Source organism: Triticum urartu, chromosome 3 (genome assembly GCF_003073215.2).
Source record: "Triticum urartu cultivar G1812 chromosome 3, Tu2.1, whole genome shotgun sequence".
In the NCBI taxonomy this organism is placed as follows: domain Eukaryota; kingdom Viridiplantae; phylum Streptophyta; class Magnoliopsida; order Poales; family Poaceae; genus Triticum; species Triticum urartu.
The window spans coordinates 273,810,571-273,882,659 of record NC_053024.1 but is presented as its reverse complement, the minus strand read 5'-3'; positions in this window follow the sequence as shown (position 1 = coordinate 273,882,659).

Below are 72,089 nucleotides of genomic sequence, written 5' to 3'. Positions count from 1 at the left end.
CGCTTGCAGCTCCACCTCCTTCAGCCACCTCCCTGCCGCGTCACCCGCCGAATCCGTCCGTCCGCTCCATCCTGCCGCTCGCTGGAGCCCCTGCGTCCCCGCCGTGCGCCAAGTCCCCGCTGCCACCGTCTCCCCTGCTTCTGCGTGTGTTAGCCCACGCGAGGTCGACGACGACCCGAGCGCCAAGTCACCTTTGCCGCTTCGAGCCGTGCCCGTTGACCGCATCCACCAGGTCCCGTGAGGACCTCCGCTAACCGTCTGTCGTGCCCGGCCCCGGTTCGCCTCCACGCCGTCCCCATCGCAAGTCTGGCCGCGATCGCCGCCACTGCAGTCCCTGCTTCATGAACGAGGCGCGCCCCTCATTGACTTGGTCCGGCACCAAAGTGGCTGGCCTCCAAAACCCAGCGGCCTCCATCTCAACCGAGCCGGCCCACTGCTCCTCCGAACGGCCCAAGGCCCATGGGTGAGGCAACACCTGAGCCCCCCTGCACTGTTGGGCTACCAGATTCGGCCCGATTAGTGTTTTTTTCCTTTGGACACATTTAATCTTTTATCCCAGGTTTTTTAGATTTGGAGAAAAACCCCTAAGCTCCATGCATATCATAACTCACCAACCATGCATCTTTTGTAAAAACATTATATATGAAAAATGCTTAGAATCTTGTGTAGTTTCATAATATCCAACTTTCATGCATGTTTGAAATGTTTAAATTGTTGTTTGTTTAAATTTGTTCAAATGCCATGTTAAAATGCTTTAATTCATAACTAAATAACCGTAGCTCCGAATTTAATAAACTCTATATGTATATGGGGTAGAAAAATGCCTAGTTTAACATGGTGCACTTATCTTGCATGTTTAACAACTCTAAAATTATGCTTAGGGCATATTGGTACCAACTTTGAAATATGCATATGGGGATTTACCAGAATTGTTGTTTGTTGTTCCGACCTCATTTAAACTTGCCTAGATAGGTAGTTTTCATATGCTTCACCCCTTGCCATGTTCAATAACATTTAATATTGTTTGGTACATAAACGAGAGAGAACTAAATAATTGATGTGGTGTTTCGTTAATATGCAACTCGTTGCATATTGAGCTCCACTTAATTTGTAGTATTGTTTGTGCACTTTGCCATGCCATGCCTCATTAAACCAGACATGCATCATACTTGATTCTACATCATGCCATGTTTATGTGATGGTTGTTTACTATGTTGTTTGCTCTTTTCCGGGTTGCTTCTCTTGTTAGCTTCGGTTTCGTTCCAGAGTTGTGAGGATTCGTTCGACTACGTCCATTTGTCTTCTTCATGGACTTGTTCTTCTTCCTTGCGGGATCTCAGGCAAGATGACCATACCCTCGAAATCACTTCTATCTTTGCTTGCTAGTTGTTCGCTCTATTGCTATGCCGCGCTACCTATCACTTGCTATATCATGCCTCCCATATTGCCATGTCAAGCCTCTAACCCACCTTTCCTAGCAAACCGTTGTTTGGCTATGTTACCGCTTTTGCTCAGCCCCTCTTATAGCGTTGCTAGTTGCAGGTGAAGATGAAGTTTGTTCCTTGTTGGAACATGGATATTGTTGGGATATCATTATTATCTCTTATTTACTTTAATGCATCTATATACTTGGTAAAGGATGGAAGGCTCGGCCTTATGCCTGGTGTTTTGTTCCACTCTTGCCGCCCTAGTTTCCGTCATACCGGTGTTATGTTCCTTGATTTTGCGTTCCTTACGCGGTTGGGTGTTATGGGAACCCCTTGACAGTTTGCTTTGAATAAAACCCCTCCAGCAAGGCCAACCTTGGTTTTACATTTTCCTAACAACCTATAACCTTCCCTTGGGTTTACGTGAGCCTTAGGGTCATCTTTATTTAACCCCCCCGGGCTAGTGCTCCTCTGAGTGTTGGTCCAAACCGAGCCGCCTGCGGGGCCACCTCGGGGAAACTCGAGGGTTAGTTTTACTCGTAGCCTATATCATCCGGTGTTGCCCTGAGAACGAGATACGTGTGACTCCTATCGGGATTTGTCGGCACATCGGGTGGCTTTGCTGGTCTTGTTTTACCATTGACCGAATGTCCTGTAACCGGGATTCTGAGACTGATCGGGTCTTTTCGGGAGAAGGAATATCCTTCGTTGACCGTGAGAGCTTGTGATGGGCTAAGTTGGGACACCCCTGCAGGGTATAAACTTTCGAGAGCCATGCCCGCGGTTATGTGGCAGATGGGAATTTATTAATATCCGGTTGTAGAGAACTTGACACTTAACTTAAGTAAAATACATCAACTGCGTGTGTAGCCGTGATGGTCTCTTTTCGGCGGAGTCCAGGAAGAGAACACGGTTCTTGTGTTATGTTTGAACGTAAGTAGTTTCAGGATCACTTCTTGATCACTTCTAGCTTCACAACCGTTGTGTTGCTTCTCTTCTCACTCTCATTTGCATATGTTAGCCACCATATATGCTTAGTGCTTGCTGCAGCTCCACCTCACTACCTTTTCCTACCCATAAGCTTAAATAGTCTTGATCTCGCGGGTGTGAGATTGCCGAGTCCTCGTGACTCACAGACACTTCCAAACAGTTGCAGGTGCCGATGATACCAGTGTAGGCGACGCAAACCAGCTCTAGTGGGAGCTCGATGAAGATCTTGATCGTTGTTTTGTTTCGTTTCCTGTTGATCAGTACTGGTGCCCAGTTGGGGCGATCAGGGATCTAGCATTTGGGGTTGTCTTGTTTTATTTTGGTTCCGTAGTCAGACCTTTGATTGTACTTTGGATGATGTATGTATTATTTATGTATTGTGTGAAGTGGAGATTGTAAGCCAACTCTTTATCCCTTTCTTATTCAGTACATGGGATTGTGTGAAGATTACCCCTCTTGCGACAAACCTACCATGCGACTATGCCTCTAAGTCGTGCCCCGGCACGTGGGAGATATAGCCGCATTGTGGGTGTTACAAGTTGGTAATCAGAGCCATCCCCGACTTAGGAGCCCCCTGCTTGATCGAATCACTAACGTTGTTGAGTCTAGAACAAAATGTTTTGAGTCTTAGGATTATATATATTGGAGAGTAGGATTATTTTTACTCCTCAGTCCCTTCGTCGCTCTGGTGAGGCCTCCTGACGTAGAAGTTTTGACTCTCCTCTCCTCAAATTTCGCTAAAAAAATTTAGGATCACGCAGGTATCTTGGAATCGTTCCGATAGTCTTGTGACGAGAACATTGTTCTTGGTGCCTCTTGACATTTAGGGGTTGTGGGAGTGTCCCAGGGAGTTGAGCTCCGAGGTGTTGCCATCACAATTTTATCGTTGCAGTTCTGGAATACCTGAGTTTCGTCGACATCGAAAATCTCTTTTATGCAGTTGTTGGTGAGATAACCTCGACGCCACCCAGTACTGGGGTGGGAGCTCGGGAGTATTGCCATAACTTGTATAACGGATGCTTTTCGAAGGTTGAGGTACACGATTTCCGAAGGTTTCTTGGTTATGTGTTGAAGGATGGATACAACTGGATGTAGGGATTGTTAGTTTGGGTGAGATAATATGCTTCCCGTGTATCCCCAACACCTGATTGCATAACCAGAAAGTTTCGGGAGTTTATAGGTGGGAATTCAAGTAGCTCCTAGAATATCTTTTCAACAGACACATGATACGATATGGGATCTATCATATGTTTGTTCCGGCTTATTCTGCGAGCCAAATCCTTTGTTTTGTTTTGGTTTGTGGTATTCAAGTTGCTTCAATGACAAGTGTTGATTCCATACCTTTTCCAAGCGGTGTTCTCATATTTCTATGTGGATGCTAATCCTTATTGATCATCAAGGTTGTCTTTTCAATTCTTTCCAACCGGTGTGCTTCTCTTCAAGTGGATCTGATCTTGTCCAACATCCGCAAGATCAATTCAAAGTCTTCTCGACGTTATTTTTTTCATTCATCCCAACTTGCCTTTGTTTTTCCCGCCCTCCCACCCTTTTCTTCAAGGACTCGGATTTCTTAATCAAGTATCATTTTTATTGATGTGAAGTCTCTCCATTCTTTTCCGCCAATGTCCTTATCCGGTGATTCTCAGGAAGATACTAACGGAGCTTCAAGTATATTATTCTTTGTTCTCTTTTCTTCTCCGGTAGATTAAATTCAAGCTTTGTCGATCATATCCTTTCATTGTTTAAATGTTTTCTCATGCTGGTGCACTTCTTAATTGCTCACCTCTCGCTATTCATTTGTTCCAGAGTGTTGAAGATATCTTAGAATATTCAAGTTTCCATTCTCAATTCGCTCAAGTTCTTTTGAGGATGTTATCTCATTCAAGCCATTTAAATCAACCGGTGCAATCTCTCTTCAAAATTATTCAACGGTGTATCTTTTGAGTGGGCCCTAACCCACATGTCTTTTCCTAGGATCTTACCTGACTCCTCTATTTTCCCGGAGTTACTCTCAAATTCTTCTCCAAGTTTGATGTAAGAATGAATTATCATCAGTCATTTGTATTTCTCCAAGATCTGTCAAATTCTTTACATCGTTGGCTCAACCTCTTTGCTTTTGATTCTCCCAGAATGTCTAAACAATTCTTAGTGGTGGTTCTCGTCATCATTCTCAACATTTGAAGACCGAAGAAGAGTTTCTCTGCAATCATATCCGTTCTCTTGAAGATTCTTGGTGCTAGCTTTATGCCATCCTCTCATAATTGTTTTCGATTGTGAACATTATTTTCATCCATCCGGAGCAATTCAAGAGTCTTTTCAGTTTGATTCTCCGAAGACCATCATTGCAGGTTTATTCATTCTCAGCTTTCAGCTCTCATTCTCCAAATCTTACCGGTGCATCGTTTAAGTTTTCTCTAATCAGATCGTGATCTCTTCGTTCTCATGTATCTAAATTCCCTCAAGTATCTTCATTCGTTCTCTAATTCTTCCCGGTGTTTCCTTATCTTTTCTTTGTTCATTTTCAATTCTCATGGTGGTTCGTTCAAGAGTTCTCTTCCTTGGTATCATATCAATTCATCCATTCTTTCAAATCCTAACAATAGTTCGTTGAAGTCTTTTCTCAAGTTTGTGCTATATCTATCTTAATCGTTTCCACGAGAATAAGTAGTATGCCAAATCCGTTGCTTGTCATCAATTTAAAGTGGTGAAGGATACGCATAACATAATTCTTATTCTTGCTTCATCCAAATGATGGATTCATTATTCCGGAGTTTGTTCATGATGAATAAATTCTCGGTTTCAATTGTTTCATCTTTTCTTTTCCCGGAGTTCCAAGCGCTCATCATCACGAAGATCCATCTAAATCATTGCAAGGCTTCACCTTGTGTTTCAACTTCTTTTTCTTTTTATCATCCTTTTATTACCAAAGTTCTTGATGGAGGATCTACATGGTGGTTCGTCAAGGATTCCTTTCATTCTTCAATTGTCCTCAAGATTTCTCTCAAAGTTAAGATCCGCCAAGCTATACTCTCAAATAAACATGGTGTTCAACAAATGACTTGTTTTGAGGAGTTCAAGCTTTCTTCATCTTGCATTCCCAAGCGCAATTCTTTCATATCTCATCTTTTGAGATGGTGTTATGTCATTGTTGATAATTTCCCTTCGTGTTTCATGATTCACAAGTTTTCAAGAGTGACATATCTTAAATCCATCATTTTTTAGTTCATTCAGGACATCTTTTCAATCCATCAATCTCTTCATTGGAGTTATATTGGGTTATATTTCACCTAAAGCTTTCCCTAAGGATTGTTGCTATTTAAGGTGCTCATAAATGACCCAAATTCTTCATTTATCCTCCCGGTGAAACAAGTTTCTCATCTCCTTGTTCATATCAATCCAATCTTTTGTTTCCGTAGTGGCAGAATTTCGCCTCAATTTTGAGAAGTTTTCCATAAGCCCACTACAAGCTTATCCATTTCTTTGTTGGTTTTCCAACAACTCCGTTATAATTTTCTTGGAAGGGTGTTTTCCAAGCTCATTTGTGGTAGAAGTTGTCATTTTCTTCTCAATTATTTCCTTGCCTACGATTCAACTTCTATTCTTTAGTTCTAGAGGCATAGTGATGTTGCTCTCTTCATCCATCATCCCATTTTTGCCAAAGATCATGTTCTTTCCTTTTGCTTGTCCATTCAACCGAAGTGTCGTGTCCTTCATTCAAGTTCTCTCATCTTATCAAGTTTTGCCTCCCTACTCAATCGGTGTGCTGTCTGAAATCTTTCTTACCCATTGTGCCATTCTTTCAAGAGTTTCGGAGGTATTGTGTTGTGATTTCATCAAGTATCCTCTCATCTTGTCAAGTTCATGTTCAATTCCTTCCATTTACAGTCGGAGTGCTGCCCAAATTATATAATTCTTATTCTGTCTCTATCTTGTTTTAACCAGAGTTTTGTGTCTATCATTCCTCTTCTAACCGGAGTCTCATCCAGGTGCTTTCATTTTTGCCAAGTTCATATTCGATGCCTTGCATTTCCAACCGGAGTGTTGTCGTAATTGATATTTATCGTTCCTTGTACATCTCGTTTCAACCGGAGTGCTTGCATGTACTTCTTGTCCATTTGAACCCCTTTCTTATGTCTTTCAACCTACAAGGTTCCCATAATGTTCCTTGTTACTCTTTTCTAACGGAGTATTTTCAACTTTGTTCATCTTCGTTGTATTCTTTCTTTCAATTTGTTAAGCCTCGCAAGGTTCTTTGGTTTCACTAATTTGTCAAAGAAGCAACTTAGTTTTAACTTTTCCCCTTCCCCTTCCATTTCCCCCGGTGCCATCCTAGATCTCGGGATGAGATCCTCTTGTAGTGGTGGAGTGTTGTGACGCCCCGAGACCGATGCGCCAGGTGTCTTCCGGTTATTCGCCAATGTTGCAATGTAATTTGCTTGCGTGTTGCATCTCATCATGTCATCATGTGCATTGCATCATCATGTTTTTGAAACTTGCATTCGTCCGGGTCTCCTAGTTACTTCCGTTGCCCGTTCTGAGCCCAGACACACTCGCACGCGCCCGCGACACCTCCGAAATATTATTTTTATAAGTGGCCAGAAAATGTTCTCGGAATGGGTTGAAAGTTGGCATGCGGTGTTGTTATGTTGTTAGTAGGTCGCGTGCCAAGTTTCATCGCATTCGGAGTCCGTTTGATGCCCAACGATTAACTATAGCGACAATATAGTCGGTCAAATCGTCGGACGTCTTCGGTCTTCGAAAACTGTTGCCGGGCTTTCCCTCTCTTTCCTCCCTAGACCGTATACACAATCCACTACTTACCGCCAGGCCCAATCTAACCTCTCTCGTCAGCCCGCGGCCCTCCTCGCACGCGCGTTCGAAAGCTGTCCCGGACCCGACCCGGGCAGTCGTCACCGTTGGATTCGGTTCATCCCCAAACATCTACAAAACATCTTCGTTTTCTTTTTTTGGACTCGCTAGCATTTTTTTTCTCGACCGCCCGATTATGATCGGACAGAACGTATACCCCCCTAACCTAAGCCAATAATGTATATAAGAGAGCCACCCTAAATTTTACGCGAGTTGTCCCATCATTCCCTCACCCGCCGCCGCCACACTCCCGCATCCACCTCGGGATCCTCCCAGATCCGATCGAACCAACCACCTGCAACCATCTCCCTCCCCTCCCGATTCACCTCCGTCGATCCCAACACCACCAAGCCGCCTCGGCGGACCTCGCTGGAGCTCCACCGTCTACCACTAGCAGCAAGCAAAGCCACCGGAGCTCCTTCCTCTTCCTCCTCTGCCTGAGCGCGCCCGTCCTTGCAGCCTCGCCGTGCCTGCGCCTCCGCCCCGCCACCTCGTCTACCTCGTGCGCCCGAGCACCACCGCGCCGGCTGGCGAGCAGACGCCGACAAGCACTAGCAGGCCATCCTTGTCGCCCCTGCTCCCTTCCCCTTCTCTTCTTCGCTGGAGCTCTCCCTGACCACCCCCTGTCCTGTTTCGCTCACATGGATCCATGGCGCCGCCGCTTGGAGCTCCGCCTCCTTCGGCCACCTCCCCGCCGTGTCGCCCACCGGATCCGGCCGTCCGCTCCATCCTGCCGCTCGCTGGAGCCCCGCGTCCCCGCCATGCGCCAAGTCCCCGCTGCCACCGTCTCCCCTGCTTCTGCATGTGGTAGCCCATGTGAGGTCGAGGACGAGCCGAGCGCCAAGTCACCTTTTCCGCTTCGAGCCGTGCCCGTTGACCGCATCCGCCAGGTCCCGTGAGAACCTCCACCACCCGTCCGTCGTGCCCGGCCCCGGTTCACCTCCACGCCGCCCCCGTCGCAAATCCGACTGCAGTCGTCGCCGCTGCATTCCCTGCTTCACGAACGAGGCACGCCCCTCGTTGACTTGGTCCAGCGCCAGAGTGGCTGGCCTCCAAAACCCAGCGGCCTCCATCTCAACCGAGCCGGCCCACTGCTCCTCCGAACAGGCCAAGGCCCATGGGTGAGGCAGCACCCGAGCCCCCCTGCACTGTTGGGCTGCCAGATTCGGCCCGATTAGTGTTTTTTTCCTTTGGACGCATTTAATCTTTTATTCCACGTTTTTCAGATTTGCAGAAAAACCCCTAAGCTCCATGCATATCATAACTCACCAACCGTGCATCTTTTGTAAAAACATTATATATGAAAAATGCTTAGAATCTTGTCTAGTTTCATAATATCCAACTTTCATGCATGTTTGAAATGTTTAAATTGTTGTTTGTTTAAATTTGTTCAAATGCCATGTTCAAATGCTTTAATTCATAACTAAATAACCGTAGCTCCGAATTTAATAAACTCGATATGTATATGGGTAGAAAAATGCCTAGTTTAACATGGTGCACTCATCTTGCATGTTTAACAACTATAAAAATTATGCTTAGGGCAGATCAGTACCAACTTTGAAATATGCATATGGGGATTTACCAGAATTGTTGTTTGTTGTTCCAGCCTCATTTAAACTTGCCTAGATAGGTAGTTTTCATATGCTTCACCCCTTGCCATGTTTAATAACATTTAATATTGTTGGGTACATAAACAAGAGAGAACTAAATAATTGATGTGGTGTTTCGTTAATATGCAACTCGTTGCATATTGAGCTCCACTTATTTTGTAGTATTGTTTGTGCACTTTGCCATGCCATGCCTCATTAAACCGGACATGAATCATACTTGATTGTGCATCATGCCATGTTTATGTGATGGTTGTTTACTATGTTGTTTGCTTCTTTCTGGGTTGCTTCTCTCGTTAGCTACGGTTTCATTCCGGAGTTGTGAGGATTCGTTCGACTACGTCCGTTTGTCTTCTTCATGGACTTGTTCTTCTTCCTTGCGGGATCTCAGGCAAGATGACCATACCCTCGAAATCACTTCTATCTGTGCTTGCTAGTTGTTCGCTCTATTGCTAGGCTACGCTACCTACCACTTGCTATATCATGCCTCCCATATTGCCATGTCAAGCCTCTAACCCACCTTTCCTAGCAAACCGTTGTTTGGCTATGTTTCCGCTTTTGCTCAGCCCCTCTTATAGCGTTGCTATTTGCAGGTGAAGATGAAGTTGAGCATGGATATTGTTGGGATATCATTATTATCTCTTATTTACTTTAATGCATCTATATACTTGGTAAAGGGTGGAAGGCTCGTCCTTATGCCTGGCATTTTGTTCCACTCTTGCCGCCCTAGTTTCCGTCATACCGGTGTTATGTTCCTTGATTTTGCGTTCCTTACGCGGTTGTGTGTTATGGGAACCCCTTGATAGTTCGCTTTGAATAAAACCCTCCAGCAAGGCCCAACCTTTGTTTTACATTTGCCTAACAACCTATAACCTTCCCTTGGGTTTTTGCGAGCCCGAGGGTCATCTTTATTTAACCCCCACCGGGCCAGTGCTCCACTAAGTGTTGGCCCGAACCGAGCCGCCTGCGGGGTGATACGTCTCCAACGTATCTATAAATTTTGATTGCTCCATGCTATGTTCTCTACTATTTTGGGCAATATTGGGCTTTATTATCCACTTTTATATTATTTTTTGGGACTAACCTATTAACCCAGAGCCAAGTGCCAGTTTCTGTTTTTACCCTGTTTTAGGGTTTCGAACAAAAGGAAAATCAAACGGAGTCCAATTGACCTGAAACTTCACAGAACTCATTTTTGGAAGGAAAGAAGCCCAGAAGACTTGGAGTGCATGTCAGGGGACCTTCAGGGAGGCCACGAGGTAGGGGGGCGCGCCCACCCCCCTGGGCGTGCCCTCCACCCTCGTGGGCCCCTTGTGCCCCCCCTGACGTACTTCTTTCGCCTATATATCTCCATATACCCTAAAACTTCCGGAGAACACAATAGATCGGGAGTTCCGCCGCCAGAAGCCTCCGTAGCCAGCGAAAGCCAATCTAGACCCGTTCCGGCACCCTGCCGGAGGGGGAATCCCTCTCCGGTGGCCATCTTCATCATCCCGGTGCTCTCCATGACGAGGAGGGAGTAGTTCTCCCTCGGGGCTGAGGGTATGTACCAGTAGCTATGTGTTTGATCTCTCTCTAGTGTTCTTGATTTGGCACGATCTTGATGTATTGCGAGCTTTGCTATTATATTTGGATCCTATGATGTTTCTTCCCCCCTCTACTCTCTTGTAATGGATTGAGTTTCCCCTTTGAAGTTATCTTATCGGATTGAGTCTTTAAAGATTTGAGAACACTTGATGTATGTCTTGCCATGTGTATCTGTGGTGACAATGGGATACCACGTGATTCACTTGATGTATGTTTTGGTGATCATCTTGCGGGTTCTGCCCATGAACCTATGCATAGGGGTTGGCACATGTTTTCGTCGTGATTCTCCGGTAGGAACTTTGGGGCACTCTTTGAGGTTCTATGTGTTGGTTGAATAGATGAATCTGAGATTGTGTGATGCATATCGTATAATCATACCCACGGATACTTGAGGTGACATTGGAGTATCTAGGTGACATTAGGGTTTTGGTTGATTTGTGTCTTAAGGTGTTATTCTAGTACGAACTCTAGGGCTGTTTGTGACACCTATAGGAATAGCCCAACGGATTGATTGGAAAGAATAACTTTGAGGTGGTTTCGTACCCTACCATAATATCTTTGTTCGTTCTCCGCTATTAGTGACTTTGGAGTGACTCTTTGTTGCATGTTGAGGGATAGTTATGTGATCCAATTATGTTGGTATTGTTGAGGGAACTTGCACTAGCGAAAGTATGAACCCTAGGCCTTGTTTCAACGCATTGCAATACCGTTTACGCTCACTTTTATCATTCGTTACCTTGCTGTTTTTATAATTTCAGATTACAAATACCTTTATCTACCATCCATATACCACTTGTATCACCATCTCTTCGTCGAACTAGTGCACCTATACAATTTACCATTGTATTGGGTGTGTTGGGGACACAAGAGACTCTTTGTTATTTGGTTGCAGGGTTGCTTGAGAGAGACCATCTTCATCCTACGCCTCCTACGGATTGATAAACCTTAGGTCATCCACTTGAGGGAAATTTGCTACTGTCCTACAAACCTCTGCACTTGGAGGCCCAACAACGTCTATAAGAAGAAGGTTGTGTAGTAGACATCAAGCTCTTTTCTGGCGCCGTTGCCGGGGAGGTTAGCGCTTGAAGGTATATCTTTAGATCTTGCAATCGAGTCTTTTAGTTTCTTGTTTTATCACTAGTTTAGTTTATAAAAGAAAACTATAAAAAATGGAATTGAGTTTGTCTCATACGCTTCACCTTTTTAATATCTTTCGTGAGTATGATGGAAATGATAATTGTGCTCAAGTGTTAGAAGAAGAAATCTATAAAATGTTTGGCACTAAATCTTTGAATGATGAGCATGATTGCAATGTTGTTAGTATGAATTCCTTGAATATCTATGATGCTAATGATATGCAAAGCCACAAGCTTGGGGATGCTATGTCTGATGAAGACGATATTTTTTGTCCCCCACGTTTTGATGAGAAAATTTATTACGATGAAAGAGTGCCTCCTATCTATGATGATTATTGTGATCACACGTATTCTTTAAAGAATAATGATAACAATGAAACTTGTCATCTTGATTTCAATTTTCAATCCCATGATAGTTACTTTGTTGAGTTTGCTCCCACTATTATTCATGAGAAGAAATTTGCTTATGTGGAGAGTAATAAAAATTCTATGCTTGTAGATCATGAAAAGAATGCTTTGTGTGATAGTTATATTGTTGAATTCATTCATGATGCTACTGAAAATTATTATGAGGGAGGAACATATGCTTGTAGGAATTGCAATAATATCAAGTTTCCTCTCTATGTGCTTAAAATTTTGAAGTTATGCTTGTTTTACCTTCCTATGCAAGTTGATTATTGTTCCCATAAGTTGTTTGCTCAAAAAATCCCTATGCATAGGAAGTGGGTTAGGCTTAAATGTGCTAGTCATATTCTTCATGATGCTCTCTTTATGTTTCAATTCTTATCCTTTATGTGAGCATCATTGAAATCATCATGCCTAGCTAGGGGCGTTAAACGATAGCGCTTGTTGGGAGGCAACCCAACTTTATTTTTGTTCCTGTTCAGTAATAAATAATTCATCTAGCCTCTGATTAGATGTGGTTTTATGCTTTTAATTAGTGTTTGTGCCAAGTAGAACCTTTGGGAAGACTTGGGGAAAGTCTTTGCGATCTTGCTGTAAAAAACAGAAACTTTAGCGCTCACGAGAACTGCTGCCATTTTTATTTTGAAAGTGATATTTAGTTAATTCTTTTTGCAGATTATTAATAGATAAATTCCTCAGGTCCAGAAATTTATTTGAGAATTTTATTAGTTCCATAAGTATACGTTTGATTCAGATTACTACAGACTGTTCTGTTTTTGACAGATTCTGTTTTTCATGTGTTGTTTACTTATTTTGATGAATCTATGGCTAGTAAAAGAGTTTATAAACCATATAGAAGTTGGAATACAGTAGGTTTAACACCAATATAAATAAATAATGAGTTCATTACAGTACCTTGAAGTGGTGATTTATTTTCTTATACTAACGGAGCTTACGAGTTTTCTGTTAAGTTTTGTGTTGTGAAGTTTTCAAGTTTTGGGTAAGGATTCGATGGACTATGGAATAAGGAGTGGCAAGATACTAATATTGGGGATGCCCAAGGCACCCCAAGGTAATATTCAAGGATAACCAAGAGCCTTAGCTTTTGGATGCCCCGGAAGGCATCCCCTCTTTCGTCTTCGTTCATCGGTAACTTTACTTGGAGCTATATTTTTATTCACCACATGATATGTGTTTTGCTTGGAGCGTCAATTTATTTTGTTAAGATTTGCTTGATGTTATTTAGAACAATGTTTTGCATCTTTTACTTCAATAAAAGTGTCATTGATAGTCTTTACTATGCCTATTTTAGAAGTCCACATGTTGCTGTTTGAAAACAGAAAGTTTACCGCTGTTGCAATAATTCCCTAGAAAATTCAGAATGTGATAAAATGTTGAAACCTTTTGAATATTAAGCTATGATAAATTTACTACAGTGGGAATTTTCTTTCATAATTTTTGGATCTAGGGAAGTATGGATGTTGCTGCATTCTTTACAGACTATCCTGTTTAGGCAGATTGCTGTTATGTTTGCATTGTTTGCATATGTTTGCTTCTTTAATGATTCTATTTGAGGATAGGACTATTAAATATACAGAGGCATTTAGTATGCAATGTTGAATAATAATTTTAGTGAATTGCTACACTAGAGTATGATAAGGTTTTGGCAATGGTGTATACTAACTTATCTCACGAGTCCTTGTTGAGTTGTTTGGATGAAGCTTTTGAGATTTAGGGAGACCTTGATATGAGAGGAATTAAGGAGACACAAAAGCTCAAGCTTGGGGATGCCCAAGGCACCCCAAGATAATATTTCAAGAAGTCTCAAGCATCTAAGCTTGGGGATGCCCCGGTTGGCATCCCACCTTTCTTCTTCAACAATTATCGGTTAGTTTCGGTTGATCCTAAGTTTTTGCTTCTTCACATGATGTTTGCTATTCTTAGATGTCATTTTATTTTGCTTTTCTTGCTGTTTGAATAAAGTATCAAGATCTGAAATTATTAAATGTTAGAGAGTCTTCACATAGTTGCATAATTATTCGACTACTCATTGATCTTCACTTATATCTTTCGGAGTAGTTTGTTGTTTGCTCCAGTACTTCACTTATATCTTTTAGAGCACGGTGGTAGTTTTATTTTGAAGAAATAGATGAACTCTCATGCTTCACTTAGATTATATTGAGAGTATTAAATAGCATGGTAATTTGATTAAAATCCTAATATGCTAGGTATACAAGATTAGTAAAAACTTTCATATAGAGTATTGAATACTAAGAGAAGTTTGATGCTTGATGATTGTTTTGAGATATGGAGGTAATAATATCAAAGTCGTGCTAGTTGAGTAGTTGTGAATTTGAGAAATGCTTGTGTTGAAGTTTGCAAGTCCCATAGCATGCACGTATGGTAAACGTTGTGTAACAAATTTGAAACATGAGGTGTTATTTGATTGTCCTCTTTATGAGTGGCGGTCGGGGACGAGCGATGGTCTTTTCCTACCAATCTATCCCCCTAGGAGCATGCGCGTAGTGCTGAGGTTTTTGATGACTTGTAGAATTTTGCAATAAGTATGTGAGTTCTTTATGACTAATGTTGAGTCCATGGATTATACGCACTCTCACCCTTCCATCCTTGCTGGCCTCTTCGGTACCGTGCATTGCCCTTTCTCACATTGAGAGTTGGTGCAAACTTCGCCGGTGCATCCAAACCCCGTGATATGATACGCTCTTTCACACATAAACCTCCTTATATCTTCCTCAAAACAACCACCATACCTACCTATTATGGCATTTCCATAGCCATTCCGAGATATATTGCCATGCAAATTTCCACCATTCCGTTTATTATGACACACATCATCATTGTCATATTGCTTTGCATGATCATGTAGTTGACACCGTATTTGTGGCAAAGCCACCGTTCATAATTCTTTCATACATGTCACTCTTGGTTCATTGCATATCCCGGTACACCGCCGGAGGCATTCATATAGAGTCATCTTTGTCCTAGTATCGAGTTGTAATCACTGAGTTGTAAATAAATAGAAGTGTGATGATCATCATTATTAGAGCATTGTCCCAAGTGAGGAATAAAAAAAAGAAAGGCCATAAAAAAAGAGAAGGCCCCAAAAAATAGAAAGGCCATAAAAAAGAAGGGAAAGGCCCAAAAAAATGAGAGAAAAAGAGAGAAGGGACAATGCTACTATCCTTTGCCACACTTGTGCTTCAAAGTAGCACCATGATCTTCATGATAGAGAGTCTATTGTTTTGTCACTTTCATATACTAGTGCGAATTTTTCATTATAGAACTTGGCTTGTATATTCCAACAATGGGCCTCCTCAAGTGCCCTAGGTCTTCGTGAGCAAGCAAGTTGGATGCACACCCACTTAGTTTCTTTTGTTGAGCTTTCATACATTTATAGCTCTAGTGCATCCGTTGCATGGCAATCCCTACTCCTTGCATAAACATCAATTGCTGGGCATCTCCATAGCCCATTGATTAGCCTCATTGATGTGAGACTTTCTCCTTTTTTGTCTTCTCCACATAACCCCCCTCATTATATTCTATTCCACCCATAGTGCTTTGTCCATGGCTCGCGCTCATATATTGCGTGAAAGTTTATAGGTTTGAGATTACTAAAGTATGAAACAATTGCTTGGCTTGTCATCGGGGTTGTGCATGATGAGAGCATTCTTGTGTGACGAAAATGGAGCATGACTAAACTATATGATTTTGTAGGGATGAACTTTCTTTGGCCATGTTATTTTGAGAAGACATGATTGCTTAGTTAGTATGCTTCAAGTATTATTATTTTTATGTCAATATGAACTTTTGTCTTGAATCTTTCGGATCTGAATATTCATACCACAATTAAGAAGAATTACATTAAAATTATGCCAAGTAGCACTCCGCATCAAAAATTCTGTTTTTATCATTTACCTACTCGAGGACGAGCAGGAATTAAGCTTGGGGATGCTTGATACGTCTCCAACGTATCTATAATTTTTGATTGCTCCATGCTATGTTATCTACTGTTTTGGGCAATATTGGGCTTTATTATCCACTTTTATATTATTTTTTGGGACTAACCTATTAACCCAGAGCCTAGTGCCAGTTTCTGTTTTTACCCTGTTTTAGGGTTTCGAAGAAAAGGAAAATCAAACGGAGTCCAATTGACCTGAAACTTCATGGAACTCATTTTTGGAAGGAAAGAAGCCCAGAAGACTTGGAGTGCACGTCAGGGGACCTTCGAGGAGGCCACGAGGTAGGGGGGGAGCGCTCCCACCCCCTGGGCGTGCCCTCCACCCTTGTGGGCCCCTCGTGGCCCCCTTGACGTACTTCTTCCGCCTATATATCTCCATATACCCTAAAACTTCCGGAGAACACAATAGATCGGGAGTTCCGCCGCCAGAAGTCTCCGTAGCCACTGAAAGCCAATCTAGACCCGTTCCGGCACCCTGCCGGGGGGGGGGGGATCCCTCTCCGGTGGCCATCTTCATCATCCCGGTGCTGTCCATGACGAGGAGGGAGTAGTTCTCCCTCGGGGCTGAGGGTATGTACCAGTAGCTATGTGTTTGATCTCTCTCTCTCGTGTTCTTGATTTGGCATGATCTTGATGTATCGCGAGCTTTGCTATTATATTTGGATCCTATGATGTTTCTTCCCCCCTCTACTCTCTTGTAATGGATTGAGTTTCCCCTTTGAAGTTATCTTATCGGATTGAGTCTTTAAAGATTTGAGAACACTTGATGTATGTCTTGCCGTGCGTATCTGTGGTGACAATGGGATAACACATGATTCACTTGATGTATGTTTTGGTGATCAACTTGCGGGTTCCGCCCATGAACCTATGCATAGGGGTTGGCACATGTTTTCGTCGTGATTCTCCGGTAGGAACTTTGGGGCACTCTTTGAAGTTCTATGTGTTGGTTGAATAGATGAATCTGAGATTGTGTGATGCATATCGTATAATCATACCCACGGATACTTGAGGTGACATTGGAGTATCTAGGTGACATTAGGGTTTTGGTTGATTTGTGTCTTAAGGTGTTATTCTAGTATGAACTCTAGGGCTGTTTGTGACACCTATAGGAATAGCCCAACGGATTGATTGGAAAGAATAACTTTGAGGTGGTTTCGTACCCTACCATTATCTCTTCGTTCATTCTCCGCTATTAGTGACTTTGGAGTGACTCTTTATTGCATGTTGATGGATAGTTATGTGATCCAATTATGTTAGTATTGTTGAGGGAACTTGCACTAGCGAAAGTATGAACCCTAGGCCTTGTTTCAACGCATTGCAATACCGTTTACGCTCACTTTTATCATTCGTTACCTTGCTGTTTTTATAATTTCAGATTACAAATACCTTTATCTACCATCCATATACCACTTGTATCACCATCTCTTCGCCGAACTAGTGCACCTATACAATTTACCATTGTATTGGGTGTGTTGGGGACACAAGAGACTCTTTGTTATTTGGTTGCTGGGTTGCTTGAGAGAGACCATCTTCATCCTACGCCTCCTATGGATTGATAAACCTTAGGTCATCCACTTGAGGGAAATTTGCTACTGTCCTACAAACCTCTGCACTTGGAGGCCCAACAACGTCTACAAGAAGAAGGTTGTGTAGTAGACATCACGGGGCCACCTCGGGGAAACTCGAGGGTTGGTTTTACTCGCAGCCTGTCACATCTGGTGTTGCCCTGAGAACGAGATACATGCGACTCCTATTGGGATTTGTCGGCACATCGGTTGGCTTTGCTGGTCTTGTTTACCATTGTCGAAATGTCTTGTAACCGGGATTCCGAGATTGATCGGGTCTTTCCGGGAGAAGGAGTATCCTTCGTTGACCGTGAGAGCTTGTGATGGGCTAAGTTGGGACACCCCTGCAGGGTGTAAACTTTCGAGAGCCGTGCCCGCAGTTATGTGGCAGATGGGAATTTGTTAATATCCGGTTGTAGAGAACTTGACACTTAACTTAAGTAAAATACATCAACTACGTCTGTAGCCATGATGGTCTCTTTTCGGCGGAGTCCGGGAAGACAACGCTATTCTTGTGTTATGTTTGAACGTAAGTAGTTTCATGATCACTTCTTGATCACTTCTAGCTTCACGACCGTTGCGTTGCTACTCTTCTCGCTCTCATTTGCGTATGTTAGCCACCATATATGCTTAGTGCTTGCTGCAGCTCCACCTCACTACCTTTTCCTACCCATAAGCTTAAATAGTCTTAATCTCGCAGGTGTGAGATTGTTGAGTCCTCGTGACTCATAGATACTTCCAAACAGTTGCAGGTGCCGATGATACCAGTGCAGGCGACGCAACCCAACTCAAGTGGGAGCTCGATGAAGATCTTGATCATTGTTTTGTTTCATTTCCTGTTGATCAGTACTGGTGCCCAGTTGGGGCGATCGGGGATCTAGCATTTGGGGTTGTCTTCTTTTATTTTGGTTCCGTAATCGGACCTTTGATTGTATTATTTATGTATTGTGTGAAGTGGCGATTGTAAGCCAAGTCTTTATCCCTTTCTTATTCAGTACATGGGATTGTGTGAAGATTACCCCTCTTGCGACAAACCTACCATGCGACTATGCCTCTAAGTCGTGCCCGACACATGGTGATATAGCCGCATTGTTGGTGTTACATTGAACCCAAAGCTAAGCACTTCTCCCATTGCAAGAAAGATCAATCTAGTAGGCCAAACCAAACTGATAATTCGAAGAGACTTGCAAAGATATTAAATCATGCATACAAGAATTCAAAGAAGAATCAAATATTGTTCATAGATAATCTTGATCATAAACCCACAATTCATCGGATCTCGACAAACACACCGCAAAAAGAATTACATCGAATAGATCTCCAAGAGAATCGAGGAGAACTTTGTATTGAGATCCAAAGAGAGAGAAGAAGCCATATAGCTAATAACTATGGACCCGAAGGTCTACGGTAAACTACTCACACATCATCGGAGAGGCTATGGTGTTGATGTAGAAGCCCTCCGTGATCGATTCCCCCTCCGGCGGAGGGCCGGAAAAGGCCCCAAGATGGGATCTCATGGGTACGGAAGGTTGCGGTGGTGGAAATAGGGTTTCGTGGTGCTCCTGGATGTTTTCGGGGTATATGGGTATATATAGGAGGAAGAAGTAGGTCGGTGGAGCTGCGAGGGGCCCACGAGGGTGGGGGGCGCGCCCTCCTGCCTCGTGGCCTTCTCGCTTCTTTCTTGACGTCCACTCCAAGTCTCCTGGATCACGTTTGTTCCAAAAATAACTCTCCCGAAGGTTTCATTCCGTTTGGATTCCGTTTGATATTCCTTTTTTGTGAAACACTGAAATAGGCAAAAAATAGCAATTTGCACTAGGCCTTTGGTTAGTAGGTTAGTCCCAAAAATAATATAAAAAGGTATATTAAAGCCCATTAAACATCCAAAACAGATAATATAATAACATGGAAGAATAAAAAATTATAGATACGTTGGAGACGTATCAAGCATCCCCAAGCTTAATTCCTGCTCGTCCTAGTGTAGGTAAATGATAAAAACAGAATTTTTGATGTGGAATGCTACCATTCTCAATGTAATTTTCTCTATTGTGGCATGAATGTTCAGATCCGAAAGATTCAAGACAAAAGTTTAATATTGACATAAAAATAATAATACTTCAAGCATACTAACAAAGCAATCATGTGTTCTCAAAATAACATGGCCAAAGAAAGTTATCCTACAAAATCATATAGTCTGGCTATGCTCTATCTTCATCACATAAAGTATTTAATCATGCACAACCCCGATGACAAGCCAAGCAATTGTTTCATAATTTTCTATTCTCAAACTTTTTCAATCTTCACGCAATACATGAGCGTGAGCCATGGATATATCACTATAGGTGGAATAGAATGGTGGTTGTGGAGAAGACAAAAAGGAGAAGATAGTCTCACATCTACTAGGCGTATCAACGGGCTATGGAGATGCCCATCAATAGATATCAATGTGTGTGAGTAGGGATTGCCATGCAACGGATGCACTAGAGCTATAAGTGTATGAAAGCTCAACAAAAGAAACTAAGTGGGTGTGCATCCAACTCGCTTGCTCACGAAGACCTAGGGCATTTTGAGGAAGCCCATCATTGGAATATACAAGCCAAGTTCTATAATGTAAAATTCCCACTAGTATATGAAAGTGACAACATAGGAGACTCTCTATCATGAAGAGCATGGTGCTACTTTGAAGCACAAGTGTGGTAAAAGGATAGTAACATTGTCCCTTCTCTCTTTTTCTCTCATTTTTTTATTTGGGCCTTTTTTATAGCCCCTTTTTTTCGTCTGAAGTCTCATCCCGACTTGTGGGGGAATCATAGTCTCCATCATCCTTTCCTCACTTGGGACAATGCTCTAATAATGATGATCATCGCACTTTTATTTACTTACAACTCAAAAATTACAACTCGATACTAGAACAAAATATGACTCTATGTGAATGCCTCCGGCGGTGTACCGGGATATGCAATGAATCAAGAGTGACATGTATGCAAGAATTATAAAGGTGGCTTTTCACAAATACGATGTCAACTACATGATCATGCAAAGCAATATGACAATGATGTAACGTGTCATAACAAACGGAACGGTGGTAAGTTGCATGGCAATATATCTCAGAATGGCTATGGAAATGCCATAATAGGTAGGTATGGTGGCTGTTTTGAGGAAGGTATATGGTGGGTGTATGGTACCGGCGAAAGTTGCGCGGTACTAGAGAGGCTAGCAATGGTGGAAGGTGAGAGTGCGTATAATCCATGGACTCAACATTAGTCATAAAGAACTCACATCTTGTAGCAAAAATCTATTAGTTATCGAACAAAGTACTATGCGCATGCTCCTAGGGGGATAGATTGGTAGGAAAATACCATCGCTCGTCCCCGACCGCCACTCACAAGGAAGACAATCAATAAATAAATCATGCTCCGACTTCATCACATAACGGTTCACCATACGTGCATGCTACGAGAATCACAAACTTTAGAAAAAGTATTTCTCAAATTCAAAACTACTCAACTAGCATGACTCTAATATCACCATCTTCATATCTCAAAACAATCATCAAGTATCAAACTTCTCATAGTATTCAATGCACTTTTTATGAAAGTTTTTATTATACCCATCTTGGATGCCTATCATATTAGGACTAACTTTATAGCCAAAGAAAATTTCCATGCTGTTCTAAAAGACTCTCAAAATAATATAAGTGAAGCATCAGAGATCAATAATTTCTATAAAATAAAACCACCACCGTGCTCTTAAAGATATAAGTGAAGCACTAGAGCAAAATTATCTAGCTCAAAAGATATAAGTGAAGCACATAGAGTATTCTAATAAATTCTGATTCATGTGTGTCTCTCCAAAAGGTGTGTACAGAAAGTATGATTGTGGTAAACTAAAGAGCAAAGACTCAAATCATAAAAGACGCTCCAAGCAAAACACATATCATGTGGTGAATAAAAATATAGCCTCAAGTAAAGTTACCAATGTATGAAGACGAAAGAGGGGATGCCTTCCGGGGCATCCCCAAGCTTAGGCTTTTGGTTGTCCTTGAATTTTACCTTGAGGTGTCTTGGGCATCCCCAAGCTTAGGCTCTTGCCACTCCTTATTCCAAAATCCATCAAATCTTTACCCAAAACTTGAAAACTTCACAACACAAAACTCAACAGAAAATCTCACGAGCTCCGTTAGTATAAGAAAACAAACCACCACTTCAAGTTACTGTAATGAACTCATTCTTTATTTATATTTGTTTTAAATCAACTGTATTCCAACTTCTCTATGGTTCATACCCCCCGATACTAGCCATAGATTCATCAAAATAAGCAAACAACACACGAAAAACAGAATCTGTCAAAAACAAAACAGTCTGTAGTAATCTGTAGGTTTCGAATACTTCTGAAACCCCCAAAATTCTTAAATAAATTGGTGGACGTGAGAAATTTGTCTATTAATTATCTTCAAAAAGAATGAACCTAATCGCACTCTCCAGTAAAAAATGGCAGCAAATCTCGTGAGGGCTAAAGTTTCTGTTTTTTACAGCAAGATCGCAAAGACTTCCCCCAAGTCTTTCCAAAGGTTCTACTTGGCACAAACACTAATTAAAAACATAAAACCACATATAAACAGAAGATAGATGATTTATTTATTACTAAACAGGAACAAAAAACAAGAAACAAAAATAAAATTGGGTTGCCTCCCAACAAGCGCTATCGTTTAATGCAACTAGCTAGGCATAAAAGCAAGAATAGATCTAGGTATTGTCATCTTTGGTATGCAATCCATAAGTGGATCTCATAATAGATTCATAAGGTAATTTATTTTTCTTTCTAGGAAAGTGTTCTATGCCTTTCCTTAACGGAAATTGGAATCTAATATTTCCTTCTTTCATATCAATAATTGCACCGATCGTTCTAAGGAAAGGTCTACCAAGAATAATAGGACATGTAGGATTGCAATCTATATCAAGAATAATGAAATCTACGTGCACATAATTCCTATTTGCAACAATAAGAACATCATTAATCCTTCCCATAGGTTTCTTAATGGTGGAATCCGCAAGATGCAAATTTAAAGAACAATCATCAAATTCACGGAAACCTAACACATCACACAAAGTTTTTGGAATCGTGGAAACACTAGCAACCAAATCACATAAAGCATAGCATTCATGATCTATAATTTTAATTTTAATAGTAGGTTCCCACTCATCATAAATTTTTCTAGGGATAGAAACTTCTAATTCAATCTTTTCTTCATAAGATTGCCTTAAAGCATCAACGATACGTTTGGTAAAAGCTTTATTTTGACTATAAGCATGAGGAGAGTTTAGCACGGATTGCAACAAGGAAATACAATCTATCAAAGATCAACTATCATAATTAAATTCCTTGAAATCCAAAATAGCGGGTTCATTGCTATGTAAAGTTTTGACCTCTTCAATCCCACTTTTACCAATTTTTGCATCAAGATCTAAAAACTCCGAATCATTGGGACACCTTTTAGCTAAAGTTGACTCATCTCCAGTCCCATCATTATCAAGATTCATATTGCAAAACAAAGATTTAATAGGAGACACATCAATCACTTTTATATCTTCATCATTATTATCATGAAAACTAGAAGAACACGCTTTCACAAAGCAATCTTTCTTAGCATGCATCCTAGCGGTTCTTTCTTTGCACTCATCAATGGAAATTCTCATGGCTTTGAGAGACTCATTGATATCATGCTTAGGTGGAATAGATCTAAGTTTCAAAGAATCAACATCAAGAGAAATTTTATCCACGTTGCTAGCCAACTCATCAATCTTAGGCAATTTTTCTTCAAGCAAAGCATTGAAATTCTTTTGCGAAATCATAAATTCTTTAACACTAGTCTCAAAATCAGAGGGCATCTTATTAAAATTTCCATAAGAGTTGTTGTAGGAATTACCATAATTATTAGAGGAGTTACTAGGAAACGGCCTAGGATTAAAGTTTCCTCTATACGTGTTGTTACTAAAATTGTTCCTACCAACAAAATTCACATCCATAGATTCATTATTATTATCAATCAAAGTAGACAAAGGCATATCATTAGGATCAGAAGAAACACTCTTATTAGCAAACAACTTTATAAGTTCATCCATCTTTCCACTCAAAACCTTAATCTCTTCTATCGCATGAACCTTTTTACTAATAGATCTTTCGGTGTGCCGTTGAGAATAATTAACCATAATATTATCTAGGAGTTTAGTAGATTCTCCTAAAGTGATTTCCATAAAAGTGCCTCCCACGGCCGAATCTAAAACATTTCTAGAAGCAAAATTCAATCCAGCATAAATTTTTTGTATGATCATCCATAAGTTTAATCCATGAGTAGGGCAATTATGTATCATTAATTTCATCCTCTCCCAAGATTGTGCAACATGCTCATGATCAAGTTGCTTAAAATTCATAATATCGTTTCTAAGAGAGATGATCTTAGCGGGAGGAAAATACTTAGAGATAAAAGCATCTTTGCACTTATTCCATGAATCAATACCATTTTTAGGCAAAGACGAAAACCAAGTTTTAGCATGATCTCTGAGCGAAAGCGGAAATAGCTTCAATTTAACAATATCATTATCCACATCTTTCTTCTTTTTCATATCACACAAATCAACAAAGCTGTTTAGATGGGTAGCGGCATCTTCACTAGGAAGGCCAGCAAATTGATCTTTCATGACAAGATTCAGCAAAGCAGTATAAATTTCACAAGATTCAGCATCGGTAAGAGGAGCAATCGGAGTGCTAATAAAATCATTATTGTTGGTATTGGAAAAGTCACACAATTTAGTATTGTCTTGAGCCATCGTGAAAAACAATCAATCCAATACACAAGCAAACAAGAGGCAAGTGAAAAGAAGGCGAACAGAAAAAAGGGCGAATGGAAAAGAGGGCGAATAAAACGGCGAGGGTGAAGTGGGGGAGAGGAAAGTGAGAGGCAAATGGAAAATAATGTAATGCGAGGGATAAGAGTTTGTGATGGGCACTTGGTATGTCTTGACTTGTGCGTAGATGTCCCCGTCAACGGTGCCATAAATGGCTTGTTGACGGGAGATCAAATCTTGACTTGACTTGGTGCAACCTCCCCAGCAATGGCGCCAGAAATCCTTCTTGCTACCTCTTGAGCATGCATTGGTTTTCCCTTGAAGAGGAAAGGGTGACACAACAAAGTAGCATAAGTATTTCCCTTAGTTTTTGAGAACCAAGGTATCAATCCTGTAGGAGGTAACACGCAAGTCCCTAGTACCTGCACAAACAAACAAGAACCTCGCAACCAACGCGATAAAAGGGGTTGTCAATCCCTTCACGGTCACTTACGGAAGTGAGATCTGATAGAGATAATAAGATAAATATTTTTGGTATTTTTATTGTATAGATTGGAAAATAAAGATTGCAAAATAAACAACAATAGAAATAACAAATTGATAGGAAAATAATATGATGGAAGATAGACCCCGGGGCCATAGGTTTCACTAGTGGCTTCTCTCAAGATAGTAAATTCTACAGTTGGTGAACAAATTACTGTCGAGCAATTGATAGAAAAGCGCATAGTTATGAGAATATCTAGGCATGATCATGGATATAGGCATCACGTGCGCGAAAATTAGACCGAAACGATTTTGCATCTACTACTATTATTCCACACATCGACCGCTATCCAGCATGCATCTAGAGTATTAAGTTCATAAGAACAGAGTAACGCATTAGGCAAGATGACATGATGTAGAGGGATAAACTCAAGCAATATGATATAGACCCCATCTTTTTATCCTCGATGGCAACAATACAACACATGCCTTGCTGCCCCTGCCATCATTGGGAAAGGACACCGCAAGATTGAACCCAAAGCTAAGCACTTCTCCCATTGCAAGAAAGATCAATCTAGTAGGCCAAACCAAATTGATAATTCAAAGAGACTTGCAAAGATATTAAATCATGCATAAAAGAATTCACAGAAGAATCAAATATTGTTCATAGATAATCTTGATCATAAACCCACAATTCATCGGATCTCGACAAACACACCGCAAAAAGAATTACATCGAATAGATCTCCAAGAGAATCGAGGAGAACTTTGTATTGAGATCTAAAGAGAGAGAAGAAGCCATCTAGCTAATAACTATGGACCCGAAGGTCTATGGTAAACTACTCACACATCATCGGAGAGGCTATGGTGTTGATGTAGAAGCCCTCCGTGATCGATTCCCCCTCCGGCGGAGCGCCGGAAAAGGCCCCAAGATGGGATCTGACGGGTACAGAAGGTTTTGGCGGTGGAAATAGGGTTTCGTGGTGCTCCTGGATGTTTTCAGGGTATATGGGTATATATAGGAGGAAGAAGTAGGTCGGTGGAGCTGCGAGGGGCCCACGAGGGTGGGGGGCGCGCCCTCCTGCCTCGTGGCCTCCTCGCTTCTTTCTTGATGTCCACTCCAAGTCTCCTGGATCACGTTTGTTCCAAAAATAACTCTCCCGAAGGTTTCATTCCGTTTGGATTCCGTTTGATATTCCTTTTCTGTGAAACACTGAAATAGGCAAAAAATAGCAATTTGCATTGGGCCTTTGGTTAGTAGGTTAGTCCCAAAAATAATATAAAAAGGTATATTAAAGCCCATCAAACATCCATAACAGATAATATAATAGCATGGAAGAATAAAAAATTATAGATACGTTGGAGACATATCAAGAGCCACCTGACCCCCAGAGCCTCCCGAGGCTCAGGGTCTTGGCGGGTCATGAGGAGCGACTTCTTCAGCGCATGCCTTCAGCTACCCCAACGCTCCTTCGACAACAAAACCAGGTGACATTTTCCAAGTTCATTCAGCTGGGAGTGCCCCTCGGGCTGCATTATTCCCAGGTCACATGGGCCTGTCCCTGCGGCGTGTATCCTCTTGCATCTTTAGCTTACCTCACTTGGGGCGCCCCTCGAGCTGCATCATCCCCAGGCCGCTCGGGTCCGTCCCAGTGGCATGTATCGTTCTCGCATCTATCTAAGCTAGCCGGTTCCCATGCATGAGTTATTATAGTCATCCCTTGCTTGATTGTCACTCGCCGTGGCCGCTCGCGTCACTGATCGGCCCCTCGCTCATCCCGCAACGAGGGCTGCCCATGCTGGCACGACGCTTGTGCTTGGGTCCGTCCCTGCAACGCTGACAAATCTGAGCGGTCGAGCTCTAGCTCGCGGCACGCCCGCGCACATCACCTCACCAGACCCTCGGTGCCTTCATCTTCTTGCGGAGCGACCAGTGGCAGACCGGCAATCGTAGTGGCAATTTGTGTCCCTCCTCACGCTAACCTGCAGGAACCTCCTGAGGACAACAGCAGGCGGTACCGTGGGCTCCCTCTTCTCCCATGCAATTCGCTTGCGCGTTAAAAGGAGGGCTCCTGAGCATCGCGACTCAGGAGCTCTTACAGGCTCTCCAGCCCTCACCCCCTGGCCTTGACCACGGCACCACGACCTGGCATACCAGCGGCGACTGAGCTCGCTCGAGGGCCGGGACTTGAGGATGTAGAGCACATAGAAGAGCGTGGAGAAGAGGGGGAGGCTCGCAGAGGCCTAACCTAGCTACACTACGACCGTCGACGCACGAGTCTGTCGCAGCACAATGAACCGACTCTGGACTGCCAAGATAAGTTTCACGCCCGGTCGACTAAGCGATACGGCATAGGATTCTCACTTGTTGCAGCCTTGTCACGGCAACGTCGCCTCCCTTTCCTACCTCCCGGTGGCTGCTTGCGTGCGAAAGGGGACCTCTTGAGCATTGCGCCTCAGGAGCTCTTACTGGACCTCGGGCCGCTCACCTCCTGGCCTTGAGCACGGCATCGCGACCTGGCATACCAGCGACGACTGCAGCCTGCCTGGGGACCGGGACCTGTCGGCGTAGAGCACTAAGCTGCCGCGGGGTTGGAAAGGGAGACCGAGCCGAAACAGGACATGCGTTCGCAAATTTTCATAATAAGGATAATATCAACAAAAGACATTACAGACCCTTTACACTCCCCCGCGGGGTCCATCTTGATTCCTCGCAGGGAACAAAAGAAGGGAGTTTCTAGGGGCCCTATCTACACGCGCCAGCGCGGCTAACGCCATCATCAACAATGGGCCACGGGAGGCCGGCGCCAGCCCCATCCAGATCAGCAACGGCGGCGGCCGGACGCTGTGGCCTTGCTCCGGGCACGGCGAGAGCTCAGGGGCACATAGCTGTCGTCGCTCATCTCTGGGGTCTCATAGGGCTCAGGAGAGCCGCTGGACTCCCAAGCGCCGCCGCTACTACTGGAGGAGCTGCTGGCGAAGCCAGCGGCAGGCTCGGCGTTGGCCGCTGCGCCGTCCCGACGACCCCCTTGAGGACAGCACTCCAAGCGGCGGCCTTCCTCGTCGAAGACCTTGAAGAACATCATGGAGGCACCGTCTTACTCAAAATGGATGGCGAGGGCGCCTTCCGCACGGCAGACTCGAGCAACCTCGCCCCAGCCACGGGCCATGAAGATCTTGTCTGGGGAGACGGCTTCAACCTTCGCTCCAGTCGCCGGGGCGTCGCAGTCGGCGTGCTGCAGCCAAAGCTCGAGGGGGCCCCTCGGCGGCATCTCGGCGGAGAAGAACTGCGGAAAGCGAATCCAAGTGTGCGGAGGCATCGCCGCCCACATCACGAGTTCGCGCGAGGAGTCCGTGGCGTGGGCTCCTGGGGCGACGGCATGCGTTACCACGGCGCAGCGACCACAACCACGGCCTGGGCGGCGCCGCTCGCCGCCTCTCCCTCCGGAGCCCTCGGCTTTGGCGTACAGAGGCAGCGGATACCCGGGAGGTGGCCGCTCGCACCATGGCCTCGACACCTCCGACCTCACGACTACGTCGCGGCGGTGGGCTAGCCTATTCTTCAGGGGAAGTGGCCCGGGCTCGTCGCAGGGTTTTTTCCCTTCTCTACGGCCGAGAACCTCCATATCGGTGCCATGAGTGTCGCTGCTAGCGATGAAGCAAGGGAGGGATGAGCGACGGGGGATCCGCCCCCTCATTTATAGCAGGAGAAGGCCAACCAGCGATCTCCACGATCACAGGTAATGATGATTTTTCTCTTCATGCAGCAGGGACTCGTCAAGTCGGGCAGTTGCCGAGGCAGCGTGGGGAAGCGGAGATGCCCACATCCCATCAATCGCCATACGTCAATCGAGGCTGCAGGCTGTTGGGGCATGCGGCGCTCCGCACTTGCCCCTTGGCTTCGCCTCGAAGCCAAGTCCGAGCACGCCTTGGGCCCGTGGGCTACTGTCAGCGTCCTGGGAACAAGGGTCCCTAGACTTGCCTGCCTGCGGCCCACAGCTTGGCTCCGCCAGTGGCCCCGTACGGCCCATCTTCACCATCAAGCACTAAAGACCCTCGCGACAGGCCAAGCCTCGCGAGGCGGACGATGCAAGACCTCCTCAGGGGTAGTCTCACCAGGCTGGCTCGCGAGGGGCGGAGAGATCAAGGCAAGGGGCACCTCGCGAGTTTCCTGTGATGCAAGCCATGACGACCAAGGCCAGGTGGGTGCCAGCGCGCGTAGTGTCTTCGTTTCCTCTTTGGTGCTAAAGGGACAGGCGCAGGCGAGGAGTCCCGAGGCATCAGGCAAAGGTTTCCATATCAGTGCAACGAGACCAAGACCAGCAAGACGGAGGTCATCGTGGAGCCCAGGATAGCGTCACCACCAGAGCCTTTGGCAGGCGAAGACCACCTTTAGTCAGGATAACTTGTACTAGTTGTCTCCCTTCAAATTTGGCCGTTGTGGCATCCCTTCCCTCCAGCATTTGGGAAGAGGACCAGGGCCTTTATAAATAGGGCTAGCCACCCCAGTAGGAGGGGAGGGATCTGAGGCCATTCAGATCATCCTCATCCACACAAACTCACCAAGCACAAGAGCACCTCTCCTCAAGAGGCTGTTCTTCCCTTGTAACTGTTCATCCTCAGCCCAAGAGGCAATCCACCACACCACACTGGAGTAGGGTATTACACCGCATCGGTGGCCCAAACCAGTATAAATCTTGTGTCCCTTTGTTCTGCGAGTTCGACGCGTTGAGCCTTGAGATCACGGTGAGGGAGAGTGCAAGGGGGAGGAGATATCTTCGTGCGCACCCCAGTGTTTGAACCTCAAGGGTTTTGCCGAAACCCGAAATCCGACAATGACATATATGATCTTGCCTCTCACATGCTTTATCTTGATCATTGTCTCTTATCTCCATTAGTGCCATTTCTCATATACCCTTGTATTTAGTGCCAACTTTCTATACTTATCTATCTTGGAGACTTGGGCATATTACTTGTGAAGCTTGCTTGTTTCATAGAGCCTGATGTCTTTGGTTGTAGTCGCATCATATGCTTTCATACCATGCCACACCTTGTCCTTTCTTATGTCAAGAATGATGAGAACACTTGTTTGGTATTTCACCACATGAATGATAGGTTTTGCTTTCACGCTAACCTCATTTGTTTTTCTGAGTGTTTGTCATGTTCTTTCATTTTGAAGGAATCACAAGGAACCGCTATCACGAGACATATTGGTTATGTGAGGGCGTACATGATGTGCAACTCCAACATCTTCGGGAACATTCCTAAGGTGAACTCCTTCCCTTTGAGCCATCCTCACATACACATATTGGATGGGTCATTCTTTCATTGTTGTTTCTTCTTCTTGTCTACATGATACACATATTGGAGGGAGGATTGACATTGGAGATGGACCCTATGGACCTTCAAGTTCAGGAGTGCCACAACATCGAGCTTTGGTAAAATACCACACATAATTTTTTTGCATCTTATGCATGGATTGACTCACATTATGATTGCCTTGTTACATCTTATATTCCCATGTCATCCATGATATATGAGCTTGTGCACTTCCTTAGAAAATTTGTTGTGATCTTTCTTGATGACATATTCATACATCATGATCATATTGCATACCATCAATTGCATGATAACTTATTCATATTGAGCATCCATTGCCATATTCATGCTATTGATAAACCATCTCACTGTGACATCATTTTGAACCGTGGTTGCATTGATCATATTCACAACACATTTGTGTGCACAACGAATGCTTTTTCTCCCATGAACGCTTTGCATATCATTCTATATCATCTTGATAAGCTTCATGCGCTTTGTCATGAACAATCTTGCCGCACAGACTCATTCTTACATGATGGACACTTTGTGTGCGCTAACCTTTGTATTTCCGAGTGTCGTTTGTGTTTGCTCTTTTTGCATGTATACCACTCCGGCGACACCTTGAAGTACTTGGATTACGCAACGTCTTCAACTCCGTCCAAGTACAAGTCCGTCCACAACAACTGTTTCCATGATGATGAGGATCACGATCCAAGGTCGGATCTTTCCCAAGGGGGGGGGGAGATGATGCGGAGTATCCTACAATCATCCCCATGTACACTTTGACTACTCCCCAAGCCCCAAGAGCACATACGATGAGACCTCGACCATACACCATTGGACACAAGGTGAACTCACTCCTCTTCGATCCGTCACTTTCCACATATGAGACATGGTTACTACCTCATGCATGGATCTTGTGTATACTCAGGCTCATACGAGATGACCATGGAGATTCAAAGGACCAAGGCCAAGCATGAAAGAGAAGACGAAAGAAAGGAGACGAAGACGGAGCAGCTGCTGGAGTCAGCCCGGACGTTCGGACCTCCATCTGGATCATCCGGACTCAACCGGATGCCCCCTAGATCATCCGGGTAATCCCACAGCCACGGCATCCGAAGCTTGCAGAATCCACCCGGCGGAGCCGGATCATTCGGACGAGGACCCGGATCATCTTGACGATGCCCGGATCATCCGGACCCCCATCCGGATGATCCGGCCTTTGCCTGCGCGTATGACTTGGGCCGAGGCCCGTGTACCCTTCACCCCTCACTTACCCCTTCTTGGCTTAACACTATATATAGACCCCCTCCTCCTCCTAGTTAGGGTTAGCATAGGTTTAGCTCATTTGAGATAGAGCTTTGCTCATCCATACAGATCTACTCCACGAGTGTAGCGACCAGACCTCAAACAGCCTGATCTCTATGCTCCGGTGTCATCCCTGGATCAGTAATGCTGACACCACACAGTACTCGGAGGATTTATAACAGAGTAGCAATCACACACTTATTACATCGAGTGTCTCCATAGAGAATTTATTACAATAAAAATGGCTTAAGGCCATCTAATAACGATAATAGCGGAAGGCTTAGAAGATAAGTGAGTCCATCAACTCCAACGGCATCACTGAGTATAGGACCATGACCTAAAACGCCTTAATCGTCGTCTGAAAAGTCTGCAACATTAACGTTGCAGCCCGAAACGGGTCAGCACATGGAATATGCTGGCAATGTAACACATAGAGAATAATTGCATGGAACAGCTATACTATATGCATATTTGGCTGGTGGAAAGCTCTATGGTTACAGTTTTGCGTAAAGCCAATTTTCCCTACTGCATAGGAATAAATTTATTTAACTATCATGGTAGTTGTCAAACATTGAGAATGGTTGACAGCATTCTCAATCCCAATTAAACATCATCATTAAACAAAACCCATCAAAATTAATTTAGAGTAACATGTTGAGATTCACATGATAATCCAGGTACCAGATACTCAAGATGTCCATAACTAGGGACACGGCTAACCATGATTAGTTTAATACACTCTGCAGAGGTTTGCACACTTTTCCCCACAAGACTCGATCGCCTCCGTTTGGTTTCTCGCACTACATGATGTTTGAGAAGACGCATGATAGAGACATAGTCTTTCAGAAGCGCTAGCACCTTACGATGGATGGACCGTTACACCTACTTTCCCCTACATCTGCTAGTCTACCCTGTAAGAGTTCGCACGACTTAGTCAACTATGCCAGAGCCCATAATGGCTTGTGGCTGCACACGGAAGTTTCTAGTAAGAATAATCTCATGATCCCTTTGAGCCTGGGTGGCGTTCCAAAAAGAAACAGGCAATCCTGGAATACCCAGGTACCTCAATCCATCCAGATGTGTGTTTAAGTTGCCACCTTAGATAAACCATTAATTTATAATACTCACATCTGTCATGGATATCACTCACCCAATCCACGTCTACTAGCATAGCATGGCACAGTAAGCAAATGTAGAAGTAACTCCCAAAGGTTTGGTAATAAACATGTAATAGGTTCTACCTCAACTACTCCCCATCCCATAATTTAATTAGATCCTAATTATGCAATGTGTGAGGATTGATCTAATGCAATAAAACTGGGTAGTAGGAGGTATGATCAAAGTGTTACTTGCCTTGCTGATGATCCGGGAAACCTAGCGATTCGAAGTAACAAGCGGCGCACTCCAGGTACTCTATCGCAAACAAACAAGCACACAATAAGTACTCATCTAATGCACAGGTAAATATTCAAATAAGAGAAACTAACCAGAAAATTCAACTTAAGAACTCCGGTTTGCAAAAAGAATCAAATCAAACGAAGCAACGAAAGTCAAACGGCGAAAGAAAACAACTTTGTTCTACTAATCTGGATCTAAGGCAATTTTTACAGTGGCAAAAACTTGTTTAAGTTGGTTAAACGGATAGAGGGTTTCGAGACGAAACTCCAGGCGCTTGAATCGCCTGATTCCGATAAACAAGCGAAAAGTTATACTAAAACGAAATTCGGATCAGGAATCGCGATCAGAAAAATCACGGATTTAATCCGAGAAAAAGAAAAACGACGAATGTTCGCTAGAACGAACGAACGGATGAACGCTCGCTAAATAAATAAATCGGAAAAACCGATCTATTTTAAAAAAACCGAACCTAAAAAAACCAACGGTTTTTCGAAAAAAATAAAAAAACCGACGCGGACTTCGAGGTGACCTCGGGCGGCGTGCGGTGGCGAGGCGGCGGCGTCCGGCGAGGCGGCGGGGCGGCGGGCGGCGGCGACGGCGGCGCGTGCGGGTGGCGGCGGTGGCGCTGGGCTGGGGGCGGCTCAGGGCTGGGGCTAGGGTTTGGCTTCGGCTAGGCCTCCCCCCGGCTTATAAAGGCGACCAGGCCAGGAGTCCGGGTCGGACACGGCCCGTTAGGTCGATTCGTTTTTTTAAATAATTACGCGCAGAAGAAAAATAAAAAGAAATACTAAACGGACTCCAAAAATCCCGAAATAAATTTTCCCGGGCTTCTAAAATCAAGCCGCACAAGGTGAACATTTATTTGGGGCCTAAATGCAATTTTGAAAAACGCACATTTTTCCTAAATTCAAATAAAATAACGAAAAACTCCGAAATAAAATCTTATTTGATTTTATTATTAAATCCTCAATATTTTTCTTTATTTTGGGAAAGTCATTTTATTCCCTCTCTGATATTTTTGTAATAGAAATAATTGACGATAAAATAATAAAAATCAAATGATCCTATTCTCAAAATTTGAGAAAACTCAAATATGAAAATAAAGAATTTCCCAACTCTCTCTGTGGGTCCTTGAGTTGCGTAGAAATTTCTAGGATCAACCAAAATGCAAAATAAAATATGATATGCATTGATGATCTAATGTATAACATTCCAAATTGAAAATTTGGGATGTTACAAACCTACCCCCCTTAAGATGAATCTCGCCCTCGAGATTCGGGTTGGCTAGAAAATAGGTGAGGGTGGTCCTTGAGCAAATCTTCCTCTCGCTCCCAGGTGGCTTCATCCTCCGTGTGGTGGCTCCACTGAACTTTGCAAAACATGATAACCTTGCTGTGAGTGACTCGGCTGGCAAACTCGAGAATCTTAATTGGTTTCTCCTCATAGGTCAAATTGTTATCCAACTGGATTGCTTCCAATGGCACTGTGTCTCTCAAGGGTATGTCAGCCATCTCCGCGTGGCACTTCTTCAACTGAGAAACGTGGAACACATCATGAACTCCTGACAATTCTTCGGGCAATTCCAACTTGTAGGCCACTTCTCCCATACGCTCCAAAACTCGATATGGTCCTACAAATCATGGCGCTAACTTTCCTTTAACTCCAAAACGCTTTGTTCCCCAAAATGGAGATACTCAAAGATAAGCTCTATCTCCAACTTCGTAAATATTCTCCTTGCGTTTAGAATCTGCATAACTCTTCTGTCTGGACTGAGCTACCTTGAGCCTATCGCGAATCAATTTCACCTTCTGTTCAGACTCTTTAATCAAATCAGGTCCAAACAACTGGCGGTCTCCAACTTCATCCCATGACAACGGTGTCCTGCACCTCCTTCCGTACAAGGCTTCGAAAGGGGCCATCTTTAAACTAGTTTGGTAACTATTGTTGTAAGAAAACTCTGCATATGGCAAATTGTCGTCCCAACTAGATCCATAATCTAGCGCACAAGCTCTCAGCATATCCTCCAAAATCTGATTGACTCTCTCGGTCTGTCCATCTGTCTGTGGATGAAAAGTTGTACTAAATTCTAGCCTGGTACCCAAAGTTTCATGCAACTGCTTCCAGAACTTTGAGGTAAACTGGGTTCCTCTATCTGATACGATACTCCTCGGAACTCCATGCAAACATACGATCCTGCTCATGTATATCTTTGCCAACTTAGCACTGGTGTAAGTGGTCTTTACCGGGATGAAATGAGCTACTTTTTTCAATCGATCGACTACAACCCAAATCGAGTCATAGCCTGAATGAGTCCTGGGTAATCCCGTGATAAAATCCATGCCTAACTTATCCCACTTCCATTCGGGTATCGGCAATGGTTGTAACAATCCTGCTGGCTTCTGATGCTCTGCCTTTACTCTCTGACATACATCACAAACTGCTACATACTCCGCAATATCCTTCTTCATTCCGGTCCACCAGAAAATATCCTTCAAATCCAAATACATCTTGGTATTTCCTGGGTGAATCGAATATGGTGAATCGTGTGCCTCTTGCAGAATTAGCTTCCTAATCTCCGGGTCATTGGGCACATAAACACGGTCTTCAAACCATAGGGTATCGTGCTCATCCTCACGAAATCCTTTAGCCTTTCCTTCGCTTATTTTCTCCTTTATAGTGGCAATCTCTTTGTCAGTCTTCTGAGCTTCTCTGATTCTATCCATCAAAGTTGACTGAATTTCCAATGCTGCTACTTAGCCTCTCGGAACTATTTCCAAACATAGTTCACGAAGATTTTCTGCTAACTCCTTTGGTATTTCTCCCGTCATTATTGTATTGACATGGCTCTTACAGCTCAATGCATCAGCTACTACATTAGCCTTTCCGGGATGGTAATGCAATCTCATATCATAATCCTTGATGAGCTCCAACCATCTCCTTTGTCTGAGGTTTAACTCCTTCTGTGTGAAGATGTATTTCAAATTCTTATGATCCGTGTACACCTCACAATGATTTCCAATCAGAAAATGTCTCCAAGTCTTCAGTGCATGCACTACGGCTGCTAATTCCAAATCATGGGTAGCATAATTCAACTCATGAGGCTTAAGTTGTCTTGAGGCATATGAAACAACTCTCCCTTCCTGCATAAGCACTGCTCCAAGTCCTCGACGTGAAGCGTCGCAATACACCTCATAGTCCTTGGTCTGATCTGGTAAAATCAACACTGGTGAAGTAACCAAACGTTTCTTCAACTCCTGGAAACTAGCCTCACACTCCTCAGTCCATTTGAACTTGGTATCCTTCTTTAATAGTTCAGTCATAGGCTTTGCAATCTTGGAGAAATTCTCAATGAATCTCCGGTAGTATCCTGCGAGTCCAAGAAAACTCCGTATCTCTCCAACTGTGGTTGGTGCTTCCCACTTGGTCAAGGTATTAACTTTAGTGGGATCAACTGCTATTCCTTCTCCGGATATAACGTGTCCGAGGAATCCTACTTCCTTCAACCAAAACTCACATTTGCTGAACTTGGCATACAACTGATGTTCTCTGAGCTTCTCAAGTACCAATCGCAAATGTTCCTTATGCTCCTCTTCAGTCTTCGAGTAAACCAGGATATCTTCAATGAACACCACGACGAACTTATCCAAGAACTCCATAAACACTTTTTTCATCATGTTCATAAAATAAGCAGGTGCGTTAGTCAGACCAAATGACATAACGATATACTCGTACAACCCATACCTGGTGGTAAAAGCTGTCTTAGGAATATCCTGTTCTCGAATCTTCAACTGGTGATACCCTGATCGTAGATTGATCTTGGAAAATACCTTAGCTCCTTACAATCGATCAAACAGATCATGGATCATCGGTAATGGGTATTTGTTCTTGATCGTTACTTCATTCAATCCTCGATAATCAAAAACCATCCTCAACGATCCATCCTTCTTCTCCACTAGAAGTACTGGCGATCCCCAAGGCGAAGAACTTGGGCGAATATATCCCTTATCCAGTAACTCCTTAATCTGCTTCTTAATTTCCACCAAATCCTTTGCAGACATCCTGTATGGTCTCTTCGATATGGCCCTGTGCCTGGCAATAGCTCAATCAAAAACTCAATGTCTCTATCCGGTGGCATGCCTGGCAACTCTTTTGGAAATACATCAGGGAAATCCCTTACCACTGGTACTTCCTCCTGCACAACTCATGTTAAACAATTTACTTGAGTCCCTTTTGGCACATGCCGGGATACATACTTGATCCTTCTCCCTTCTGGGGTGGTAAGCAAAATTGACTTACTGGCGCAATCAATGTTTCCTCCGTACATCGACAGCCAATCCATACCCAGAATTACATCCAATCCTTGTGATTCCAAAATGATCAAATCCGAGGGAAACACATGCCTACCTATACTCAATGGCACTTGAAAACATCCTTGGCTGGCCATATACTCCGCTCCCGGTGAGCTTACTAGCATAGGTGTTCTAAGAACCTTAGCGGGTAGGTTATACTTATCCACAAATCCCCTTGATATGTATGAATGCGATGCACCAGTATCAAAAAGAACGAGTGCAGTAAATAACTTAACCAAAAACTTACCGATTACGGCATCCGGCTGCTCTTCAACCTCCTCCATGCTAACGTGGTTCACCTGTCCCCTGTTGAAAGGGTTCGGCTTCTTCCCAGAACTTCCATTGCCATTTTGGCCTTCAGGACATTCATTGGCATAATGTCCGGTCTTCTGACACTTAAAGCAAGTGACTTGGCTCAGGTCCTTCTTGGCTGGGGTTGATGGGTTGGTGCGATTCTGGCCATTGCTTCCTCCATTGCCATTACCATTCTTGGTGCCATTGTGATTGTGCGAGCTACCTCCTCCATGGGTATGCTGAAAATGTCCTCCCGGTCTAGGGGTAAAACGTGGCTTCTGCTGAGCTCCTGAATTGTACTTTCCTTATCCATACTTCCTCTTGCGGTTCTCAATTTGCTGCTGCTTGCCTTCAATCATAAGAGCATGGTCTACCAACTCCTGGTAGTTGTTGAAGGTTGCTACCATCAACTGCATGCTCAACTCATCATTTAGTGCTTCCAGAAACTTCTCCTGCTTAGCTGCATCCGTAGCAATGTCATCTGGGGCATAACGTGCTAACTTACTAAAGTCCTCCACATACTGGCCAACTGTCCGTCCTCCCTGGCGCAAGTTGCGAAACTCTCGCTTCTTCATGGCCATAGCTCCTGCTGAAACATGGGCAGTACGAAAGGCCTGCTGAAACTAGTCCCATGTGACAGTGTCGATAGGGAAAGTGGCTATGAAATTCTCCCACCATGATGCTGCGGGTCCTTCAAGCTGATGTGCGGCAAACTTCACCTTCTCCGCATCTGTGCATCCTGCTGTGGTCAACTCTCTAGCTGTCTTGCAGAGCCAATCATCTGCTACTATTGGCTCGGTGCTATTGGAAAACACCGGCGGATTTAGCCTAAGAAAACGGGCTAAGTGATCAACAGGTGGTGGTGGTGGTGGTGGTGGGTTGTTGTTGTTGTTCCCCTGATTCTGATTCTGAACTAGCAACTGCATCAATGTGTTCTGTTGCTGGATCAACTGGGTGAGCTCCGGTGGAAAGGTAAATCTGGGGTCACGTCTCGGAGGCATCTGAGGGTTTAGAAAAGATGAGATTTAAGAATAGAGGGGGTCTAAAGAGAAAACACTACCCATATGCACATGAGGTAAAAGCAAACAATTCACTTCATTCAATCAAACAAGGGCATACAATCGATCTAACTATCGCAAAAGTGCTCGGACTACTGTATTTACATGGTGGACTACTACTACTGATGAGGTGGTCTACTAGAAATATTCTTCGGTTGCAGACTCCATGATACCTGCTCCAGCTTCATCAACATAGTCATCATCGCTATCATCTGGATCCGAGTCAGTGCCGTCGATGATGATGTAGTCTTCTGGGCTAATCTCCTTGGGTTCTTCGTCTTCATCTACTGGTGTAGGGCCTCCCATAAATATTGCTAGCTTCATTGTTAGGTCGGCATTCTTATCCACTAGTACTTCTATTTCCTCTTCATAATCTTCACGTGTAGCCTTGAGTTCTTCCTTCAGTTCCTTGATTCTTGTCTTAGCCTTCTTCAGATCTATCATGTCGGTGCACATCTGGTTCTCCTGTCATCGAATGTGCTGGTTTAACTCCTGGATAAAAGCTGCAATTGATCTATCTTTTCTGGTGCTGATCATCTCCCAGTGCTCATCTCGGCGTCCACAAATCTGGTAGATAGTATCCTTGAGATCATTGCGGTATACTTCTCCAATGCGTCCCATGGCGATGTGAGCTGCCATGCTCTTCCCTAGATTCCAAGTTGGTGCATCAAAAGAAAACTCTACGGGCTCAGTGACTGGCATGAACGTCCTTCCTGAAACTTGAACTTGAATCATCCAGCGCTCTTCTTCAGGTAAAGTGGCGTTGTAGGTTCCGGTGAAGCTTGGTACTCCTATGTTCAGGTATCTAGTGACTTCCTTCAAGTGACATCCAAAGGGTGTATCGTCATCCGGTTGCGTGAACTTGTTCCTTGCATCCGCCATCCTAAAGAGTAGAAAAGATGAGAGGTCAGAAGAGAAGAGGGTGAATAGTGATCTAGGTCTTTAGCTTAGTGGTCGTGTCCTACAGTCAGCGTGTGCTCTGATACCATCTCTGTAGTGACCAGACCTCAAACAGTCTGATCTTTGTGCTCCGGTGTCATCCCTGGATCAGTAATGCTGACACCACACAGTACTCGGAGGATTTATAACAGAGTAGAAATCACACACTTATTACATCGAGTGTCTCCATAGAGAATTTATTACAATAAAAATGGCTTAAGGCCATCTAATAACGATAACAGCGGAAGGCTTGGAAGATAAGTGAGTCCATCAACTCCAACGGCATCACTGAGTATAGGACCACGACCTAAAATGCCTTAATCATCGTCTGAAAAGTCTGCAACATTAACGTTGCAGCCCGAAACGGGTCAGCACATGGAATATGCTGGCAATGTAACACATAGAGAATAATTGCATGGAACAGCTATACTATATGCATATTTGGCTGGTGGAAAGCTCTATGGTTACAGTTTTGCGTAAAGCCAATTTTTCCCTACTGCATTGGAATAAATTTATTTAACTATCATGGTAGTTGTTAAACATTGAGAATGGTTGACAGCATTCTCAATCCCAATTAAATATCATCATTAAACAAAACCCATCAAAATTAATTTAGAGTAACATGTTGAGATTCACATGATAATCCAGGTACCAGATACTCAAGATGTCCATAACCAGGGACACAGCTAACCATGATTAGTTTAATACACTCTGCAGAGGTTTGCGCACTTTTCCCCACAAGACTCGACCGCCTCCGTTTGGTTTCTCGCACTACATGATTTTGAGAAGACAGATGACCGAGACATAGTCTTTCAGAAGCGCTAGCACCTTACGATGGATAGACCGTTACACCTACATTCCCCTACATCTGCTAGTCTACCCTATAAGAGTTCGCACGACTTAGTCAACTATGCCAGAGCCCATAATGGCTTGTGGCTGCACACGGAAGTTTCTAGTTAGAATAATCTCATGATCCCTTTGAGCCTGGGTGGCGGTCCAAAAAGAAACAGGCAATCCTGGAATACCCAGGTACCTCAATCCACCCAGATGCGTGTTTAAGTTGCCACCTTAGACAAACCATTAATTTATAATACTCACATCTGTCATGGATATGACTCACCCAATCCACATCTACTGGCATAGCATGGCACAGTAAGCAAACGTAGAAGTAACTCCGAAAGGTTTGGTAATAAACAGGTAATAGGTTCTACCTCAACTACTCCCTATCCCACAATTTAATTAGATCCTAGTCATGCAATGTGTGAGGATTGATCTAATGCAATAAAACTGGGTAGTAGGAGGTATGATCAAAGTGTTACTTGCCTTGCTGATGATCCGGGAAACCTAGCGATTCGAAGTAACAGGCGGCGCACTCCGGGTACTCTATCGCGAACAAACAAGCACACAATAAGTACTCATCTAATGCACAGGTAAAACTCAAATAAGGGAAACTAACCAGAAAATTCAACTTAAGAACTCCGGTTTGCAAAAAGAATCAAATCAAACGAAGCAACGAAAGTCAAACGGCGAAAGAAAACAACTTCGTTTTACTAATTTGGATCTAAGGAAATTTTTACAGTGGCAAAAACTTGTTTAAGTTGGTTAAACAGATAGATGGTTTCGAGACGAAACTCTAGGCGCCTGAATCGCCTGATTCCGATAAACAAGCGAAAAGTTATACTAAAACGAAAATCGGATCAGGAATCGCGATCAGAAAAATCGCGGATTTAATCCGAGAAAAAGAAAAACGACGAACGTTCGCTAGAACGAACGAACGAACGGACGAACGCTCGCTAAATAAATAAATCGGAAAAACCGATCTATTTAAAAAAACCAAACCTAAAAAAAACCGACGGTTTTTTGAAAACAAAATAAAAAAACCAGCGCTGACTTCGAGGCGACCTCGGGCGGCGTGCGGCGGCGAGGCGGCGGCGTCCGGCGAGGCGGCGGGTCGGCGGGCGGCGGCGACGGCGGCGTGTGCGGGCGGCGGCGGCGGCGCTGGGCTGGGGGCGGCTCGGGGCTGGGGCTAGGGTTTGGCTTCGGCTGGGCCTCCCCCCGGCTTATAAAGGCGACCGGGCCAGGAGTCCGGGTCGGACACGGCCCGTTAGGTCGGTTTGTTTTTTTAAATAATTACGCGCAGAAGAAAAATAAAAAGAAATACTAAACGGACTCCAAAAATCCCGAACTAAATTTTCCCGGGCTTCTAAAATCAAGCCGCACAAGGTGAACATTTATTTAGGGCCTAAATGCAATTTTGAAAAACGTACATTTTTCCTAAATTCAAATAAAATAACAAAAAACTCCGAAATAAAATCTTATTTGATTTTATTATTAAATCCTAAATATTTCTTTATTTTGTGAAAGTCATTTTATTCCCTCTCTCATATTTTTGTAATAGAAATAATTGATGATAAAATAATAAAAATCAAATGATCCTATTCTCAAAATTTGAGAAAACTCAAATATGAAAACAAAGAATTTCCCAACTCTCTCCGTGGGTCCTTGAGTTGCGTAGAAATTTCTAGGATCAACCAAAATGCAAAATAAAATATGATATGCATTGATGATCTAATGTATAACATTCCAAATTGAAAATTTGGGATGTTACAACGAGAGAGACTGCACGCCTCTACGGAGAAGATGCACCTTGGATTCAAGACCCCTTCATGGGAAGACCCCTCAAGACCTCCTCACGGAGAAGAACCGGTTACCTTTGTATCATCCTTTGTTGATCGTGGATCTTGTATCTCTCTTTGTGTTTTGAGGATCTGGCACATGTCTGATTGTTTCTTGTTGATTTGAGTGATTCCTCTCTTTCCCCTCGTGTTTCCCCCTCGCGTTCTTCGTGTTCTTCGTGGGATTTGCTCCAATCGTGAAAGATCGGCCACCTAGGGTTCTACCCTAAATCAGGCTCCTTCTTCATCAGCGCGTGGTGGGAGGGGTACTTCCATTCCACCCCAGTCTCTCTGGAGAGCGTTGCTTGACAGTATGCAGACACTGGTGGGCGCTTCTTCGTTGGCATTGTTGCCCACCCGGAGAGGAGGTCGGGGAGGGAAGAAGAGAGGAGGTCAGGAAGGATGTGGTCATGGGAGATGTAGGCAGGCTCCTACGCCTTCCTTGCTACCATCCCTAGCCGATTCACCCGAGCACAGGACTGGTAGGGTGGACACGTCTGAGGAGGAGGCTACGTGGACTCCGGTCCATGAGCCTCGGGTCGATGGGCCTTCGGCCCACGAGACTTCGGCCCATGAGACTCTGGACCAGGGTACGTCCTAGGAGACATCCGAATGGGGTACCTAGGCGGATCCGCCTGAGGGGCCGAGTGGCCATGCCGATGGTGGCGGGGATCTGGCTGATAGCGAGGTCGAGGTGGTTGAGGGGGCCACCATCTACTAGCGAGGTTGTACACAACACCCGCCCGTGCCGGCGACCTGTGAGCAGAGGTGGTTGATTTTCCTTGATGGGGAGAGGTAAGTGCATTTACTCTTTTTGTACCTTTTGCCTTCACGTTTCTTCAAATATATCTAATGCGTTGGCCTTGTCATACTGCAGGTGTTGGGACCGCGCTCCGGATGTCCACAGGCCCAACACCATCCTTGGTGTGCTTTGCCGACAAAACTTCCCGGGGTTTGTCACGTTGCCCGGTGAGGGTCATCTTCCACAACTAGGATTGAGCTGGGAGCACTACTTGGCTGCCCTGGCCCCGCCCAAGGAGATGATCGATGGTTTCTTGTGCCACACGAGGGCAGACATGGTGATCAGAAAGTTTTGGGTAATTCTCCTTTACACAATTAAAAATCTTCAAATAGCTAGTTATTGTACTAATCAATGTTGTCTTGTTTGATTGCAGACCTTCTACAGGTGTGAGGAGGGATATGAGGAGGCCGCGGCACAGGTTATCGATGCCGAGTGCAAGCGCCTACTACAAAACTTACGGCACGAGGCTCGGGTGCAGGATGTTCAAGACTACTATGCCTCGTGTGGTATTAAGAAGACCAAGCTGGCATGCCGCAAGAAGTTTCTGAAGAAGGAGTAGTACATGACGGTAATTACCTATTCTTAAGGCCTTGTACTTAGTTTCCTTGATTTGATTCGTAGGCGTAGCACTCAAGTTTCTCTTTACTAACTTAGGTGCCCCTGAGATGGTGTGCGAATTAGATGGATTGTTGGGAGGTGTTGGTGGATGAGTGGTGCTCACACCAATGGCTAGACCTCCACAACAATGCCAAGGACCGGCGTTCCCAAATGGAAGGTGTGCCACACCATCAAGGCAGCGCCAACTTATATCAGTTCGGGCGGAACTGGGTATGTAGTTTTCTTCATGATTCATGCAATTCATTCTTCATGCTAGCTTGAGCCTTTAATTACTAATTTACTCTGTTCCTCTCTTTTAGGCATGTCAAAATAAGTGGAGGTGCCAGAGGTGCACGACCTCTATGCCATGGCCCATACTGCCTCATACAAGAAGGTCAAGGCATTCTCTGTGTTTGACCTTGATCATCCCGAGAACTTCACTAACATCTGCTCCCACAACAAGCTCATGAGGTACAGAGATCAGGGGAAGTCGAGGAAAGGGGAGGACTTTAACCCGAGCCAGGGTCCCATTGATCCAGGGCTGGTGATGATATCTGGTGGCAGAAGGTCCCATGGCTCGATAGCCATTGGAGATGGACTTATACGTTGTCCTTGCACTCTCCCGGAGATCAAGGCACACCAGTCGAGCTCCGCTCCTGATATAAGCCCTTGTCAATGGCCAGTCGAGCTCGCCTTCGAGGTTAGTTATACAGACTCACCTATCTTTCCTCCATTACATTGTGTGTGCGTCCAACGATGATTACAATGCTAACGAGGAGTGGTGTTGCAGGCTGCTCTTCAGAGAGAGAGAGAGATAGAACCCAGGCGCTTCTGGCGGAGAGGGACCGACAGGCGGTGGAGAGAGGAGCGGGAGTTGGAGGAGAGGATGGCTAGGATGTTTGAGGAGGAGAGGACACAGAATGACATGCATAAACGGGCCATGTATGAGCTCCTCGTGTTAAGCTTCTTCTGCATATTAGCCAAATCATGCACTTAATGTTCGTTTCATTACTAACTAGTATAACTGGCTCATCAAAACCAAATATGCAATCTGTGTGCGAGAAGACCGGCCAGAACCCTCCGCCGATGCTAGTCATTGCTCCGGGGACCACAGTGACTTTCATTTGAATGGTCATTAGTTACTAGTCTTAACATTTGAGTGTCATCATACTAACGAGACATTGCAAATGATCTTTGGTGCAGTGTAACTCCAGACAAGCATCACACGATCCTTCTCCAGGTGGTACCGGCACGAGCAACCCCGGTGCTTCACCTCCGTGATGAGGGTAAGTTTTCTCTAGTGTTTTTCTTAACAAATGCATAATGACCTAGACTAAGCTTTATTTCCTCCAATATGCTTACCATAATGACCTAGGTTAGCTCTAATATGCTTAATTACCTAGGTTATATCAATAATGACCTATACTTACCTTACTTATGTCAAAATGGCATAATATGCTTAGTTAACCAAAAATGGCATAATTACCTAGGTTAGCTCCAAAATGATCCATTTTACCTAAGTTAGCTTCAAATGATCCATTTTACCTAAGTTAGCTTAAAAATGACCTAAGTTAGCTCTAATATGCCAAGTTAGCTCTAATATGCTTAGTTACCTAGGTTAGCTCAATAATGACCTATCTTTAGCTTACTTATGTCAAAAGTGGCATAATATATGCTTAGTTAAATCAAAAATGGCATAATTACCTAGGTTACCTCCAAAATGAACCATTTTATCTAAGTTAGCTCCAAAATGATCCATTTTCCCTAAGTTAGCTCCAAAATGACCTAAGTTAGCTCTAAGTTAGCTCTAATATGCTTAGTTACCTAGTTTAGCTCAATAATGACCTATACTTACCTTACTTGTGTCAGAAATGGCATAATATGCTTAGTTAACTCAAAAATGGTGTAATTACCTAGGTTACCTCCAAAATGAACCATTTTACCTAAGTTAGCTCCAAAATGATCCATTTTACCTAAGTTAGCTCCAAAATGACCTAAGTTAGCTCTAATATGCTTAGTTACCTAGGTTAGCTCAATAATGACTAATGTCTACTACGCGACTTTATCCTTGTAGACATTGTTGGGCCTCCAAGTGTAGAGTTTTGTAGGACAGTGATACATCTCCAACGCATCTACTTTTCCAAACACTTTTGACCTTGTTTTGGACTCTAACTTGCATGATTTGAATGGAACTAACCCGGACTGACGTTGTTTTCAACAGAATTGCCATGGTGTTATTTTTATGTAGAAATAAAAGTTCTCGGAATGACCTGAAAATCCACGGAGACACGTTTTGTAATTAATGAAAAATATTGGCGAAAGAATCAGCATCAGGGGGCCCACACCCTGTCCACGAGTGTCGGTGTCAAAACCGGCGGATCTCGGGTAGGGGGTCCCGAACTGTGCGTCAAGGCCGGATGGTAACAGGAGACAAGGGACACGATGTTTTTACCCAGGTTCGGGCCCTCTCGATGGAGGTAATACCCTACTCCTGCTTGATTAATATTGATGACATGGGTAGTACAAGAGTAGATCTACCACGAGATCAAGGAGGCTAAACCCTAAAGCTAGCCTATGGTATGATTGTTGTATATGGAGTTGATGTCCTACGGACTACAACCCTCCGGTTTATATAGGCACCGGATAGGGTTAGAGTTACACAAAGTCGGTTACAATGGTAGGAGATCTTGAATATCCGCATCGCCAAGCTTGCCTTCGACGCCAAGGAGAGTCCCATCCGGACACGGGACGAAGTCTTCAATCTTGTATCTTCATAGTCCTGGAGTCCGGTTGAAGGTATAGTCCGGCTACCCGAACACCCCCTAATCCAGGACTCCCTCAGTAGCCCCTGAACCAGGCTTCAATGACGACAAGTCCGGCGCGTAGATTGTCTTCGGCATTGCAAGGCGGGTTCCTCCTCCAAGTCCTTCATAGAAGATTGTAAACACCAAGAGTAGTGTCCGGCTCTGCAAAATAAGTTTCCACATATTGCCATAGAGAGAATAATATAAACACAAATCAAATCTGCTGACGAATTCCGCAGTGCGTCATCACACTACGGCCAAGTCCTTTACTCGAATCATTTTTACTTTTCCACCTCAGCACGTTTTGCGAGGCGGTTTCCTTGGCACGTCTTGTCAAAGCAGAGATCGTGTACCCCTTTTACGGGATTCTCATCAATACGGACATGGGTAACCCAACCGCGCCATTTATCACGGCGCTGGGGAGGCAAGAGAGTTTTACTAGGCTGGTGGGGATGCACAACCGCATCCGCCCATATAAGGGTATAAGGATCCACCTTTTTACCTATGCCTTCTTCCTCCTTTGCCTATCCATCTCCTGCGCGCTCGAGCTCCAGCGCCCAAGCCCGCACTTCCCACCTCAACCTTCTCCAGCAATGTCCGGAGCGGGAGGCAAGTGGATGGTCTCCTCCGCTACGGAGGGCCAAGTCAAGAAGCTAAGGAAGGCCGGATACCTGTCTAAGGACATTGCGCACCGGCTTCCCGAAAAGGGGCAGCTTCTTCCCACCCCAAGGCCCCATGAGAGGGTAGTATTTCTTCCCCACTTCCTCCGGGGACTGGGTTTTCCACTCCACCCATTTGTCCGGGGGCTCATGTTCTACTACGGCCTGGATTTCCACGATCTGGCCCCGAACTTCATCCTCAACATCTCGGCGTTTATCGTCGTGTGCGAGGCTTTCCTCCGCGTCCACCTCATTTCGGCCTCTGGCTCAAGACCTTCAACGTCAAGCCCAAGGTGGTGCGCGGCAGCCAGGCGGAGTGCGGAGGCGCCATGGCGGGCAAGATGGCCAACGTCCTATGGTTCGAGGGCTCTTTTCTGGAGACCCTAAAGGGGTGGCAATCCGGGTGGTTTTACATCACCGAGCCACGCGATCCGAACTGGATCGCAGCCCCCGAGTTCCGATCCGGACCCCCCATGCGGCTTATGTCCTGGAAAGAGACGGGCCTGTCGTGGGGTGACGAAAAAGAGGTGACCGGATTGCAAACATGCATCCAGTCCCTGGTGAACAAGCCAATCCGGCTTGTTAATGTAATCCAGGTTATGCTCATCCGCCAGATCCTCCCGTGCCAACAACGGGATTTTAATCTATGGGAGTTCGATCCGGCGCAGCACCAAACCCTTAGCAGGCTCTTCGACACGATGTACGAAGATGCCTGGAAGGTGCTATTTAAGGGCGCCGAGGCTCCCGCATCCGCTTCCGAGGACCGCGGATACAGCTCGCAGTGTCACGCTAGCGAGGTAAGCTATCTTCACCTTTTTCAGGATGTTAAGCTTTTTTCATAGTTTGACTCTATGCGGGATCTAAACTCCCTTTCCTTTGACAGGCTTGGCGGGCGATATCCGGACCGATTAACTGTCCGGCTCTGCTGCCCGAAGACCCAGCCCCAGCTCTACTAGTGAAGCTGCTGGTTCCAGCGCCTTATGTGGTGCCAGAGAAGAAGGCCAAGAAGAAGAAGACCATGGGGACTCGAAAGAGTGCCCGTAACGTGGTGGTGTCGGACTCGTCATCCGACGAGTCTGAGACGCCCTCTTCCCGTGAAAACGAGGAGGAGGAAGAAGAAAACCCCCCCCCCCCAGCGGAGGGAGGAGAGAAGAGGAAGGCCGCCCCAACGGGGGAGGCCGAGGGGTCTAGGAAAGGGAAGACCCCTCCGCCTGACTATTCCCCCGACGCTGAAGAGGGCGGAGAGGAGTGGCCAAACAGGGCCAAGCGTCCGGCGAAATCGTAAGTTCGGATATCAGAGTAACTCATGATGTTCCTTTGTTGCATAGCTTTCCCTAATGTCGAACGTAATTATGCACCCCGCTCCGGGCCGAATTCAACGAATCGTCGGGCGGCTCCCTGGACTCATCGGACGTGAACTCAGTTCCGCCCGCTGTCTCCCCCCGCACTGCAGACGACGCCGAAGTGGCGTCGCGACAAGCTCCGGGGAAGGAGGAGGTGGTCCTGGAGGAGCCGCAAGGCAACCTCCCGGACTCCAGGAGTGAAGGGGATAAGGCCCCCCAGGGCTCCAAGTCCGGCTTTGTGCCGGACACCGCGCCGAAATCTTCCACAGTTCCGGACCGCGGTAGGCGAACTCCTTCCAAGAGGAGCAAGCCTTCTGAGCCGGCGGCCTCCGTCCAATCGGAGGTGCCGGACAATCTGCTGGAGGTGCTTGACGGCGCCTCCATCGACGAGGGGCACCGTACTATTATGAGTACGGTGATCCAGAAGGTTCAGTCCGCCAAGAGCGGACTGACTGAAGCTTGCGCTAGCCTTCTAACAAGCTTCGAGGTAAGTAAAAATATATAAAAATATTACCGCATAGACAGTAGCCCCTGATGCTCTATTTGGCGTTCGGAAAGAAAAGCCGAATAGAGGATCTATTAAATATCGTAGGAGTCTAACAAAAAAGAGTCAATATGCATATGTAGGCTTCGCTGCTATCCACCGCCGCACTGACTGCGGAGGTGGGTGTCCTGAAGCAGGACCTTGAGCGGACCGAGCAAGAGCTCGGCCTTGCCAAGCGGCGGCTCGAGGAGAGAGAAGGTAAGAAATACCTTACAGAAAAAGTGCCTATAAAAAGGCGTGATTGCAAAAAAAAATAACAGGATTGTACCGCTTATTGTAGGGGCCACGACTGAGGTGGAGACCCTTAAGTAGGCGCTGTCTGAGGCCGAAAGGAAAACGGCCGCGGAGCGCACCGAGCGAGACAGACTTGGGGCTCAGGTCGGCGAGGTGCAGCAAGAGCTTCAGGCTCTCATGAAAAAACATGAGAGTTTGGAGCTTGAGTCAAAGGCGCAAGCATCCGAGATCGCGACGGCCCTTGAGACTGCCAAGTCTGCCAAGGCCGAAGCCCAAAAGGCCCTCCAAGAGTTGGAGGAGATGAGGAAGATAGCAGCGGGTAAGGCATTCTTTATGCAAAGCAGAAATATAAAAGTAAACTATTTGTTACTTACCCGAATCCGGAGCTCTCCAGGGGCATTCGCAGATCTTCCCCGCAGTGTATCCGCCGCCGCCGCATTCTACCGAGCTGAAGAGGGCAGCTCAACGGAGAAGGTGTTCTGGTCTCAGTATTCTGAGGCCGGACACCTTGTGCCTTTGAGCGACCAGCTGAAACAGCTGGTCGAGCTCCACAAGGCGGCCGAACAAGCCATGAAGGGCTTCATAGTTTGGCTGTGGCCCGAAGAGGCCCTGCCTGGGAGCTATTTCAGGCTGGTGCGGCGGCTGGTGGAGGCCTATCCGAGGCTCGAGGTCATCAAGCGCTCCGTCTGTATCGAAGGTGCCCGTCGGGCCCTTGCCCGTGCAAAGGTGCACTGGGGTAAGCTGGACGGTGAGAAGGTTGTGAAGGACGGGCCGCCGCCAGGAAGGAGCATAGCAAGCCCGAGAACTACTACAAGGATGTTCTTGCAGGTGCCCGCCTTGTGGCGGATGAATGTACCAAGGATGTGATTTTTGAATGAACTTGCTCATGTTTATCCTGTGCGCTGAAAACTTGTTCATATGCGCTAAGCAATGCTTATTGAATTTAAAATATTACTTTCTGTGCGGCCGTTTATCAAAAAATTGAGAGATGGCCAGTCGTCGGCTTCTACCCCCACGCCACTAGTGCTGGGGCGTTCGGGATAAACCTGAGCGCTCTTTTTCCCATAGTTGGGTCCTTCGAGGGAGGCGCTCAGCACAACGAACCAGGCAATCGGACTATAATGCTTGAACACTCTCACTTAGCCATAGAACTCTATAATTTTAAATTTCGGCGAAGCCCCTAGTTCGGAAGACCGAGTTCGGGGCGCTATCCACGCCTTGGCCGGACAAAGCCAACTCCTCGTTCGAAGCGGCATAAGTCTTTAGGGACTCGAAAAACCTCTCGAACAGCGACCGGTCTCTCGCCTCATCATGACAGTCAGTTTTAGCTTTCTCCACTGAGGTGCTTAACCCAGCTGAACCGGGGCACAATCGCAGTGGTTCTCCTAGTGCTACCTTAGCCAATATAGTGGAACGTAAGGCACCAAAACATAGGAGTCGGGCAAACCCAACTATTGACCCAAATCATGATTCAGAGCCGATGCATATGGTGCTATAAGTTCGGGGTGCCGCACTTGTGAAAGTGTACGGACTTCTCACACCATAATGAGGGGTACTGAAGCCCCTGGCGTGTTTGCCGTACCATGGTGTACGGGTGCAATCATGTCATTTAATAAACATATATGTGAAAAGAGGATAATGCAAAAAATAGACAAAAAGCTATGCATTGTTTATAGAGAGGCTATTTATCAAAGCCGAATGATACAAATAGTGCGATAAGCAAAAAGATATTGGACTATTTAACATGTCCTGACCAGGGGCAGGCCGCGGAATTGTATTCAAAACAGGTATACCGCTCGTAACAGAGACCACCTGGGAGTTCCATAATGCGGCATGGCTTGTCTGCCTCCCTGGATCTTGCATTGTTTGTGCGGCAGTCGAATTGCCGAACAAGTCGTCCGAAGTATGGAGTCCTGAAAGTAAGAAAAAATTAAAAAAAGAATCCGGCAGCCCCTAGTACGTTTTAAGCCGTATTTTGGGCGTGCCGTTATTGTGCCCCTTCCCCTGTGCCCATGGTATTTCAAGGGCGTAGTTATGTACGCGAGGCACTGGTTTCGCTATGTCGTGAGAGCTGGGGTTGGGGCCGCATTGCTACGCTTGCTCAGAGCATGTCAGGCGGTCCTGCTATGGGTTACTCCGGGCGCACTTGGCAGTGTCTGTCTTTTTAACGGCCGGACTGGAGAATTGCCTAAGAAGGCTACTTTGTACTTCCGCTTCGAGAGCCGCCGTGTGCTCCTCGTACGGAGGGAGCGTTCGGTGTTTCCGTTCACCGTGATTACTCCTCGAGGGCCTGGCATCTTGAGCTTGAGATATGCGTAGTGCGGCACCGCGTGGAACTTTGCGAATGTGGTTCGTCCGAGCAGGGCGTGATAGCCACTGCGAAACGGGACTATATCGAAGATTAACTCTTTGCTTCGGAAATTGTCCGGGGATCCGAAGACCACGTCAAGTGTTACTGAGCCTTTACAGTTGGCTTCTACACCTGGTATAACGCCTTTAAAGGTCGTTTTTGTGGGCTTAATCCTTGAGGGATCTATGCCCATTTTCCGCACTGTATCCTGGTAAAGCAGGTTCAGGCTACTGCCGCCGTCCATGAGGACTCTTGTGAGATGAAATCCGTCGATGATTGGGTCGAGAACCAATGCGGCGAAGCCGCCATGACGGATGCTAGTGGGATGGTCCCTTCGATCAAAAGTGATCGGGCATGAGGACCATGGGTTGAACTTTGGGGCGACTGGCTCCATCGCGTATACGTCCCGTAGCGCACGCTTCCGCTCCCTCTTGGGAATGTGGGTTGCGTATATCGTGTTCACCGTCCGCACTTGTGGGGGAAACCCCTTCTGTCCATTGTTGTTCGGCAGCCTGGGCTCCTCCTCGTCGTCGCTGTTCAGCCCCTTGTCTTTGTTTTCGGCTCTTAACTTGCCTGCCTGCTTGAACACCCAACAATCCCTGTTAGTGTGATTGGCTGGCCTTTCGGGGGTGCCATGTATCTGGCACAAGCGGTCGAGTATTCGGTCCAAATTGGACGGGCCCTGAGTATTCTTTTTGAATGACTTTTTTCGCTGACCGGATTTATAGCCCCTGAATCCGGCATTGACTGCCGTGTCTTCATTGCTGTCGCTGCTAACGCGGCGTTTTTGCTTATTCTGACGTGTCCTGCCACTTTTGTCCTTGGTATTCGAATTACCAGGGTTCTTTGATAAGTTGTTACTGCGAGCTAGCCAGCTGTCTTCTCCCGCGCAAAAGCGGGTCATGAGTGTCGTGAGGGCTGCCATAGATTTCGGCTTTTCCTGTCCCAGGTGCCGGGCAAGCCACTCGTCGCGGATGTTATGCTTGAAGGCTGCTAGGGCCTTTGCGTCCGGACAGTCGACTATCTGGTTTTTCTTTGTTAGGAACCGTGTCCAGAATTGCCTGGCCGATTCCTCTGGCTGCTGAATTATGTGGCTTAAGTCGTCGGCATCCGGTGGTCGCACGTAAGTTCCCTAGAAGTTGTCGAGGAATGCGGCTTCCAGGTCCTCCCGAGAACCGATTGAGTCTGCTGGCAAGCTGTTAAGCCAATGCCGGGCCGGTCCTTTAAGTTTGAGCGGGAGGTATTTGATGGCGTGTAGATCATCGCCGCGTGCCATGTGGATGTGAAGGAGATAATCCTCGATCCATACCGCCGGATCTGTTGTGCCATCGTATGATTCGATGTTTACGGGTTTGAAACCCTCTGGGATTTTATGATCCATTACTTCATCCACCGAATCTGTTGTGCCATCGTATGATTCGATGTTTATGGGTTTGAAACCCTTTGGGATTTTATGATCCATTACTTCATCTGTGATCCATACCGCTGGATCTGTTGTGCCATCGTATGATCTCGGAAGAGCTATGTCTGTTGTGTTCGGCCCGGCCGGATTTGTTGTATCCGGAGTGAAGATCACCGTCATGTGCCGTAGGGCGCCTGCGCGATCCGTAGATCGATCTTGTTTGTCTTGCCTTATCCTCCAGTACGTCTCGCAGGTCTGGCGCATTTTCCCGTGCCTTAGTTGAGCGGCGCCGGGACATGGCTTGGGTGGAGGGCCAAGAGGCCTCTCTGTCGTGGCCGCGAGGTGGCCGGTCTGCCATGTCGTGCGCTAGTGATGTAGGTGCTTCCTCCTCTAATTGGAGTAGCGGCCTGCGCTTTGGGTAACTCTTGGAGGGGCGTTCGAGTTCATACTCTTCGGCCACAAGGACTTCAGTCCATCTGTCAGCTAGCAAATCTTGGTCAGCTCTAAGATGTTGCTGCTTTTTCTTAAGGCTGCTTGCCATGGCTAAAAGCCTGCGTTCGAAACGCTCTTGTTCGGCGGGGTCTGATGGTACGACGAATTCGTCATCATCGAGGCTTGCCTCATCTTCGGAGGGAGGCATATAGTTATCATCCTCGACCTCTCGGTCTGCCGCTCTCTCATGAGGGCTGGCTTCTCCATCTTCCTGTGCCGAATCTTGCTGGGGTGGGTGTTCTTCGGCGCTATCCGGGGTAGTATTATCTCCCGTGCCGGAATCACCGTTTTTGCTTTGGCGGGATTTAGAGCGGCGCCGCTGACGCCGGCGCTTTGGCTGTTTCTTGGAGGTGTCATCCCCCGCTATTCCATCGCCATCTCCATCTTTTGGAGTATCCACCATATATATGTCATATGACGAGGTGGCCTTCCAGCGCCCTACAGGTGCTGGTTCCGGTTCGTCTCCTACATCGTCGTCCATACTGTCGATGTCTTCGGAGCCGAAGTCAAGCATGTCGGTTAAATCGTCGACAGTGGCTACAAAGTGGGTGGTGAGTGGGCTTTGAACTTCTTCATTGTCCGTATCCCATCCTTGCTGACCGTAATCCGGCCAGGGCTCTCCTGATAAAGAGAGAGACTTGAGAGAATTCAGGATGTCGCCGAAAGGCGAGTGCTGAAAGATGTCCGCGGCGGTGAACTCCATTATCGGCGCCCAATCAGATTCGATTGGCAGGGGCGCGGGGGGTTCGGAGTCCGGGGAGGAGTCCGGATCCTCGGAGTCACGGGTCATGCAGAGTGCGGGGCTGGCGCTCGGCTCGGTCGCCTTTGAGATCGCAACCCCCGAGGTGACGTCCAACCGCTCATCCTCGATTGGCGCAATAGGCTCCGAGTTAGGGGTCGGAACCGGTGTGTGTGCGGCCTCCAATACACTGTCCGGAGGCAGAGCTAGATCATGCCCCTCGAGATAGTGCGGCGCGCTTGGCCATGGCTCGAACCCGTCAAAGATCAAGTCTCCGCGGATGTCAGCCGTGTAGTTTAAGCTTCCAAACCTGACTTGATGGCCAGGGGCGTAGCTTTCGATCTGCTCCAGGTGGCCAAGCGAATTGGCCCGCAGTGCGAAGCCGTCAAAGACGAAGATCTGTCCGGGGAGAAAAGTCTCACCCTGGACCTCATCGTTGTTGATGATCAAGGGAGCCATCGGGCCTAAAGGTGACGACACAGAGGAACTCTCAATGAAAGCACCAATGTTGGTGTCAAAACCGGCGGATCTCGGGTAGGGGGTCCCGAACTGTGCGTCAAGGCCAGATGGTAACAGGAGACAAGGGACACGATGTTTTTACCCAGGTTCGGGCCCTCTCAATGGAGGTAATACCCTACTCCTGCTTGATTAATATTGATGATATGGGTAGTACAAGAGTAGATCTACCACAAGATCAAGGAGGCTAAACCCTAAAGCTAGCCTATGGTATGATTGTTGTATATGGAGTTGATGTCCTACGGACTACAACCCTCCGGTTTATATAGGCACCGGATAGGGTTAGGGTTACACAGAGTCGGTTACAATGGTAGGAGATCTTGAATATCCGCATCGCTAAGCTTGCCTTCCGCGCCAAGGAGAGTCCCATCCAAACACGGGACGAAGTCTTCAATCTTGTATCTTCATAGTCCTGGAGTCCGGCTGAAGGTATAGTCCGGCTACCCCAACACCCCCTAATCCAGGACTCCCTCAACGAGGGTGGAGGGCGCACACCCCTGGGGTGCGCCCCCTGCCTTGCGGTCCCCCGAGCACTCCACCGACCTCAACCCCAACTCCATATATTCACTTTCGGGGAGAAAAAAATCAGAGAGAAGGATTCATCGCATTTTACGATACAGATCCGCTACCAAGCCCTAATCTTCCTTGGGAGGGCTAATCTGGAGTCCGTTCAGGGCTCCCAAGAGGGGAATCCGTTGCCATAGTCATCATCAACCATCCTACATCACCAATTTCATGATGCTCTCCGCCGTGCGTGAGTAATCCCATCATAGGCTTGCTGGACGGTGATGGGTTGGATGAGATTTACCATGTAATCGAGTTAGTTTTGTTAGGGTTTGATCCCTAGTATCCATTATGTTCTAAGATTGATGTTGCTATGACTTTGCTATGCTTAATGCTTGTCACTAGGGCCCAAGTGCCATGATTTCAGATCTGAACCTATTATGTTTTCATGAATATATATGTGAGTTCTTGATCCTATCTTGCAAGTCAATAGTCACCTACTATGTGTTATGATCCGGCAACCCCGAAGTGACAATAATCGGGACCACTCTCGGTGATGACCGTAGTTTGAGGAGTTCATGTATTCACTAAGTGTTAATGCTTTGGTCTGGTACTCTATTAAAAAGGAGGCCTTAATATCCCTTAGTTTCCAATAGGACCCCACTGCCACGGGAGGGTTGGACAAATTATGTCATGCAAGTTGTTTTCCATAAGCACGTATGACTATATTCGGAATACATGCCTACATTACATTGATGAACTGGAGCTAGTTCTGTGTCACCCTATGCTGTAACTGTTGCATGAGGAATCGCATCCGACATAATTATCCATCATTGATCCATTGCCTATGAGCTTTTCACATATTGATCTTTGCTTAGTTACTTTTCCGTTGCCACTATTACGATTGCTACAAAAACTGCTATTGTTACTTTTGCCACCGTTACCGTTACTTCCATACTACTTTGCTACTAAATACTTTGCTACAGATATTAAGTCTTTCAGGTGTTATTGAATTGACAACTCAACTGCTAATACTTGAGAATATTCTTTGGATCCCTCTGTGTCGAATCAATAAATTTGGGTTGAATACTCTACCCTTGAAAACTGATGCGATCCCCTATACTTGTGGGCTATCAAGACTATTTTCTTGCGCCGTTGTTGGGGAGCATAGCTCTATTCTTTGAGTCACTTGGGATTTATATCTGTTGATCACTATGAGGAACTTGAAAGATGAAAGAACCAAGATTTTTCCCTCAACTATGAGGGGAGGTAAGGAACTGCCCTCTAGCTCTACACTTGATTCACCTTCTGTTATGAGTAAATTTGCGACACCTACACCTGTTATTGATTCTGATATTTTGCATGTTATTGATGATGCCACTTCTGCTATGCATGATGCTTATGATGAAACTACTTCTATGCTTGATAATACTGTGCCATTAGGTGAATTTCTTGATGAACACGTTGCTAGGGTTAGAGAGAAAGAAATTATTGAAATAGATAATATTGATGAAAGTGATGATGACGATTCTCCCCCTAGATATGAATTGCCTGATGTGCCTGAGGGTTATGTTATGGATGAAGAAACTGCTGGAGACCTTTTTGCTTGCAAAGATAGATATGATCTTAAGAAACTGTTAGCTAAGCTGAAAGAAAAGTCTTTGAATGCTAGAATGAAATATGACCCTGCTTTTGCTACTTCACCTATCTGTATTTCTGATAATGATTATGATTTCTCTGTCGATCCTGAGTTAATTACTTTGGTTGAATCTGATCCTTTTTATGGCTATGAATTTGAAACTGTTGTGGCACATCTTACTAAATTGAATGATAAAGCCACCCTATTCACTCATGAGGAAAAAAAATTAATTACCACTATATCCTTAAGTTATTTCCATTCTCATTAAAGGGTGATGCTAAAACATGGTTTAATTCTCTTGCTCCTGGTTGTGTGCGTAGTCCCCAGGATATGACCTATTACTTCTCTGCTAAATATTTCCCCGCTCATAAGAAACAAGCTGCCTTAAGGGAAATATACAATTTTGTGCAAATTGAAGAAGAGAGTCTCCCACAAGCTTGGGGGAGCCTTCTCCGATTACTTAATGCTTTGCCTGATCATCCTCTCAAGAAAAATGAAACACTTGATATCTTTTATAATGGACTAACCGATGCTTCCAGAGACCACCTGGATAGTTGTGCTGGTTGTGTTTTCAGGGAAAGAACTGTTGAGCAAGCTGAATTGCTATTAAATTATATATTGAGTAATGATAATGATTGGACACTTCCTGAACCAACTCCGAAGAAAAGGGGTATTCTCTTTCTCAGTCTTGAAGATATGCAAGAGGCAAATAAGTCTATGAAAGAAAGGGGTATTAAAGCTGAAGATGTTAAGAATTTACCACCTATTGAAGAAAATACATAGTCTTAATTACCCGACATAGGTAGTAAAGGTAAATTCTCTTTATAGATCTGATGAAGGTGATATTCCTCGTAATAAGTCTGCTAGCCAATGCTTGGATGAGTTTGATAATTTTATTGTTAAACAAGAAAACTTCAATGCTTATGTTGGTAGACAATTGAAACGTAATTCTTATATGGTTGAACACTTGAGTGATTATATGTCTAGAGTTAAAGGTGACCTTAAACTTATTAGTAAACATGCTTCTATGGTTACCACTCAGGTAGAACAAGTGCTTAAGGCTCAGGATGATTTTCTCAATGAATTAAATTAAAAAAATGATAATTCTGTTAGAGTTATGACTAGAGGGGCTAGAATGACTCAGGAACCTTTGTATCCCGAGGGCCACCCTAAGAGAGTTGAGCAAGATTCTTAGAGAACTAATGTTGATTCACCTAGTCCTTCTAAGAAGAAGAAAAAGAAAAAATGATAGGACTTTGCATGCTTCTAGTGAACTTGTTGTTGACACACCTGAGAATCCCAATGATATTTCTATTTCTGATGCTGAAACACAATCTGGTAATGAACATGAACCTAGTGATAATGATGATGTTCATGTTAATGCTCAACCTAGCAATAACAATGATGTAGAGATTGAACCTGTTGTCGATCTTGATAACCCACAATCAAAGAATCAACGTTATGATAAGAGAGACTTCGTTGCTAGGAAGCACGGTAAAGAAAGAGAACCATGGGTTCAGAAACCCATGCCTTTTCCTCCTAAACCATCCAAGAAAAAGGATGAGGAGGATTTTGAGCGCTTTGCTGAAATGATTAGACCTATCTTTTTGCATATGCGTTTGACTGATATGCTTAAAATGAATCCTAATGCTAAGTATATGAAAGATATTGTTACAAATAAAAGAAAGATACCGGAAGCTGAAATTTCCACCATGCTTTCCAATTATACTTTTAAAGGTGGAATACCTAAGAAACTAGGAGATCCATGAGTACCAACTATACCATGCTCCATTAAAAGAAACTATGTTAAAACTGCTTTATGTGATCTTGGAGCTGGTGTTAGTGTTATGCCTCTCTCTTTATATCGTAGACTTGATTTGAATAAGTTGACGCCTACTGAAATATCTTTGCAAATGGACGATAAATCAACTGCTATACCTGTCGGTATTTGTGAGGATGTGCTTGTTGTGGTTGCAAACATTACTATTTTAACGGACTTTGTTATTCTTGATATTCCCGAGGACGATAGTATGTCTATTATCCTTGGTAGACCCTTTTTGAATACTGTAGGGGTTGTTATTGATTGCAACAAAGGGAATGTCACTTTTCATGTTAATGGTAATGAGCATATGGTACACTTTTTGAGGAAACAACCTCAAGTCCACAGTATCAATTCTATTGGAAAAATTTCAACGATTACTATTGGAGGTTTTGAATTCCCTCTTCCTACTGTCAAGAAGAAATATGATATTCTTATTGTAGAGGACATGCATATCCCCATTGACGTAACCTAGTGTTATTCGAAAATTCTCCGGTTTCATGCGATTCGGAAAGAGTTTGTTAACAAGCCTTGATCAACCTTGTTAGTAGATTCCTTTTGATGAGCACGAGATGGATGAAGTTAGAAAGCACAACTCTTTGTACCCTCCTTTTAATTTCTGTTATTTAGATTAAATAAAGCAAAAATAGTATTTTCTGTCTGTTTTTTGAATTATCCTTGCAATAAAAATACCCTGAATTTTTTCGCCAAACGTCTTGAAAATGAAATATGATTTTTTGTAGAATATTTAAGAATTTCTGGCACTGAGAACACACCAGAGGGGCCCACCATTGTGGCACAAAGGTTGCATCTTAACGGCATAAGTGGAGATTTGTTTGGTGGAATTTATGCAACTTGTGTAGCTAATTATCTTGGTGTTCCCATACATGGAAATGATATGGAGTTACCTCCTACTTATCTAGATTATATGCTATGGTTCGCCATCAGTTTCTTGAGAGGAATGAACAGTTCCTCCAGTACCGACTAATCTTTGACAGACAGCACACTGTCCATGTTGCCCTCCCTGCTCCTACTTTCTTTATCTTTCAGGCAAAAAGGAGATATGTTATAACCATGGAGGAGGCGAACGAGTACGAGAGGGGGACGGAGGCAGCTCGCCTCCAAGCTGCAGCTCTTCAGGCAGTAGCTACTGCATCTCAGTACAACCCCAGCTACGACTTTGGATATCCGCCAGGCCAGCAGTGGCCATAGACCAACTTAGGCCAAAAGCCTAAGCTTGGGGGAGTACGTATTTCTCACCGACATTGCATTCATGTTCACACACTCATGCCAGTTTTCGGTGCTCATACTTTTTCATTGTACTATCCATGCTAGTTTATTTTCTTTTCTAAGCCTTCTTCTTGTGTGTTTGAAAAAAAACTTAAGAAAAACCAAAAAAATAGTTATAGATTTTAGCTAGTTTACTTTCCGTGCCTGTAGTAGTGGTAATTAAAAGAAAACCCAAAAAGATTTCTTGTTCTTCTTTTGCTTGTTGGGAGCTTTCCCGTGTAAATAGTTTTATTTCTTTTGTTATTCTTTGGGGGTCGAGAGGAGAAGACCATGATGAAAATGTTGAGTGGCTCTCATATGCATTATTGTTGATTTAACCAAGAGCCCATATTACCTTGTCTTATCCCTTATATTAAATGCTTGCACATTCCAGCTTAGTCCAATGCACGTGCACTATTATTATTATCCACACCATTCGGTTGTGCGAGTGAAAGGCAATAATGACGATATATGATGGACTGATTGAGATGAGAGAAGCTGGTATGAACTCGACCTATTTTGTTTTTGTAAATATGATTAGTTCACCATTCCTGATTCAGCCTATTATGAATGAAACATGTTTGCAATGACAATTAGAGATTATAGTTGCTCATGCCATTCTTAATTTGCTAGGAGTTTATAATGGTTTACCTTGCGTGCCAACATGCTATTAAAATGGTTGTAATGTGGTATGATAGGGTGGTATCCTTCTTTAAACGATTCGAGTGGCTTGACTTGGCACATGTTCACGCATGTAGTTGAAACAAAATCAACATAGCCTCCACGATATTTATGTTCATGGTGATTTATATCCTACTCATGCTTGCACTCATTGTTGATTAATCTTAATGCATGTTCATGACTGTTGTCGCTCTCTAGTTGGTCGTTTCCCAGTCTCTTTCTAGCCTTCACTTGTACTAAGCAGGAATACTGCTTGTGCATCCATTTCTATAAACCCCAAAGCTATTCCATATGAGTCCACCATACCTTCCTATATGCGGTATTTACCTGCCGTTCCAAGTAAATTTGTATGTGCCAAACTCTAAACCTTCAAATGAAATTCTATTTTGTATGCTCGAATAGATCATGTATCAACTAGGGTTGTCTATATCTTCCATGCTAGGTGGGTTATGCTCACGATGAGTGGACTCCGCTCATCACTCACGAGAAAATGGCCAGTAACCGGGATGCCTAGTCCCATGCTCAAACCAAAATAATTGCAAACAGAACTCCCCTAGGATTGTTGTTAGTTGGAGGCATCGTTATTTCGGACAAGCCATGGATGGATGCTTGTTGGTGGTGGGGGAGTATAAACTTTACCATTCTGTCTGGGAACCGCCTATAATGTGTGTAGCATGGAAGATATCAAGATCTCTTGGTTTTTATGTTGACAATTAAAGTATGCCACTCAAAATATTATTTATCTCTGTTTCAAAACTCGAGCTCTGGCACCTCTGCAAATCCCTGCTTCCCTCTGCAAAAGGCCTATCTATTTACTTTTATGTTGAGTCATCATCCTCTTATTAAAAAGCACCAGTTGGAGAGCACCGCTGTCATTCGCATGCATTGCTATTATTTACGGTGACTAGATCTCTTTTACCATGAATTACAATGTCTAGTCAGTCCTTGATCTTCAAGGGTGCTCTACATTTATGTTTTGCGGTCTCAGAAAGGGCTAGCGAGATACCATATTGTTATATCATGTTATGATTGTTTTGAGAAAGTGTTGTCTTCCGAGATTTATTATTATTGCTCGCTAGTTGATTATGCCATTGATATGAGTAAACATGAGACCTAAATGTTATTGTGAATATGGTTAGTTCATAATCTTTGCTGAAAACTTGAATGTTGGCTTTACATATTTGTGACAACAAGATCAAACAGAGTTTGTAAAAGTTTTTCTTTATCACTTTCAGTTTGTCAACTGAATTGCTTGAGGACAAGCAAAGGTTTAAGCTTGGGGGAGTTGATACGTTTCCAACGTATCTACTTTTCCAAACACTTTTGCCCTTGTTTTGGACTCTAACTTGCATGATTTGAATGGAACTAACCCGGACTGACGCTATTTTTAGCAGAATTGCCATGGTGTTATTTTTGTCCAGAAATAAAAGTTCTTGGGATGACCTGAAAATCCACGGAGACACGTTTTGGAATTAATGAAAAATATTGACGAAAGAATCAACATCAGGGGGCCCACACCCTATCCACGAGGGTGCAGGGTGCCCCCCATGGGGAGCGCCCCCTGCCTCGTGGGCCCCTTGGGACTCCATCGACATCAACCTCAACTCCATATATTCACTTTCGGGGAGAAAAAAATCAAAGAGAAGGATTCATCACGTTTTACGATACGGAGCCGCCGCCAAGCCCTAATCTTCCTCGGGAGGGCTGATCTGGAGTCCGTTCGGGGCTTCGGAGAGGGGAATCCGTTGCCATCGTCATCATCAACCATCCTCCATCACCAATTTCTTGATGCTCTCCGCCATGTGTGAGTAGTCCCATCGTAGGCTTGCTAGACGGTGATGGGTTGGATGAGATTTACCATGTAATCGAGTTAGTTTTGTTAGGGTTTGATCCCTAGTATCCATTATGTTCTAAGATTGATGTTGCTATGACTTTGCTATGCTTAATGCCTGTCACTAGGGCCCGAGTGCCATGATTTCAGATATGAACCTATTACGTTTTCATGAATATATGTGAGTTCTTGATCCTATCTTGCAAGTCAATAGTCACCTACTATGTGTTATGATCCGGCAACCCGAAAGTGACAATAATCGGGACCACTCCCGGTGATGACCGTAGTTTGAGGAGTTCATGTATTCACTAAGTGTTAATGCTTTGGTCCGGTACTCTATTAAAAGGAGGCCTTAATATCCCTTAGTTTCCAATAGGACCCCACTGCCACGGGAGGGTTGGACAAATTATGTCATGCAAGTTGTTTTCCATAAGCACGTATGACTATATTCGGAATACATGCCTACATTACATTGATGAACTGGAGCTAGCTCTGTGTCACCCTATGTTGTAACTGTTGCATGAGGAATCACATCCGACATAATTATCCATCATTGATCCATTGCCTACGAGCTTTTCACATATTGATCTTTTCTTAGTTACTTTTCCGTTGCCACTGTTACGATTGCTACAAAAACTGCTACTGTTACTTTTGCCACCGTTACCATTACTTCCATACTACTTTGCTACTAAATACTTTGCTATAGATATTAAGTCTTTCAGGTGTGGTTGAATTGACAACTCAACTGCTAATACTTGAGAATATTCTTTGGCTCCCTTTGTGTCTAATCAATAAATTTGGGTTGAATACTCTACCCTCGAAAACTATTGCGATCCCTTATACTTGTTGGTTGTCAAACAACAACAAATTTCCCTCAAGTTGATGACCTAAGGCTTATCAATCTGTGGGAGGCGTAGGATGAAGATGGTCTCTCTCAAACAACCCTGCAACCAAATAACAAAGAGTCTCTTGTGTCCCCAACACACCCAATACAATGGTAAATTGTGTAGGTGCACTAGTTCGGCGAAGAGATGGTGATACAAGTGTAATATGGATAGTAGATATAGGTTTTTGTAATCTGAAAATAGAAAAACAGCAAGGTAACTAATAGTAAAAGTGAGCGAAAACGGTATTGCAATGCTTCGAAACAAGGCCTAGGGTTCATACTTTCACTAGTGCAAGTTCTCTCAACAATGATAACACAATTAGATCATATAACAATCCCTCAACGTGCAACAAAGAGTCACTCCAAAGTCACTAATAGCGGAGAACAAATGAAGAGATTATTGTAGGGTACGAAACCACCTCAAAGTTATTCTTTCTGATCGATCTATTGGGTTATTCCTATAAGTGTCACAAACAACCCCAGAGTTCATACTAAAATAACACCTTAAGACACACATCAACCAAAACCCCAATGTCACCACAAGTATCCGCGGGTTTGATTATACGATATGCATCACACAATCTCAGATTCATCTATTCAAACCAACACAAAGAACTTTAAAGAGTGCCCCAAAGTTTCTACCAGAGAGTCAAGACGAAAACGTGCGCCAACCCCTATGCATAAGTTCACAAGGTCATAGAACCTGCAAGTTGATCACCAAAACATACATCAAGTAGATCACGTGAATATCCCATTATCACCACAGATAAGCACATGCAAGACATACACCAAGTGTTCTCAAATCCTTAAAGACTCAATCCGATAAGATAAATTCAAAGGGAAAACTCAATCCATTACAAGAAGGTAGAGGGGGAGAAACATCATAAGATCCAACTATAATAGCAAAGCTCGTGGTACATCAAGATCGTGCCAAATCAAGAACACGAGAGAGAGAGAGAGATCAAACACATAGCTATTGGTACATACCCTCAGCCCCGAGGTTGAACTACTCCCTCCTCATCATGGAGAGCGTCGGGATGATGAAGATGGCCACCGATGATGATTCCCCCCTCCGGCAGGGTGCCACAACAGGGTCTCGATTGGTTTTTGGTGGCTACAGAGGCTTGCGGTGGCGGAATTCTCGATTTAGGTTCTGTTTTGGAGGTTTGGGGATATATAAGAGGTGTTGGCGTCGAGAACAAGTCAGGGGAGTGTACGAGGGGCCCACAAGGTTGGAGGGCGCGCCCTAGGGGCGGGGCGCCCTCCACACTTGTGGAGGCCTCGAGACTCCTGTGGTGCATCTTCGTTACTCCGTGGGCTTATTTTGGTCGAAAAACATTCGTCGTAAAGTTTCAAGTCAATTGGACTCTGTTTGGTATTCCTTTCCTGCGAAACTCAAAAACAAGGAAAAAACAGAAACTGGCACTGGGCTCTAGGTTAATAGGTTAGTCCCAAAAATCATATAAAATAGCATATAAATGCATATAAAACATCCAAGATAGATAGTATAATAGCATGGAACAATCAAATATTATAGATACGTTGGAGATGTATCAAGCATCCCCAAGCTTAATTCCTGCTCGTCCTCGAGTAGGTAAATGATAAAAACATAATTTTTGATGTGGAATGCTACGTAACATATTTATCCATGTAATTTTATTTATTGTGGCATGAATGTTCAGATCCATAAGATTCAAGAGAAAAGTTTAATATTGCCATAAAAACAATAACACTTCAAGCATACTAACAAGGCAATTATGTCTTCTCAAAATAACATGGCCAAAGAAAGCTTATCCCTACAAAATCATATAGTCTAGCTATGCTCCATCTTCATCACACAAAATACTCAAATCATGCACAACCAGATGACAATCCAAGCAATTGTTTCATACTTTTGATGTTCTCAAACTTTTTCAACTTTCACGCAATACATGAGCATGAGCCATGGACATAACACTATAGGTGGAATAGACGGTGATTGTGGAGTGATACGTCCATTTTGCATCATGTTTTCTTACTGTTATTTATAATGTTTTTATCCATATAATGCTTTTTGGAGTAATTCTGATGCCTTTTCTCTCATAATATGCAAGGTATACACAAAGAGGGAGAATTCCGGCAGCTGGAAATCTGGACCTGGGAAAGCTGCGTCAGGTCACCTATTCTACACAACTCCGAATGAGCTGAAAATTCACGAAGAATTTTTATGGAATATATGAGGAATATGGGAGCCAATAAGTACTAGAGGGGGCCCACCAGGTGGGCACAACCCACCTGGGCACGCCAGGGAGCCCAGGCGCACCCTGGTGGGTTGTGCTCTCCCAGGCCCACCTCTGATGCCCATCTTCTTGTATATAAGTCATTTTGACCTAGAAAAAATAAGGAGAGGACTTTCAGGACGGAGCGCCGCCGCCTCGAGGCAGATCTTGGGCAGGAGCACTTTTGCCCTCCGGCGGAGCGATTCTGCCGGGGCAACTTCCCTCCCGGAGGGGGAAATCATCGTCATCATCATCACCAACAACTCTCCCATCTTGGGGAGGGAAATCTCCATCAACATCTTCAACAACACCATCTCCTCTCAAACCCTAGTCCATCTCTTGTGTTCAATCTTGTTACCGGAACTATAGATTGGTGCATGTGGGTGACTAGTAGTGTTGATTACATCTTGTAGATGATTACTATATGGTTTATTTGGTGGAAGATTATATGTTTAGATCCAATATGCTATTTAATACCCCTCTGATTTTGAGCACGATTATCGTTTGTGAGTAGTTACTTTTGTTATTGAGGTCACGGGAGAAATCATGTTGCAAGTAATCATGTGAACTTGATATGTTTCGATATTTTGATAGTATGTATGTTGTGATTCCCTTAGTGGTGTCATGTGAACGTTGACTACATGACACTTCACCATATTTGGGCCCAAGGGAATGCATTGTGGAGTAGCAATTAGATGATGGGTTGCGAGAGTGACAGAAGCTTAAACCCCAGTTTATGCGCTATTCCGTAAGGGACTGATTGAATCCAAAGGTTTAATGCTATGGTTAGAATTTATTCTTAATACTTTTCTCGTAGTTGCGGATGCTTGTGGGAGGGTTAATCATAAGTAGGAAATTTTTTCAAGTAATAACAACACCTAAGCACCGGTCCACCCACATATCAAATTATCAAAGTACCAAACACAAATTAAGCCAACATGATGAAAGTGACTAGATGAAATTCCCGTGTACCCTCAAGAACGCTTTGCTTATCATAAGAGACCATTTTTGCTCGTCCTTTTCTTTAAAAGGATTGGGCCACCTTGCTGCACTTTTGTTACTACTGTCGTTACTTGCTTGTTACAAATTACCTTGCTATCAAACTACTCTTCTACTTACAATTTCAACACTTGTAGACATTACCTTGCTGAAAACCACTTGTCATTCCCTTCCGCTCCTCGTTGGGTTCGACACTCTTACTTATCGAAAAGTGCTACAATTGATCCCCTATACTTGTGGGTCATCAAGGCTATTTTCTGGCGCCGTTGCCGGGGAGTGAAGCGCCTTTGGTAAGGAAACATTTATATAGTGTGCTGAAATTTATTGTCACTTGTCACTATGGAAAACAATCCTTTAAGGGGTTTGTTCGGGGTATATTCACCTCGTCCGGAACCAAAATTAGTTACCCCTCAACCTGCTGCACCTAGTGAAAATATTGAATATAAAATTCCTTCGGGTATGATAGAATAACTGCTAGCTAATCCTTATGTAGGAGATGGAACCGAACATCCTGATATGCACTTGATATATGTAGAACAAATTTGTGGATTGTTTAAGCTTGCAGGTTTACCCAGGGATGAAGTTATGAAAAAGGTTTTCCCTTTGTCTTTGAAGAGAAAAGAATTTTCATGGTATAGGCTATGCGATGATATTGGATCTTGGAATTGGAATCGTTTGAAATTGGAGTTCCACCAAAAAAATTATCATATGCATCTAGTTCATCGTGATCGGAGTTATATATATATATTTTTTGGCCTCGTGAAGGATAAAGTATCGCTCTAGCTTGGGGGAGGCTTAAGTCATTGTTATATTCATGGCCCAATCATGAACTCTCAAGACAAATTATTATCCAGAATTTTTATGCTCGGCTTTCTCGTAATGATCAAACCATGCTTGATACTTCTTCTGTTGGTTCTTTTATGAAGAAGACTATTAAATTCTGGTGGGATCTTTTGGAAAGAATTAAACGCAACTCTAAAGACTGGGAACTCCACAAAGGTAAAGAGTTAGGTATTAAACTTAAGTATGATTGTGTTAAATCTTTTATGGATACCGATGCTTTTCAAAAGTTTAGCCACTAAATATGAACTTGACCCTGAGATAGTAGCCTCCTTTTGTGAATCATTTGCTACTCATGTTGAACTCCCTAAAGATAAGTGGTTTAAATATCACCCACCTATTAAAGAAGAAACTAAAGAACCGGTACCGGTTAAAGAAGAAACTATACTTTATAATGTTGATCCAGTTGTTCCTTCTACTTATATAGAGAAACCACCTTTCTCTGTTAGGATAAAGGAACATGCTAAAGTTAAACTGTGGTTAACAAAAGCTATATTAGAACACCTAAACCTGACGAACAAATTAAAGTAGAACCTAGTATTGCTATGGTTAAAGATCTCTTGGAAGGAGATATGGATGGTCATGTTATTTACTTCTATGAAGAAGCTGCTAGAATTGCCAAACCTGATAAAAAGGATAAACATAGACCTGTTGTTGGCATGCCTGTCATCTTAGTTAATGTAGTAGATCACTGTTATCATGGTGTATGTGAAATAGGTGCTAGTGTGAGTGATATTCCCTACACCTTATATCTAGAATTATGAAAGACATAACACCCGCAGAAATAGTAGACATAGATGTTACTATTAAACCTGCTAATAGAGACACTATATCATTGATTGGGATTGTTAGAGATGTTGAAGTCTTGTGTGGGAAAATTAAATACCCTACTGATTTTCTTGTTCTTGGTTCCGCACAAGATGACTTTTGTCCCATTATCTCAGGTAGACCTTTCTTGAACACCGTTAATGCTATAATAGATTCTCAGAAGCAAATTGTCGGTGTTAGTTTTGGTGATGAGTCTCATGAATTTAATTTTTCCAAGTTTAGTAGAAAGCTTCATGAAAAAGAATTGCCTAGTAAGGATGAATTAATTGGTCTTGCTTCTATTGTTGTACCACCTACTGATCCTTTGGAACACAATTTTCCTATTGAAAATCTAGGAGGTCATCCTCCACCTAAAGGTGATCCTGTGTTTGAATTAAAACAATTGCCAAACACTTTTAAATATGCCTATCTTGATGAAAAGAAGATATATCCTATTATTATTAGTGCTAACCTTTTAGAACATGAAGAAGAAAGACCATTGAAAGTTCTAAGGAAGCACCGAGCTGCTATTGGATATACTCTTGATGATTTAAAGGGCATTAGTCCCACTCTATGTCAACGCAAAATTAATATGGAACCTGACGCTAAACCCGTTGTTGATCACCAACATCGGTTAAACCCGAAGATGAAAGAAGTGGTAAGAATGGAAATATTAAAACTTTTGGAAGAAGGTATAATCTATCCCATAGCTGATAGTAGATGGGTAAGTCCTATTCATTGTGTACCTAAGAAAGGAGGTATAACTGTTGTTCCTAATGCTAAGAATGAATTTATTCCACAAAGAGTTGTTAGAGGCTATAGAATGGTAATTGATTTTAGAAAATTAAACAAAGCAACTAGAAAAGATCATTACCCTCTGCCTTTTATTGATCAAATGCTTGAAAGATTATCTAAGCACACAAATTTTTGCTTCCTTGATGGATATTCTAGTTTTTCACAAATACCTGTTTCACAACCTGATCAAGAAAAGACCACTTTTACTTGTCCCTTTGGAACCTATGCTTATAGACGTATGCCTTTCGGTTTATGTAATGCACCTGCTACCTTTCAAAGATGTATGACCGCTATATTCTTTGACTTTTGTGAAAAGATTGTTGAGGTTTTCATGGATGACTTTTCTGTTTATGGGAAGTCTTTTGATGATTGTTTAAGCAATCTTGATCGAGTTTTTCAGAGATGTGAACAAACAAATCTTTTCTTGAATTGGGAGAAGTGACACTTTATGGTTAATGAAGGCATTGTCTTGGGTCATAAAATTTCTGAAAGAGGTATTGAAGTGGACAAAGCTAAGGTTGATGCAATTGAGAAAATGCCATGTCCTAAAGATATAAAAGGTATTCGTAGTTTCTTAGGTCATGCTGGTTTCTATAGGAGATTTATCAAAGACTTTTCTAAAATTCCTTTCGTTTTTGATGATGATTGTCTAGAAGCCTTTGAAACACTCAAGAAAGCCTTAATTTCTACACCTATTGTTCAACCACCTGATTGGAACTTGACTTTTGAAATTATGTGTGATGCTAGTGATTATGTTGTTGGTGCTGTTCTAGGACAAAGAGTTGATAAGAAACTGAATGTTATTCATTATGCTAGTAAAACTCTAGAAAGTGCTCAAAGAAATTATGCTACTACTGAAAAAGAATTCTTAGCAGTGGTGTTTGCTTGTGATAAATTTGGACCTTATATTGTTGTTTCCAAAGTAATTGTTCACACAGACCATGCTGCTATTAAATATCTTATGGAGAAGAAAGATGCTAAACCTAGACTTATTCGATGGGTTCTCTTGTTACAAGAATTTGATTTACATATCATTGATAGAAAAGGAGCTGAGAACCCAGTAGCTGATAATTTATCTAGGCTTGAAAATGTGCTTGATGACCCACTACCTATTGATGATAGTTTCCTGATGAGCAGTTAGCTGGAATAAATGTTGCTCACAGTACTCCTTGGGATGCTGATTATGCCAATTACATTGTTGCTAAATATTTACCACCTAGCTTTACATACCAACAAAAGAAAAAAATCTTCTATGATTTAAGACATTACTTTTGGGATGACCCACATCTTTATAAAGAAGGAGTAAATGGTATTATTAGATGTTGTGTACCTTAGCATGAACAGGGACAAATCCTACGTAAATGTCACTTCGAAGCTTATGGAGGGCATCATGCTGGAGATAGAACTGCTCACAAGGTATTGCAATCTAGATTTTATTAGTCTACTCTCTTCAAGGATGCCCGTAAGTTCGTCTTATCTTGTGATGAATGTCAAAGGAAAGGTAATATCGGTAAGCGTCAAGAAATGCCTATGAATTATTCACTTGCTGTTGAGCCATTTGACATTTGGGGACTTGATTAGATGGGACCTTTTCCTTCCTCTAGTGGGTATACACATATTTTGGTTGCTGTTGATTATGTTACTAAATGGGTAGAAGCTATTCCAACCAGTAGTGCTGATCACAACACCTCTATTAAAATGCTTAAGGAAGTTATTTTCCCAAGGTTTGGAGTCCCTAGATATTTAATGACTGATGGTGGTTCACACTTTATTCATGGAGCTTTCCGTAAAATGCTTGCCAAGTATGATGTTAACCATAGAATTGCATCACCTTATCATCCTCAGTCTAGTGGTCAAGTTGAACTTAGCAATAGAGAAACAAAATTAATTTTGCAAAAGACTGTCAATAGGTCTAGGAAGAATTGGTCTAAGAAATTAGATGATGCACTTTGGGCTTATAGAACAGCATATAAAAATCCTATGGGTATGTCTCCATATAAAATGGTTTATGGAAAAGCTTGTCATTTGCCTCTTGAGTTAGAACATAAAGCATATTGGGCCATCAAAGAGCTCAATTATGATTTCAAACTTGCTGGTGAAAAGAGGTTATTTGATATTAGCTCATTAGATGAATGGAGAACCCAAGCTTATGAAAATGCAAAATTATTTAAAGAAAAAGTTAAAAGATGGCATGATAAAAGAATCCAAAAGCGTGAGTTTAAAGTCGAAGAATATGTTCTTTTGTACAACTCTCATTTCAGATTCTTTGCAGGAAAACTCCTCTCAAAATGGGGAGGCCCCTATGTTATCGAGGAGGTTTACCGGTCTGGAGCCATCAAAATAAATAATTCCGAAGGTACTAACCTAAAGGTTGTCAATGGGCAACGAATAAAGCATTATATCTTAGGTACGCCCATTAATGTTGAAAGTAATATTATCCAAACTTTGACACTAGAAGAACACATAAAAGAGTCCTTCTGGAACACTCCAGAATCGTGAAAATAAGGAGGTACGTGATACGGTAAGTAAACGGACTCCGAAAAATCCATAAAAATATTTTTTATCAGTTTTGGAATATTTAGAAAATTTGGAAATAAAGAAACTTCCAGGAAGCGTCCCCTGGTGGGCACAAGACACCACGACACGCCAGGGTTGCCTGGTGCACCCAGGTGGGTTGTGCCCAGCTAGGACACCTTCCGGACTCCGTTTTTCTTCCGTTTGCTTGTCCCCCAAGATAAAAAATCTATATATACTTCCCGAACCTGTTGATCACCATATTGCGGAGAAATTCTCCGTTCACTTTTCTTGCTCTTTTTCTACCAGATCCCATCTACCATGGCCACCTCAAGCTCCTCCAAGGACAAGTTCTTCAAGAATGTCATCAACCCATATCTGCGGGAGGTGGTGCAGCACCCTCAGACCATCTAGAAGCATGAGTGGGTGCTTCATCTTTGCGATGTGCCATGTCCCAAGGGGACATGAACTGTGGAGGCTAGGCTTGAAGCTATGGAGCAATATGTCTTCCGGTGCAAGGGGATGGTGGA